This window comes from Tasmannia lanceolata, unplaced genomic scaffold, assembly GCF_043159265.1.
Source record: "Tasmannia lanceolata isolate RefF3 unplaced genomic scaffold, GAP_Taslan_0.1 ptg000112l, whole genome shotgun sequence".
In the NCBI taxonomy this organism is placed as follows: domain Eukaryota; kingdom Viridiplantae; phylum Streptophyta; class Magnoliopsida; order Canellales; family Winteraceae; genus Tasmannia; species Tasmannia lanceolata.
In genome coordinates, this window is record NW_027518789.1 from 894,647 (window position 1) to 966,735 (window position 72,089).

The 72,089-nt window shown below is 40.1% G+C and overlaps 1 protein-coding gene, 1 long non-coding RNA gene, 1 other non-coding gene and 1 pseudogene across 3 annotated transcripts; 2 read left to right on the forward strand and 2 right to left on the reverse strand.

Moving 5' to 3' along the window:
- Positions 1 to 2,919: 2,919 nt before the first annotated feature.
- Positions 2,920 to 8,181, forward strand: LOC143865830 (uncharacterized). The gene is made up of 2 exons (XR_013242124.1): positions 2,920 to 3,288; positions 6,534 to 8,181. It is a non-coding gene; the product is annotated as an uncharacterized LOC143865830 (long non-coding RNA).
- A 19,874-nt stretch (positions 8,182 to 28,055) lies between these two features.
- LOC143865809 (putative transcription factor At1g61730) lies at positions 28,056 to 29,365 on the reverse strand. Its single transcript, XM_077375914.1, has one exon. It carries the CDS (start codon positions 29,046 to 29,048, stop codon positions 28,056 to 28,058), a length of 993 nt encoding a protein of 330 aa, XP_077232029.1. The 5' UTR covers positions 29,049 to 29,365.
- Positions 29,366 to 40,600: 11,235 nt separating this feature from the next.
- Positions 40,601 to 57,474, reverse strand: LOC143865811 (uncharacterized; annotated as a pseudogene).
- On the forward strand, positions 51,496 to 51,602 carry LOC143865835 (small nucleolar RNA R71). Its single transcript, XR_013242126.1, has one exon. It is a non-coding gene; the product is annotated as a small nucleolar RNA R71 (small nucleolar RNA).
- Positions 57,475 to 72,089: the final 14,615 nt, after the last annotated feature.

The following is a 72,089-nucleotide window of genomic DNA, read 5'->3' on the forward strand; positions in this document are numbered from 1 at the left end:
CTTGGAATGATGAACTCTCCTTGTAGAGTGGTGGGTCCAGTCTCTACTAGGATGTGCCGGCTCCCCCCTGTGGGCACTCGACCTTTCTTGTACAGGTCGCGGAGCCTCTGGGGGATGCTGGGGAGGCGCTTGGATTAGATTTTGGTATTGACCAACAAGAGTAGTCATCTGTTGAAAGAGAGCTTGGACTTGTTCGGGAGTAGGAGCAGGGTTCAGGTGTTCCGAATAGGCCGGGCTCTGTTCCGCTATTGCTGAAGGAGCCATTATCTGTGAGGCCACTCATTCGCTTCGAGTCTTGCGAGGCGCTTCAGCTCGGGTTGTCCAAGCAGTTGGTACCCGGGCACTCCTCCGTCCTGCCATTTTATAAAGGGGAGTTGAACAGCTTTTAGTTCGGGGTCCCACGGATAACGCCAATCTGTTAGGCCTAAAATTGGTAACAGATACGGCAGTGACGTAAGTGCTGATCTGGCGCGCCCAAGGAACTGAACTGAAGGAACTAAGCCCTGCACAAGAGCGCACGAGGTCAGAAGACCAACCCGGAGCTGTTGCTCCGGACGGGCCCTTCGACACTCAAGTCAGTATGAGCAGAAGTGCAGAGCCAAAACTTTAAAGGTGGTAGCTTAGAAGTTATTATCCTTTGCTTTGAGCCTTGAGAGGCCATTTATAGAGGGAGACCTGGGGTGGTTGGATTACCTACCCCAGGACAGGTGTCGGCCCTTTTGTGGGTTTAGGTTCACCTGCTCTCTGGTAATTACCTGATTACCCCTGGGCAGATGCTGGATTTGTGGTGGGCCCTTTTGGGGCCACGTGTCGACAACTAATTAGTTGTTTTCATACCCCATCAGGAAATACCTCAATAGCTAGGTCCTTGTTTGGTCGAAGCTTGGACTCTTCGTATGGAATTTGAGTTTTGGTAATGAAATTTTAACTTTTAGGATCTTAAAACATCAAGAAGCAGCATGTGCATAAGATGAAGTAGAAATGTTGTTAAGGGAGGTGGAATACTTTTTCCCATAATAAAGTGATTCTTATGACGCATCATGCAACAATTGACAGTCACAGGCCAAGACAAATATATGGCCAGACAATATATTATATTAATAGTTAGAAAAGTTTCCTTTTTTTTATAACCTAACACTATTAAGTATTGTAAGCCCAATGGTTTCCACCTTGGCATTCTCATCTTATTTTGATGATTCCAATACACAAGTGATTAATGATCACTAATGTGTTTGATTGTCTAAGTTGTAGATCACATTGGTGCTAAGACAACATTGCTTGGATTGAGGCCAAGAAACACTCTTTGGACTACATCATGAAGGCCAAAGACAACGAAGTCCAAGACAAAATGAAGACTTGAAGAATCCATTGAAGATCAAGTTATATTAGATTGTATTAAGATCCAATCCTAGTTTAGGATTTTGAAAGGCATAATTAAGGAAATAAACACACACCCTAAATTTATATGTGATTGTCTTTGTGGTGTTCCAACACCTTGGAACCCTCATAGAAATCCCAACTTGGTGTTAAGTTGGAAGCCCAAAAACATGAAGTGAAAAACTGCTCTTCATAGGCTTCTCGGAACTCCGAGAGAAATTCTCGGAACTCCGATAATTCTCGGAACTCCGAGAAACTCCGAGAATTCTCGGAACTCCGAGAAATGGTCCAGTAGACTTTTTTTCATCTTCTGTTTGTATTCCCGGAACTCCGAGAACACTGTAACGGTCATATTTTGAGCCAGTGGGAATTTTGCTAGAATTACCACAATGCCATTGAACGGTCATATTTTGGTTTTTCTATAAATATGGGCATTCTAATCTTCCAAACTATCAATCCTAACACTTTAAAAACCTTCTTGAACATCCATAGAGTGAATCAAACTTGTTTATGCCTCTCATCATCTAAAGATTAGGATTTGGATCATAGGCTCAATTTGTACATCTTCTACCATCTTGTAAACCCTTGTGAGGGATTGTTTTTGTTCTTTCTTTCTTTTCAAGAGCTTGTATTGGGCGAGTGTTCGGAGAAGCGTAGCCCACTCTCCGTGGTGAAGATCGCCACCAAGGTTAAAGGCGGTTGGAATTTGTAATCGGCACCGATCTTCGCCGAAGTTAAGAAGATCACATAGTGAAGCCATCAACGGGTTTGGTTGGTGGAGTGGAGTAGGCCTCACGTCTGGAGGACCGAACCACTTTAAATCTCGGGTGCAATCTCTCTTACTCTTGCTCTTTATTTTTGCATTTGCACTTTAGATTTAACTTGCGTACTTGAATTTAATTGTTGATCTCTTAATTTCTAAAATTGGGTTTGAGTTTTCAAAAGAATTAAAACTTGTTATCAACCTAATTTCGTACTCCTCATAAGTTGCCGTACTCGGGACCACCCTTGGATTTTCACTTGGTATCAGAGCAAAGGCTCTTAAAAGATTTTCTTTTCTATAAATCTTTGGAAAATTTTTCTTTATAAAATTTCAACAAGGGAAAGATCATAAGATCTTTGGCAACTTTCTAATTGTGAAATGGCGGATAGAAATGGAACCGGACTTCCGGAGGGCCATTCCACAACTAGACCTCCCTTCTTTAATGGGTCCAACTATGGACATTGGAAGACAAGGATGCGCATCTATCTTCTTTCGATAGATGTGGAACTTTGGCATATTGTTGAAAATGGATACATTTTGCCTTCCACACCATTTGAAGAATGGAATACGGTAGTGTAGACACCCCATTTTGTTTTGTTTTAATCAACAAATAAATTAGTGTGTTAAATCCATGTGAGAACCCCCTCTATCATTGATTTATATGTTTTAGGTCATTAATATCTTGATCTGACTTTACGGATCATCAATCGGGACAAAATAAGCTAGGGTCACTTCATAGCCCGGACCCTGATTCCATTCCGAGACCCGATTTCCGTAAATCGTTAGATCAATGGCAGATCATGACCTGGGTCTAACCATCCAAAACCACCTAACCTCTCCTCTCATCCTAACCATTCAAACCTCACCTAACCTCACCTAACCTCTCCTCCCATCATAACCATCCAAACCTCACCTAACCTCACCTAACCTCACCTAACATCACCTAACCTCACCTAACCTTACCTAACCTCACCTAACCTCACCTAACCTCCTATCCCATTCTCCTATAAATACCCTCTCATCTCACCAAAGAAGGGAAGGAAAAAAAAGAAAAGAGGAGAGAACCCCTCTCTTAGAAAATTCAAGCCCTCTCTCTAGACCAAATCCCTCTTCTCCATAAGTTTGCATGGAATATCGTCTACAAAAAGGTATGTCTTTTGGAATTTTATTTTCTTTTCTATATTTGTAGGATTGAGTGTTGTTTTGCGTATATTTTGGTTGATGTCATGTTTAATTTTGTACTAGTTTGGCCTTGGTCATGTTCTCACTTATGCTAAATATAATTAATGTGTTAGGGTCATTAGAACCTATTTGCGATGGGATGTTGAAATCATTGGCTTGTTAGGGAATTTAGATTTCTTTTGGGAAAACAATTCATTAAAAATTTTGAACATTTACAAGAAAGAAAACTTGAATTTTACATGAATTATCAAAACCCATTTAATTTGGCTTACAAAACCTCCATCTTTCAATTGATAACAACAGCCCCCACTCCAATTTGATAACAACAGCCCCCACTCAATCTCAAGAACCCAATATCCATACCCCACCTTGCCAAGTAGATAAAAACAACCCCTTTTTCAAACATCCCATTTGAATCTAATCTCAGGCCCATTCAAGCCATTTTTCATATTCACCGTCTTTTAATCACTAAAAAAATAAGAACTATCAAAAGAAAACATGGGGGTGCCAATATCATTCCCGTCATAGTGCTAGCTGTTAGACTTTAAACAGATTTTTCGACCTCTAAACAACAGAATCGTGGGAAATGGTTAACTACAAAGTAGTAGATATTTTCGTGCCGTTTCCAACGAGTATTCGTGCTAGATCAGACAGCGAGCGGTTAAAAAGTTAAGTCCAAAATGGTTGCGGCACACCTTTAGGCATTTCCAGTTTAATGTTGCTGTCCTTTTGTTTGCAACACAAATTCGAACCTCTAAATCACAGATTTACAAACAATGGAGAACTACAAAGTTGTAGCCCTATAAAAGATCTTTCCAACGCATGTTTGTACGTTGAATTTGGCCAAGCGGTTAAAGAGTTACGACAGTTTTAGTGGGCTGCATTTGTCAGATCTTTTAATGGTCAATGGTTTGTCGAATTTGTGCAATTGTCAAAACTTGGTTGTGTTAACGTCATTTTCCAAACCAAAATCGAAAGACATTAATCTAAAGTACATCCAACCTAAAATTAACAAAACTAAAATTCACCCATTTAAAATCCACTGATAAAAATCCGTTAAAAGCCATTAACCAAAAGACCACTAAAAATTTCAAATGAAACTAAAACCTTCTAAATAAACAACTTTAAAAGCTACCAAATACACTAAATACCTTCAGATAATAAAAGCTTCAAGAAAACTCTAAAAGTTTCCACAAACCCAAAAGAATTCGAGATTCCCAAGAGCCGGTGGATTCAAAATTCCTTTAGGAACCCTTAGAGCCCAATTTAGGAACACTGGTGTCGTGTCGTGTCGTGTCCTAAGTTTTAGGGAGTCCTAGGTTTTAGGGAGTCCTAGAGTCAGGAGTCCAGCCTCATCACGGACGTTTGCTATGTATAGCAACCGTGCCATAGGTTTAGTTACACTAGTCACCCGATCTTTTCCATAGGACAAGCCTAGTAAACTAGGATGTAGGCTAACCTGCATTAGTCTAAGGGACAACTTGCATTTAGATAAGAATCATATAGCATCTTCGATGAAATCCTAAGATAATAAAATCCTCAACTTGAATTAAATAACTTCTCTTAAAACTGTTGAAACAGTCAATCCCGTCTAGGTCGGTGTCTTAGTTGAGTTAGGCATATGTAACTTAGCTTAGGTGCACCGAACTACGTCGACTCTGATCCCAGTGAGGCTTGGGTACGTAGGCAGCTTGGATGTCTGATGGCATACCACCCGCGAGTCGGCACCACAAACAAATTGTGGTGTTTTGTATATTAATTTTCTTGTAAATGCTTAATCAAATCACTTAGGACTTTCCATGAAATTAGAATTTTAGGAGAACTTTCACTTAGATTGAATCCAGACAAATTAATAAATCAAGATACACATTTAGGATTCACATTGAAATTAGATCATAGGATGCATGTCACTTAGTTCGCACATTAACATAGAGTTGAATGAGCCATTTAAAATAAATTTAAAAGAGTTAGCTTTTGGAATCGAAGACCGATTATCGGGCAAGAATGGTGCATGTGGTGGATAACTCCCCATACCTTCCATTCTCGTAACCAGGTAGCGAGTCTAGATTTCTGGTTAATTACGGGTCCTAGATCCCACATCTAGGTGGCGACTCTGTCAGTCTCTTTCGTGTGGAATTCGGATTGCCTTAGTGATCCCAAGTTCACAGGAAAGATTAATTCAAATCAATAATAAAATGCACACGCCAATCGCGTGGATACGAGAGACCAAGAGAGAGAGAGCGGCGGCTCGCGCCCCACACCCCTCTCGCGGGATCGGGTACCACAGTCTGGCGACTCTGCTGGGGACCACCTAACTTCATTAAAATTTCAAAAGATAATTCATTTGAATTTAATTTAACTGGCTCATAAAAACTCTATACTTGTTAGATTAGTTTGTCTTGTTTTATTTTCTCTCATCACATTTTACTCGAACTTAATTTAACAAAACCTGAAGGCATCATAGATTGCGCGAACTTATTGCACACACTTACATCACTTGCATCTAAACCCTTGCATCTCACATTCACACACGTCCTATTTTAGGAACCCGGAGTGTTATCTAGCATGGTTGACTGGGATTTCATCACCTGGTGCCTCTGTGCTAGAGAAGCATTCCACCCTTAGCCTAGTACCTTTATGGTGCGTAAACGGATCTATTGTTCACGTACTGATACGCCGGACACTGGTACAGTATATCGAACATGGATTCGCGCTAAGGGAACTCTTGGCCTTACCCCTAGATTAACCCACACATGCATGTAGTATACGAACACATGTGCATCACATGTGTGAGCCTAGTTTAGGATATCTTACCCATTGGTGTCTAGATTAGGCCGTGGTCCATCTTCCAATGGTCACGATCGGTCCTTATATACACGAACAAAGTCATGAGTCGAGATTCTCTCTCCACTCCGATAGATTAGGATTAAGGTTGATGCCTTCAGGTAACACTGATAAAATGTGAAAAAAAAAATTCCCTTTGAGTTAGGATATAAATCCCATCATTTCCAAAGATCTCATAGGATTAGTCATTCATGATCTATCCGTTGAAAGCAATCTTATGCTATCTCATCTAATCTTTTGATCGTGCGTCTTTCGTTCTTCTGTCATACGATTCGATCGTATCTTCATGCCATCCCCTAACTGGCAGATGCAGAATCTCACAATCTTTCGATTATGCGTTCTCATGATCTGATCATGCCTGGTCCAGATAATCCAATCTTGCTTGTACCCCTGGTCTGTTCCTCCTCTAGGGGCTACCTTTTTCAAGATTATTTTGCTAAGTCCTTCAGAGTTCACTCTCAGAATCCTTGAGCTAGGGGCATTTCCCTATGCGAATCAGTCATCATTGTCCAAAATTGAAAGTATCAGCCATGATGATGTTCAGAACGAACCAGCCTTCGCCGAGCCTTCAACGCCAAACAGTTGCAGCAGTTAAAGTTTTAGTCACTTACTATTTTATGTTGAGTCAGTCATCATGGTCAGTATAATTGTTGAGTCCGGTCTTACAGTTAAAGGTCAATGCCTAGTCCAGGCAAGTTATCTTCTGTTTCCCTTTCTTATTTAGAGTTGTGAATCCTGAGCATGTTCAGGATAGGTCGTCTGATGTAATAGCTTTTCTTTAAATAAAATTTCAGTCAGTTCCAAAAAGTTCACTTGTGTCTGTTCTTAAGTGTGCTTCTGATCTTAAAATAAGACTCCCTCTTCAAATGAGGACAAAATTGACGAAACTCCACTTGAGTCACAGCAATTACTTGAACGAGAGGAGGAGCGCCAATCCCAACCTTTCAAAGATGAAATTGAAATGATAAACACTGGCACTGAAACTTTGATTCAGTGAATGCCGATTGAAAATACATTACCCTCTAAAGAGTGTGAAGAATTGATAAAATTATTTCAAGAATAAGAAGATTGTCTAGAAAAGCTACAACCGATACCAGGGGCAAGACATAGATGGAAAGCTCAAAGAAAATGAAGAAAGTGAGAAGATATATGCTATACAAGGGGCATAGAGTGGAAACAACTTTCATATTTCCAATCAATGACCTTGGTTCTCAAATTCATAACAAAAAGCCAACAAATTCAAGATGAAAAGTTCAAGAGCAAACAATGAAAAGTGATCATCAGATATCGAGAGTACGAATCCATAGATGGAGGATGTCAAAGAATAAGTTTCGCTCTATGAAAGTCAAAAGCACGTATTAGAATCTTGGAAGAAGAAGATCCATTATCTCTTACCTGGAAATGCCGTCAAACTCCGTAAAAAAAAAAAAAAAACAAAACAAAACAAAAAAGAAAAAAATAATCAGTACCAGACGGACTCTAGCCAATCTGAACATCGGAAGGCCCCCTTTGGCCGAATAAATCCCAAAATCAGAACCAATGTCAAAAGAATACCGGTTTGCAAACCCTTCGAGCCTGAATAAAATTTTCTTGAAAACCCATCAAACCAGGGGCATTTCCCCGAACTACGCGAGACCTGATCCCTATACTGGGGTACGTAGGCAACTCGGTTGAACCGAGTTCGGTCGATTCAAAAAGGAAAAGAAATTCAATCCTTTCAAAAAAAAAAAAGAGAGGGACAAGTTCCAAAAGAAGAGAAGTTAATTGTTCCAGAAAGAAAAGAAAAAAGGAAAAAAAAAAATCAAACAATTTATCTTCAAACTAGGGGCATTCGCCCTGAACTACACACGACCTGATTCCTACCTTGGGATATGTAGGCGACCTGTTCACAGGTTCGGTCGAAATCTTTGTTGAGCCTTAAGCCATTCTTTGAAAAGCCCTATCCTACCTATAAAAGTCCTTCTGGTGTTCAGAACTAATGAGCTAGGTCCTGAGATACAATAAAAAAAATGAAATGATGATGAATAAGAAAAATAACGGAGTTTGAAGATCTGCTAGACTGAAAACCTGAAAGGGCGGTCTAGGCAAAATTTAAGATCATTCCCTTGCTAAGTTGAAAACCCGAAAGGGCGGCTTAGGCAAAAGCTAAGGGGATAGCCTGCTGGATCGAAAACCTAGAAAGGTGGTTCAGGCAAAAGTTAAGGCTAGCGCGGTCCGCCAAGTTAAAAACCCTGAAGAGGTGACTTGGTCACGGTAAGAGAATCAGTATAAGAAGGCAACAGCCGGTATCAAGACTGAAGATCAACTGAAGTTCAAGCAAATTCAAGTGATATCCTCAAAACTGGGGGCATTGAAGCTAAGCAATCTTAGGGGTCGTAATTAAATTCTTGAGGCATTACTGTTTCGAGGAAGAAGTCCGGTGTTTACCAATTGAAAAACTATTCCTTGAAAGGATAGACTTACCAAACAAAACATTAACTAAGTCAGAAGCATCACTATGTTTGTCAGTATAGTCAGTCAATCTTTATTATTCTAAGTTCACTCCTTCAGGGCTGCTCAATCCTTTGAGTAGTGCCTTTCATCTAAGTTTTCTCTTTAGAAAGAGTCAATTGTCGTTCCTATGTCCAAATGATGTAACTGTCTTGGTGAAGGAGGCCAGGCCTAGGCAGCTCCCTGCAATTATACCTGAAAGAGCTCGAGAATTTAGTCAAACAACTTCATTTCAAAGAAGATCAGCTCAGAAAAATTCAGAAGTAGAAACATCAGAAAGCCCAGCATCCGTAAAAAGATCATACCCCAGGAAGGCACCTTAAGCTTGGAAGAACCTCAGATGCAATGGTGGTTGAGCCAATTTCTCAGAAAGATGAACCATTCAAATTCATAATTCCCTTCCGGTTAGTTATCCTGGTCAAGAAATGTTTATCTAAACACCTGTCAAGAAGCAGATCCCGCTTTTCCATGTTAATATCCAAGAGAGTCGTTGTTCTAAATTACCAATCTCAAATGTCTTGTTCAAGGTTTCAGTTATCAAAATCCCCAGAAGACAAGACCAGCAGTCTCTTTGAGAAAAATCTTGTTGAAGTTTCATAAAAATGTTCCTAATCCATTCTTGCTAGTAATGGTTCTTCGTTCCAAAGGTTTGCCGTTTCATCATTCGTCAAAGTCCTAGTTTCCAACATCTTTGTCGGGCACGATCCATAATATCCCCGATTTCATTGAGTTCAAAAAAATAAAAAATTCATCAAATCCAATCTTACGTCAAATTCAAGTTCATGGAAAATCTCTAAATTCTTCGAGCCAGTTTGTGAACGGTACCTCTTTTCTCGAGCCCATTTGCAAATGGCCTCGTCTTCTCCTTGAGCCCGTTTGTGAACGGTGCCTCATCTCTCGAGTCCATTTGTGAATGGTTTCGTCTTCTCCTTGAGCCCATTTGTGAACGGTGCCTCATTTTCTGAGTTCATTTATGAACGGTCTCATGTCCTCCTTGAGCCCGTTTGTGGACGGTGCCTCATTTCTCAAAAAATCAAAAATTCATCAAATCCAATCCCCAATTCAAAAAATCCAATCCTACGTCAAATTCAAATTCATAAAAATCTCTAAATTTTTCATTGTTGAATTCATCAATCAAAGCTATCTTGTGTCGTTGAGCCCGTTTGTGAACGGTGCCTCATTTCTCGAGCCCATTTGTGAATGGTCTCGTCTTCTCTTTGAGCCCGTTTGCGGACGGTACCTCATTTCCCAAAAATAAAAATTCATCAAATCCAATCCCCGATTCAAACAAATCCAATCTTACGTCAAATTCAAGTTCATGAAAAATCTCATGTCCTCTTTGAGCCCTTCTGTGAAAGGTGCCTCATTTCTCGAGGCCGTTTGTGAATGGTCTCGTCTTCTCCTTGAGCCCGTTTGCGGACGGTACCTCATTTCCCAAAAATAAAAAATTCATCAAAACCAATCCCCGATTCAAACAAATCCAATCTTACGTCAAATTCAAGTTCATGAAAAATCTCATGCCCTCTTTGAGCCCGTTTGTGAACGGTGCCTCTTTTCTCGAGGCCATTTGGGGATGGTCTCGTCTTCTCCTTGAACCCGTTTGTGAACAGGTTTCTCATTCTCTGAGTCCATTTGTGAATGGTCTCATGTCCTCTTTGAGCCCGTTTGTGAACGGTGCCTCTTTTCTCGAGGCCATTTGTGAATGGTCTCATCTTCTCCTTGAGCCCGTTTGCGGACGGTACCTCATTTTCCAAAAATAAAAAAATTTATCAAATCCAAATCCTTAATTAAAAAATAAAAATAAAAATCCATTCCTACGTCAAATTCAAGTTCATAAAAAATCCCTAAATTCTTCGAGCCCGTTTGTGAACGGTGCCTCATTTCTCGAGCCCATTTGTGAATGGTCTCGTCTTCTCTTCGAACCCGTTTGTGAACAGGTGTCTCATTCTCTGAGTCCATTTGTGAATGGTCTCATCTTCTCCTTGAGCCCGTTTGTGAACGGTGCCTCATTTTCTGAGTCCATTTGTGAATGGTCTCGTGTCCTCTTTGAGCCCGTTTGTGAACGGTGCCTCATTTCTCGAGTCCATTTGTGAATGGTCTTGTCTTCTCCTTGAGCCCGTTTGTGAACGGTGCCTCATTTCTCGAATCCATTTGTGAATGGTCTTGTCTTCTCCTTGAGCCCGTTTGTGAACGGTGCCTCATTTCTCGAATCCATTTGTGAATGGTCTCGTCTTCTCCTTGAGCCCGTTTGTGAACGGTGCCTCATTTCTCGAGTCCATTTGTGAATGGTCTCGTCTTCTCCTTGAGCCTGTTTGTGAATGGTGCCTCATTTCTCGAGTCCATTTGTGAATGGTCTTGTCTTATCCTTGAGCCCGTTTGTGAATGGTGCCTCTTTTCTCGAATCCATTTGTGAATGGTATCGTCCTCCTTGAGCCCGTTTGTGAACGGTGCCTCATTTCTCGAGTCCATTTGTGAATGGTCTTGTCTTCTCCTTGAGCCCGTTTGTGAACGGTGCCTCTTTTCTCGAATCCATTTGTGAATGGTATCTTCCTCCTTGAGCCCGTTTGTGAACGGTGCCTCATTTCTCGAGTCCATTTGTGAATGGTCTTGTCTTCTCCTTGAGCCCGTTTGTGAACGGTGCCTCTTTTCTCGAGTCCATTTGTGAATGGTTTTCTATCCTCCTTGAGGCCGTTTGTGAACGGTGCCTCATTATCCAAGTCCATTTGGGAATGCTTCTTATCCTCGTTGAACCCGCTTGTGAGCGGCGTCTCATCTCCTTCTAAAAACTGTTTGAGAGCGATTTTTGTCCTTTCCCTTCAGAATCCATTCGAAAATGATATCTCATTCTCTAATTGCCCGTTTGTGAACGGCGCCGCATCGAGTTTTTATTATTATTCAAGTTCTAGGGTTTCATCTAAGGTTTTGCATTATGTTAAGGTGCGTTGTATCTAGAGAGTCCTTTTGTCGATTAAAACTACGCAAAATGGTTCTGTCATTTTTAACTTTGGTATTCAATGACTACGTCATCTCTACCAAAGAGGGGCATCTGTAGACACCCCATTTTGTTTTGTTTTAATCAACAAATAAATTAGTGTGTTAAATCCATGTGAGAACCCCCTCTATCATTGATTTATATGTTTTAGGTCATTAATATCTTGATCTGACTTTACGGATCATCAATCGGGACAAAATAAGCTAGGGTCACTTCATAGCCCGGACCCTGATTCCATTCCGAGACCCGATTTCCGTAAATCGTTAGATCAATGGCAGATCATGACCTGGGTCTAACCATCCAAAACCACCTAACCTCTCCTCTCATCCTAACCATTCAAACCTCACCTAACCTCACCTAACCTCTCCTCCCATCATAACCATCCAAACCTCACCTAACCTCACCTAACCTCACCTAACATCACCTAACCTCACCTAACCTTACCTAACCTCACCTAACCTCACCTAACCTCCTATCCCATTCTCCTATAAATACCCTCTCATCTCACCAAAGAAGGGAAGGAAAAAAAAGAAAAGAGGAGAGAACCCCTCTCTTAGAAAATTCAAGCCCTCTCTCTAGACCAAATCCCTCTTCTCCATAAGTTTGCATGGAATATCGTCTACAAAAAGGTATGTCTTTTGGAATTTTATTTTCTTTTCTATATTTGTAGGATTGAGTGTTGTTTTGCGTATATTTTGGTTGATGTCATGTTTAATTTTGTACTAGTTTGGCCTTGGTCATGTTCTCACTTATGCTAAATATAATTAATGTGTTAGGGTCATTAGAACCTATTTGCGATGGGATGTTGAAATCATTGGCTTGTTAGGGAATTTAGATTTCTTTTGGGAAAACAATTCATTAAAAATTTTGAACATTTACAAGAAAGAAAACTTGAATTTTACATGAATTATCAAAACCCATTTAATTTGGCTTACAAAACCTCCATCTTTCAATTGATAACAACAGCCCCCACTCCAATTTGATAACAACAGCCCCCACTCAATCTCAAGAACCCAATATCCATACCCCACCTTGCCAAGTAGATAAAAACAACCCCTTTTTCAAACATCCCATTTGAATCTAATCTCAGGCCCATTCAAGCCATTTTTCATATTCACCGTCTTTTAATCACTAAAAAAATAAGAACTATCAAAAGAAAACATGGGGGTGCCAATATCATTCCCGTCATAGTGCTAGCTGTTAGACTTTAAACAGATTTTTCGACCTCTAAACAACAGAATCGTGGGAAATGGTTAACTACAAAGTAGTAGATATTTTCGTGCCGTTTCCAACGAGTATTCGTGCTAGATCAGACAGCGAGCGGTTAAAAAGTTAAGTCCAAAATGGTTGCGGCACACCTTTAGGCATTTCCAGTTTAATGTTGCTGTCCTTTTGTTTGCAACACAAATTCGAACCTCTAAATCACAGATTTACAAACAATGGAGAACTACAAAGTTGTAGCCCTATAAAAGATCTTTCCAACGCATGTTTGTACGTTGAATTTGGCCAAGCGGTTAAAGAGTTACGACAGTTTTAGTGGGCTGCATTTGTCAGATCTTTTAATGGTCAATGGTTTGTCGAATTTGTGCAATTGTCAAAACTTGGTTGTGTTAACGTCATTTTCCAAACCAAAATCGAAAGACATTAATCTAAAGTACATCCAACCTAAAATTAACAAAACTAAAATTCACCCATTTAAAATCCACTGATAAAAATCCGTTAAAAGCCATTAACCAAAAGACCACTAAAAATTTCAAATGAAACTAAAACCTTCTAAATAAACAACTTTAAAAGCTACCAAATACACTAAATACCTTCAGATAATAAAAGCTTCAAGAAAACTCTAAAAGTTTCCACAAACCCAAAAGAATTCGAGATTCCCAAGAGCCGGTGGATTCAAAATTCCTTTAGGAACCCTTAGAGCCCAATTTAGGAACACTGGTGTCGTGTCGTGTCGTGTCCTAAGTTTTAGGGAGTCCTAGGTTTTAGGGAGTCCTAGAGTCAGGAGTCCAGCCTCATCACGGACGTTTGCTATGTATAGCAACCGTGCCATAGGTTTAGTTACACTAGTCACCCGATCTTTTCCATAGGACAAGCCTAGTAAACTAGGATGTAGGCTAACCTGCATTAGTCTAAGGGACAACTTGCATTTAGATAAGAATCATATAGCATCTTCGATGAAATCCTAAGATAATAAAATCCTCAACTTGAATTAAATAACTTCTCTTAAAACTGTTGAAACAGTCAATCCCGTCTAGGTCGGTGTCTTAGTTGAGTTAGGCATATGTAACTTAGCTTAGGTGCACCGAACTACGTCGACTCTGATCCCAGTGAGGCTTGGGTACGTAGGCAGCTTGGATGTCTGATGGCATACCACCCGCGAGTCGGCACCACAAACAAATTGTGGTGTTTTGTATATTAATTTTCTTGTAAATGCTTAATCAAATCACTTAGGACTTTCCATGAAATTAGAATTTTAGGAGAACTTTCACTTAGATTGAATCCAGACAAATTAATAAATCAAGATACACATTTAGGATTCACATTGAAATTAGATCATAGGATGCATGTCACTTAGTTCGCACATTAACATAGAGTTGAATGAGCCATTTAAAATAAATTTAAAAGAGTTAGCTTTTGGAATCGAAGACCGATTATCGGGCAAGAATGGTGCATGTGGTGGATAACTCCCCATACCTTCCATTCTCGTAACCAGGTAGCGAGTCTAGATTTCTGGTTAATTACGGGTCCTAGATCCCACATCTAGGTGGCGACTCTGTCAGTCTCTTTCGTGTGGAATTCGGATTGCCTTAGTGATCCCAAGTTCACAGGAAAGATTAATTCAAATCAATAATAAAATGCACACGCCAATCGCGTGGATACGAGAGACCAAGAGAGAGAGAGCGGCGGCTCGCGCCCCACACCCCTCTCGCGGGATCGGGTACCACAGGTAGAAAAAAGGCATGCAAATTTAAATTACAAAGCTATAAATTCTTTGTTTTGCCCCTTATCTACGGAGGAGTTTAATAGAGTTGCTCTTTTTTATTCCTCCAAGATTATTTGGGATACACTTGCCGTTACCCATGAGGGAACATCACAAGTCAAGGATTCCAAAATAAACTTGTTAAAGAGCAAATATGAAATGTTTAGAATGGATCAAAACGAAAGCATTTCCGAAATGTATACCCGTTTTTCTAAAATTTCTAATGAATTAGCAAATCTTGGTAAATCTTATCCTACTGATGAGCTTATGAGTAAGTTGCTTAGGTCTCTTCCTCCACATTGGAATCCAAAGGTAACCGCCATACAAGAATCAAAGAATCTCAAGACGCTAACCATGGAGGAGCTTGTAGGATCTGTCATCACCCATGAGATGCTCCTCACTAGCCGACAAGAGGAGAAGAAGCCGAAAGAGAAAAAGAAAGAGAGTCGTTCTCTAGCTCTAAAAGCCTTCAAAGCAAACTCATCATCCTCTAGCGAGGCGGATAGCGATGAAGAAGAAGCTTTGAGAAAATTTAAAAGCCTATGGAGAAAGAAGCATAAAAAGGAGAAAACGAAGAAGAAAGAAGAAAGTGAAGTAGAAGGAGGAATAAGGTGCTACAATTGCAAGAAGACCGGACACAAAAGACCGGATTGTCCTCTTCTCAAGACATCTTCCTCTAAATACAAGGGAAAGAAGGATTGGAAGAAACATAAAGCTCTTGCCACCGGATGGGATGCTACTAGCACCTCGGGAAAGAGTTCAAGCGAAGGGGAAGAAAAGAAAGACGATCTTTGCTTCATGGCACTCACCCATGAAGACGAGGTAAACTCTAATCCTTCATGTTATTTATCTAGTAGTGATAGTGAAAAAATTTCATATGATGAATTGTGCTCAACCTTGCACTCTCAAATTTCTAAAAATAAAGTTCAAAAGAAATCCATTTCAAAATTAGAAAATGAACTTAATTTTTTGACAAAATGAATTTTCTTCCAAATCTCAAGCACAATTTGAAAATTTTAAACTTGAGATTAAAACCCTTAAGGGTTGTTTGGATGAGAAAACTTGCCAAATTCAAAATATGGCAAGCTCTTCCAAATCTTATAAAGATGAATTTAATGATTCCTTAAATCAAATAACACATCTTCAAAATGAAAATGAAAGATTAAGACTATGTCTCCATGGTTTCCTAAATGGTGATAAAATTATTGACATAATCTTGAGGAAGACTAGTCAAAGACCTAAACATGCATATGATAGGACTAGCTTGTCTAACCCTCATGTTAGATGCCATTTTTGTGGAATAAATGGTCATTACCAATTCCAATGTGCATCTAAGATTAGGGATTATGGTGGAACCAAGAAATCTTGGGTTCCTAAAGCCCCCATATGATCATCTTCATATGTGCTTAGATTAGGGGTTTTTGCTTAAAATTGAATATCCTTTTATAGTTATCCCCTCTTGTATTGAAATTGTTTTTTCAATAGGGGGAGTTCTAGGTTTGTCTTTTTCCTTAAAAAAAAAGGGGGGAGCTTTTAAATTGAATATTTCATCCCTTTGTTTCTCTTTTACCCCAATCTTTTTTATTGATGCCAAAGGGGGAGAGAATTCTAGTGTAAGGAAAATATGATTGCTTTTATTGGAAAATCTCTTGTGCTTGTCATCATAAAAAAGGGGGAGATTGTAAGCCCAATGGTTTCCACCTTGGCATTCCCATCTTATTTTGATGATTCCAATACACAAGTGATTAATGATCACTAATGTGTTTGATTGTCTAAGTTGTAGATCACATTGGTGCTAAGACAACATTGCTTGGATTGAGGCCAAGAAACACTCATTGGACCACATCATGAAGGCCAAAGACAACGAAGTCCAAGACAAAATGAAGACTTGAAGAATCCATTGAAGATCAAGTTATATTAGATTGTATTAAGATCCAATCCCAGTTTAGGATTTTGAAAGGCATAATTAAGGAAATAAACACACACCCTAAATTTATATGTGATTGTCTTTGTGGTGTTCCAACACCTTGGAACCCTCATAGAAATCCCAACTTGGTGTTAAGTTGGAAGCCGAAAAACATGAAGTGAAAAACTGCTCTTCATAGGCTTCTCGGAACTCCGAGAGAAATTCTCGGAACTCCGAGAAATGGTCCAGTAGACTTTTTTTTCATCTTCTGTTTGTATTTCCGGAACTCCGAGATTTTTTCTCGGAACTCCGAGAACACTGTAACGGTCCTATTTTGAGCCGTTGGGAATTTTGCTGGAATTACCACAATGCCATTGAACGGTCATATTTTGGTTTTCCTATATATATGGACATTCTAATCTTCCAAACTATCAATCCTAACACTTTCAAAACATTCTTGAACATCCATAGAGTGAATCAAACTTGTTTATGCCTCTCATCATCTAAAGATTAGGATTTGGATCATAGGCTCAATTTGTACATCTTCTACCATCTTGTAAACCCTTGTGAGGGATTGTTTTTGTTCTTTCTTTCTTTTCAAGAGCTTGTATTGGGCGAGTGTTCGGAGAAGCATAGCCCACTCTCCGTGGTGAAGATCGCCACCAAGGTTAAAGGCGGTTGGAATTTGTAATCGGCACCGATCTTCGCCGAAGTTAAGAAGATAACATAGTGAAGCCATCAACGGGTTTGGTTGGTGGAGTGGAGTAGGCCTCACGTCTGGAGGACCGAACCACTTTAAATCTCGGGTGCAATCTCTCTTCCTCTTGCTCTATATTTTGCATTTGCACTTTAGATTTAACTTGCGTACTTGAATTTAATTGTTGATCTCTTAATTTCTAAAATTGGGTTTGAGTTTTCAAAAGAATTAAAACTTGTTATCAACCTAATTTCGCACTCCTCATAAGTTGCCGTACTCGGGACCACCCTTGGATTTTCAAGTATTAAGGGGATAAATAATGCCATCAAGCGTTTCCAATTTCCCACGCAATCACCCTTAGAATTCTTCAGAATTTTTTCCAACCACTTGCTAGACTTTGTTTCTCAAAGCATCTCCTAACTCCAGCATGTTTTCTCTATGCACATCCCATTTTTCACAAAATATTATTTTTTAGTTGGATATTTCCGTTCATTTACGCAACTTGAAATTAGTTGTGCAAACCATAGATATATTCTAAATGAGAGAAATGGTGAAAATTGTTTATACCAATGTACACATTGATATTTAAGAAAAAAATATCAAGTCTTATTTTGATAATCGCACGCGTTGCTTTATGGGATTTGCTAGGGACCATCACAGAAGGCATTTCACAGATGAGCTATTGCATGTGAGAGCAGCCACCTCAGACGAATTAAATGAATAAGACAAATTCTAAGCTTGTGTGGCTGATCTCACATGCAACAGCCCATCCACGAAATGCCTTTTGCCATGGTCCCTAGCAAATATGTTTTTATTTTTCTCGATGTAAAATGCCATTTAACCCCTGTGATCGCGTAGCCACACTAGTAATAGATAGATAGATATGCAAACAATTTTTATAAGTATAAAAAGAAGCCATTATTTTTTAAACGATCTGCCAAATAAATTTAGGATTGAGAAGTATGTGTGGGACAATTCTCTCCCTCATCCACTCCCTCTACCGCTCTCTCACCACCTGGTGAAGTAGTAGTCCATGAAGACAAATTTCATGGCATCCAAACATGGCCCAAGGGACTGTTGGAAGGAAACTAGCAATTAAAACTATTGGAAGCAAGTTGTTAACCAAGAATACCCATGCAATTAAATAAGATGGATTCACAAAGATACCTTGCCCTATAAAGTTTCAGTTCCAAATCGAAGAGCCAAAACCCATTTCTAGTGATTGATAAGCGCCAAATTACAGACAACAAAACCTAGAAAAGACCAATACACGTATCACCTAACGACCAAAAAACATACTTCTTCTATCCAAATTGATCAAAAAAAGAGAGAGATGAGAAATCAATATGTTATGAAAGATGATATCTCCTATGCTTGGACGTTGCAAATTGGCAAAGATGAAATATGGCCAAGCATGCTACTAACCTATTCATTACAGAGATAAGAGGGAGATGATGAACAGCGAGGAGCCGCCTCCTCGCAAAGTCCCTAATGTTGGTTCTCCTTCTGATCCACTAAACTCTGATGAGTTTCCGTCACTTCCCAGACTCGCCGGAGCCACCTACAGGGTTCCACCGCCTCCGGTGGCCAAAGTGGCAACCCTTGCGGGAAGGAACTATGCTTCTGCGGCTTCCAAAAATCTGTTTCTCCCCAAAATTTCTCTGGGTGTCAAAGCTCCATCCAAGACTGCTTCAGGTGAGCCTGCTCTCTTCCTCACAGAAAATGAGATTCAACAAGGAGCAGAACCATTCAGACTGGCCTTGGTTGCTAAATGTTCCTATGGAAGGCCTTCTTTATATGTGGTGAAAGAAGCTCTGAAGTTGAAGCTTCACCTTGCCGAAGATCCCATGATTACTGTTTTGGATAAAAGACACCTTCTCATTCGATTTGGTAATGAGAGGGATTTCTTAGCTGTTTGGTTGGAGGATAATTTTAAAGTTTAGGGTTTCCTCTTCCGGTTCCTAAGATGGTCCCCTGATTTTGTCCCTGGTCTAGAACCTCCTATTGCGGCGGTGTGGATCACTCTTCCCGGCCTCCCTCTTTTCTACTTCAATGAAGACTATCTCTTCTCTGTTGGAAGTCTGGTGGGGCGGGTGCTGAAGATCGACGCTCCGACCATTCAAGGTACTAGAACCGAGGTTGCAAGGCTCTGTATCGAGGTGGATATTAGAGAAAAATTTCATGAGAGGGTGTGGTTAAGTATGCCAGGGGGCAAAGGAAAATGGCAAAAGGTGATTTTCAAAAAATTACCAAAATATTGTTTTTCATGTGGTAAGTTTGGTCACCTTGGGGCTGACTGCAAAGCCAAAACTCTTTTGGTTCATGGAAAACAGCATGGAGGGTCCATTGGTGAGGGCCTGGCTGACGGGAAGCCAGAATCATCCATTGAAACCGGGATCGACAGATCATTGGGGGAAGGGCTTTCAGTGAAGGCTCCCTCCCAAGCGACCAAAGTTTGGGTCGATGCTGCTTTTCCTAAAGGCAAAAGAAGGAGTTCGGGCCCGGTTCCAGAAAGACTTCCAGGTTTGGTTCCTCTGCAGCCTCCAGCTTCAGATGATGATTGCTCTCAATTGTCCGTCGTCTCCTAACTGAAAGAGAGGAAGAGGAAATGCAGCTTGAATTGATGGCTGACCATCTGTCCTTCATTATCTCCAACAAGGAAAGGGGTATGATGGAGCGATCTAAGGATGCTTCTTCGGTATCCAATTCCGATCTTGCACAGGTCCCTCCATTATCTCCCATCGTCGCACAGCCGGCTGCAAGCCTTGTTGAATTAATACCTGTTGATGCAATCGAAGACTCACCCCAGCTTTTAGCCATTTCGGGTGTTGATCCAAATATTGAATCTGAGACATTAACGGACTTAGTCTTGGATCCGATTTCATCTCTGCTAGATGTCCAAGTAGATTCTGTGGATCTAGCTGATCTTTCGGGCTCCTTGTTGCTGCACAGAGTTTCGATTGAGGGTGGCATTAGTCCACCTAGCCGAGCATTGGAGAAGGTCACCTCGGTTCCTCCTCTAGTGTTTGAAGGTCTACTGGCCTCTCCTCCCCATAATGTTGCCTCTCTGGTGGAAATCCATATCTCAGATAAGAGTTCACTATCTGCAAGGAAATTGAAATCTAAAAGTCCCCGACAAAAAGTGGTATCTTTTGGCCAAGTAGAAATCAACTACCCCAGGCCAGCTCATGATCAAAGGACCAATTCAGTGCAGTCGCTAGAAGGAAAAAATAGTGGAAATGTCTTACCTCGGAGGGTTGCCCTGTTGGAGGCCAACTCCCAAATGTTCTCAGATAAGGGCAGAGAAGAGAATCTCAGCAATTCCTTGTTGTTGGACAAAGGTGCTGCTGGCAATTTAATTGGTGACCTTGAAATTGTCCCTAAGAAAACTACTGCTAAAGCTAAAGGCAAGGGGAAAAAATCAACTGGTATTAATACCCGGTCAGAGAAAGTTTTGGGTTTCCAATCTTCTTGATGAATGGGATAATATGGAATATTAGAGGGGTGAGATGCAGGACCACTCGAATGAGGCTGAACAGTATTAGAAAAATGTACAATCCTAACTTTATAGTTCTATTGGAACCTATGATAAGTGAGTCTGAAATCAGTGAAGTGGCTTTGATGTTGAATCTAAGCAATCATATGACTAACCTAGATGGAAAATCTAGGATCTGGCTTCTATGGAATAACTCCCTTCAACTAGAGTTTATCTCTTCTTCCTCTCAACCTCTAACTGTTGAGGCTCGTCATTCGATGTCTGGAAAGGAAGCTTTCTTGACCTTCGTATATGCAAGCTGTTCGTTGATAGAAAGAAGGAATCTATGGAAGTATCTCTGCGACTGTAGTAAGGATTTTCATAAAGCTTGGCTAGTAGGGGGAGACTTCAACGCTGTTCTGAGTGTGACCGAAAAGCTTGGAAGGATTCCCCCCAGTAGCTCTTCCACATCTGACTTCCAGGATGCCGTGGATGGGGCAGGTTTGATTGACGTGGGGTTTTTTGGCAGCAGATTTACGTGGTGCAATAATCAAAGTGGTATCTCAAGTGTTCGGGCGAGATTGGATCGAGTCTTAGTAAACTCGATCTGGATGGGTGATTTTCTCTCCACCAAAGTCACTCATCTCTCCCGCTCTTGCTCGGACCATTGTCCTCTCCTTCTGAGTTTTGAATCTTTTCAGGCTCCATCAATAAAACCTTTCAAGTTTCAAAGTATGTGGAGTAGACACAACCAGTTTCAGCAGGTTGTCTTGGATGCCTGGAAGCTCCCTGTGTTTGGCAACCCTCTTGAAGCTTTTGCAAATAAACTCAAGACCACAAAACATTGTCTGAAAGCGTGGAACCTTGTAACTTTTGGAAATGTTTTTCAGAATGTGAAGATAGAGGAGGATGAAGTCATTCAAGCGGAAGCCGTTCACCTATCTGATCCTAGCCAACCCAATGCTGATCTTCTTGAAGCTGCCAATAATAAGTTGAATGAAGCTATTCTACGGGAGGAGATTTTCTTAAGACAAAAATCCAGAGAAAAGTGGCTAAAGGAGGGGGACAAAAACTCAAAGTTTTTTCACGCCTCTCTTCAAAACCAAAGGAAGTATGGGTTGATCAAGAAGATTAAGCAAGGATCCACTTGGGTAGAAGACCCAAAAGTTATAAGGAATCTGGCCGCTGAATTTTTCCAAAAATCTCTTACAGAAGAAGGGGTGGAAGAAGATGTTGAACTGTTGGAGGTAATTCCCAACTTGGTTTCGGTTGAGGATAATATTGCCCTTGTCGCCATCCCATCCGAAGATGAGGTCAAAGATGCTATCTGGGATAGCCCTTCGGAAAGTGCCCCGGGTCCAGATGGCTTCGATAGGGTGTTCTATATTTCATGTTGGGGCATTATTAAGGAGGATCTGGTTGCAGCGACCGTTACATTCTTCAAAGGAGGTAAACTCTCAAGAAAATATTCTTCTACCTTCATTTCTCTTATTCCCAAAGTTGAACAGCCCAAGGACTTCTCTGATTTTAGGCCTATTAGCTTGTGTAACTTTTGCTATAAAGTCTTTGCTAAAATTATTGTAACAAGACTTGCAAAAGCCTTGCCTAATCTTATTTCTCCTGAGCAAGGAGCTTTTGTGAAAGGCAGATGTATAACTGACAACATAGTCATTGCCCAAGAGATGATGGCTGGCCTGGGAAGAAAAGTCAGAGGTGGAAATGTCATGCTCAAAATCGATATGGCCAAAGCATATGATCGATTAAACTGGGGCTTCCTCCAAGTCGTTTTATCCAGATTTGGCTTTTCAGAAAGATGGAGGAACCTCATAAAGGAAGCTACCGAAGGGGTGTGGTTTTCAGTGGTTTGCAACGGTGAACCTTATGGGTACTTCAAATCGACAAGAGGTCTGAGACAAGGGGACCCTCTTTCTCCATGCCTCTTTATTTTAGCCGAGGAAGTTCTAAGCAGAGGGATCACTAGGCTATTCCAAGAAGGAAAAGCTTCCTATTTCATGAGAGGACGATCCTGTATTCCGATTACTCACTGTCTTTATGCCGACGATACAGTCATTTTCTCTAATGGGTGCAAGAGTAGTATAAGTCAGATTATGAGGTTTCTTGGGAGATACGAGAAGGCTTCTGGGCAACAAATTAACAAAGGTAAGAGTTGTTTCTCAGTTGACGAGAAAATGTCATCAAGCAGAAAGAATATAATCAAAGTCAATACAGGTTTTCTACTCAAATCCTTCCCAATTCAGTATCTTGGGGTACCATTGTTCTCGGGTAGGATGAAAATTTCCTATTTCGACTTGATGGTTGAGAAAGTGAGGCGTAAGATTGAAGGGTGGAAGGGAAAATTCTTAACTTCAGGAGGGAAACTTGTTCTAATAAATCATGTTCTGGGAAGTATTCCAATTTATACCCTTTCGGCCCTAAGTCCCCCAAAGAGGGTAATTCAGAGAATAGAGAGTCTAATAGCTAATTTTTGGTGGGGAAGCTCCGAATTTGGACTTAAAACTCATTGGGTGGGGTGGAAGCGGATTTGCAAACCTAAGGACGAAGGAGGGCTGGGGTCTAAATCTATGGTGGATCTCAACAAGGCCTTTCGTATGAAGACCCTACACAAGCTTCATCTTAGGAATTCTCTTTGCAGTGAGTTTCTAATATCCTGTTATGGTCGTGGTCAACATCTCAATATTGTGGAAAGTAATGCCAGTAGCTCTAGACTATGGAAAGAAATCTTGGAAGTGAGGGAAATTTGGAAGGAGCATGCTAGATGGGTCGTTGGGAAGGGTTCAATTGGATTTTGGACTGACCTTTGGCTAGGAAGAAGACCATTGGTTGATTTCGTCGATGATCATGCTGATATAAATATCAATGCTAGCATAGCATCTCTTCAATGCCCAGAAAGAGGATGGAACCTAGAAATTATTCTGAGACATCTCCCAAATCAGTGGGAAGTTGTTTTTGCGAATTTAAAGCTTCCCATTTCAGGCAGTGCTGACCTATTGATATGGAGCAGAACTGACTCCGGCCTTTTTACCATTAAAACGGCTTGGGAAGAATGCCGTATAAAATCGGAGAAGGTGGCCTGGTCTGCAGGGTTGTGGGATTCAATTCCGGCAAGGATCACAAGCTTTGGATGGAAGGTTTTTCAAAACGCAGTGCCAGTTGATGTACGTATCAAGGATCGAGGAATTCAGTTGGCTTCCAAGTGTGTTTGCTGCCTCCGAAGTAAAGAAGAATCGTCGGATCACCTATTCGTTTATGGTGAGCTTGCTAAAGCGATTTGGTCTGTTTTTGCCAGAATATGGGGGATAGAGCTCATTCCTTTACAGCCTCTTAAAAGCAGGATGAAGGTTTGGTATGAATGGGGAAAGAAAAAGAAATCCTTAGCTGGAATTCTCATGGGCAGCACCCCTCTCTTTATTGCATGGGAAATTTGGAAAGAAAGGTGTGCTAGGAGGATGGAAGGGCGTTTTAACTCAATCCGCTGGGTTCAGTCTAAGATAGTAGAGTATTTAAGAATATTGAGCGCTTCTATAGAGATTCCTCGAGCTCCGACTATGGAGGAAATTCTAGCGCTAGATCTGTTGAAAATCCAGAATCTGGCCCCAAAGCCCCAAAAAGACTCTTGGGTTTGGTGGAAAAGGCCAGAAAAAGGCTTCTTGAAGTTAAACATTGACGGGGCTGCCAAAGGAAATCCGGGTGAGGCTGGAGGGGGTGGGGTTCTTAGGGATGAGAAGGCTTCAGTGATTTTCGCATTCTCCTCCTACTATGGTTCAACTTCGAACATGGTTGCCGAAGCAAGAGCTTTACTAGATGGGCTCCGTTTATGTTTGGCTTTCAAGGTACGTAACCTCATCATCGAATCTGATAGCAAGGTTCTTGTGGATTTTACCCGCAAGAAAGACTCGTGCCTGTGGTCGATCACCTACTTTTGGAAGGAAATCCTTGCTCATATTGACTATATGCGTCCGGATGTCCTTCATCAGTTCAGAGAAGGCAATTCAGTTGCCGATGCGTTGGCGAACGCTGCTTGTGCTTCCAAAGATTTTTCCTTATTTGGCTCTTGGTCAGAAATGCCTTGCAAAGCTCAAGGAGCCGCTCGCTGCGATGCTTTGGGTCTTCCCAATATTCGGTCCGCAAAGCTATAAGGTGGAGTGTGGGTAGGATCTGCTCTTGTTAGATCTAAGTAATTAGGGTCTGTCCCCTTCTCTCTGTAGAGGCATGGTTTATGTCCCCCTTTTTCTTATTCAATATATTAAGAAGGTGCTTTCTGGAAAAAAAAAAAAAAAAAAAAAAAAAAAAAAAAAAAAAAAAAAAAACCTATTCATTTACCAGAAACGTGTAAAATAGAGTGGGATCATCTAAAGAAGGGAGTGTCGAAATCAATTCCTTTGATGTCTATACATATGGTCTCTGCCATGATCACTTTACCCCATAACCAAAGATTGTCTGAAACTTCAGAGTTAGAAGCAGAGAGAAGTAAATGAAAAGATGCCCACAACAAATTAGATAGAGGGAAAAAGAAGAAAAGAAATCCCATGGGTAGAGATAATGAACCAATAGAAATGTAGGCAAGCAATCCAGCAAAAACATGAAGTCAGTCTCAATAAATTTGGAAGGCAAAAGCGATTTATAAAAACATAACAGTGATGACAAATTCACACCCCCTATAGGATGATTCACACCCCTTGGAAAGTGAAGTGTGGCAGACTTCAACGCTTTTTGATGTGTAAAAGGGGTGCGAATCACTGACAGGGGGCGCGAATTTATCATCTCCGAAACAAAAATACAGAAGATATTTTTGAAATAAAAATAGAAATACAGAAGTCCTAAAGTGCGAAACAGTTAGAAGTATCAATAGATTAGTGAAAGAAGCACTCTCATTCAACTCTCTTGCACTTGCAGTGACTCATGAAAATTAAAAATAATGTTACATTTTGCAGATTTTTTTTAATGGTAATTTGCAGATTCATGCATCCGATTTATGGTGTTTCAGCATTATATTTTGAATTCAAATTGAGTTGCTTATCCAATTCCCAACATGCATGAAAGTAGCATATCCTATCGAGAATAAGCAGAAATAGGATGGGTTCATTTTTCTATCGTTGTCATCTTTTATCCGAAATCCTGATACTGGAAGTTTTCTTTTACTGTTGACCTGAAAATGGGTGTGGCAATTACATACCCCAAGGACGTAAACACATGAAATTCAGTACGATTACTTGAACCCCTGCTGGTGTAATGTTTGAAGATAGCTTATTTTTGCTGCAATTTAAATCCAAGTTTAGAATCTTATCCAATTTGTTCTCCTTACTAATGACTAAGTTGTTCCTGACAAAATTAAATAGACAATACCAATGAAATGGGGAAAAAAACTGAAGGAAAAAATAGTGGACAGTTGAGAGATTCCAGCTCCTATCTGCATAATGGAAAATGGCTATTTTCTATCATCAAAGAGGGATACATGTATGGGATTTTATTCAGAAAACATGAAAAACCTCAGCATAATACAACAAATAAAATGGAACAAATTAAAATATAACAAAAAATCATAATAAAAAACAAATAGAAACTTTAGAAGCAGTTATTCGCAAGCATTCAGACCTGAAACTTTTAGACAAAATTGTTGCGGGTCGCCCATGTGCCTGAGAAATATAACAGCACCTGTGAGCGCCTATGCAAATTGAGTGTTAGGATCACCAGAGGAGTACATGTCAGTAAATAAAATACAAAAGTGACAATCATTTCTTCAACCAAGCGAATTTGGAGAACCCAAAACGCACCAATAGAAGGAGGTCAACCAGAAAAATGGTTAAACACTTGAATTGCGAATCACCAATTCAAGAGCAAAAGAGAAGAAACCATCAACAATAGAATGCAAACAGAGACAACTCACAATTCAAGGTTTTTTGGTGTCTCAGCATATCCTAATCTTCTTGCTGAAATAAAAACTTAAATATTTTACATGTTGTAGAGTACTTCCATAATCAGATCCTTCACAAATCTCTGCTGTGTTGACCGTTTGAAGGGTTAGGATGATCCCATGGAGCTGATTTTTTGGGCACACCCTATCTATATGAGGGCCTATCAAATGAATGCTTTGGATCATCCAAATAATGTGACACCCCTATGTTTGTGAGCTCTGCTCAGATAAGCTTATCTGAGCAGCTGCTCACAAACCATTTCCTCTAATTCAAAAGAATATTGAGAAACATCATAAAATTAAGCACACAAAAATGGTAGAAAAAATTATTTCTGAAGCCCAAAGTGGTTGGGGCACTGCTGCACTGGGTAAGGTAAACGCTTCATTGTACCTATACTCACTAATGTTTATGGCAATAAAATCAAGCTCCTCCCTTTAGCAACTCCAAGTATCCCAAGACTTGTAACTTCTTTGTGACTCTCATAGAAAAACACATAAACATGAAGGGACCAAGTTAAATTCATTAGAAAATTACCTAAATTTTGTGGTATTAGAAGAACATCTTAATTGAACCAATTATACATGAAGAATGTTTCAATAAATCAAATCTTTTGAGAGTTTAATAGAAAAACCATAAAGGAACGTATGTAAACATTTTGTGAAATGGCATGAGTCTGAAACACCAAAATATATACAAATCACTACCATGCGAGTTTTTTTACCTATTGGAAACTTATAAAAAAAAAACAGAAATCAATTTAGAAAATGTGAAAAAAAAAATCTGGAAAAACTGTAAAAACATACACAAAATGAAAAAAGTTGCTTATAACAACCACCAAATAGATTTAAATGAAAATAAAATGCGTGCAAATATTTATAAATACAGAATCCAATTGAACTAACCAATCTCCATTTAGTGGGAAACGAATGGTTAATAAAAATGTGAGGAATAGGCCCACCCATAGGGCATTAGCATCGTGCTGACCCTGTTAGGATAGCATCTGTATTTAAAAGAAATGTATCCCAAAGCTTCCCAAGGAGGACTATCCAATCACATTAGCATCGTGCTGACCCTGTTAGGATAGCATCTGTATTTAAAAGAAATGTATAGCAAAGCTTCCCAAGGAGGACTATCCAATCAAAATTCTGTCAGGATACATGTTGCTAAATTCTTCCAAAAGGATTTGATAATCATAAAAAGGATTTAGCAACATGTTTCCTATCCAGAAGAAGTAACAGCTACACAAAATAAAATACACCAATAAGAAATCCACATTCTTAGTTTATCAAAATATAAAACCCAAAAAGTTTAGCTAGACAAGTATTACAAAAAATCTTTCATTACCGCATCAAAAATCAACCCTTTACTGAATGGATTGTTGGGCTTGCAAAATGTCATTTTCATTTTTTTTTTTCAAAAAAGTTTACTAAGTGGAGGTTTTACTTTTAGTGCTTCACAGATGAGATTGGCCTGATCACTGACCAATTTGAGCTGCTTTGTATACACTTGCATATTCATCATATCAAATTCCTTCCACTGATCCTCCCACTCTTTGAGCTTTGAATCCTCGATCAAATTCAACCCTTGTTTAATCTGACTCTCATCCAAACGTGACATATCCATAATCTTAGTGAGACGTAAGTAGAGATATTCACGAGGCATGATGGCTATGGAAGGACTGCTCTTGCTCGGCATAGACACATCCTTTTTTGGCCTTAGAAGAGGAGCAATATTCTCTCGAGAAACATTACCTTGCCCATTATCATCTTTCTCGGCCCCCCATATAATTTTCCATAGCTTATAAACCTTTTGATCATGGGGTGTTGCAAAGAATGGGTCTTCCCCCTTATTTGCATCTCTCAACGTCTCATACTTGGTGTTGGTCTTGCGAATCTTATCATATAACTTCCTCTGGGTAAATTCAAATGGAATAGATTTCTTCATGAATTGATAAAAAGCCTCGATGTTACCTGACAATGGATGTTTTGAGCCATTCTCAGTGAATTTGATAATGCCTTCCAAGATGGCAATCTCATCTTCATAGCTCCAAAAACGTTTAGACTTCACAGTTTTGGACTTCTTCATCTTTTCTACCTTGTCAGCATTTTCCTTTGAAGCTTTGGTATCTTCCTTGTCATCCTCTTGGTCTGAAGCTTTGGTATCTTCCTTGTTTGGTTGGGACTGCTTATGCTTGGGTGTGGAATGCAACTTTTTTTTCTCCCCCTTGGAATGCTTTTGGGGGTCAGCAGGACGTTTTAATGGAGTTAATTTTGGATTTGGTGAGTTGGAATCAAGCTTCTGTGTTTGTTGTTTGTTGGGTTCCATTGGGAGTTCAGTTTCAAAAGGAGAGGTAGTGGTAGGTGGGGGCGACTTTTCAGAGGAAGATGAAGACTTAGAGGTAGACATGTTGCTTGGTCTGGTTCAGGAAAGGAAAAGGCAATGGAGAATTTGTTGAAAATGAAAGGGAGATATAAGAACCTATTCTCTGTTTTTTAACCCCAATAGAACCTCTTCCATGAAACCCCAAACTAAAGGTTGAAAGAACCCCAGAGTCTTCTTCTTCCTTGAGCTCTTCCTTACCAAAACCCTAAAGTTTCCAAACCCTTATCTCTTTGCTTCTCTCTCCTTTTTTATGCAAACCCTAATCTAGAGTGAGGAAGAGGAGAAATCCAGTGCTGGTGGTAGAGGTAGGAGGTGGCTATTGGTGGTTGGGGTGAATTTGGAAAGAAGGCTGATGGAGCTAGGGCATAATGTCTGAGATGGTAGTGTTGATGAAGCTCGGATTTAATGGAGTTGAAGGGGGGTCGAGGATCGGATTCGGCGGGTGGCCCGAGGGTGGAACCCCACACCCTCTCTGCAATTTCGCTTCCTCTCTTCCTATTCCTGTTGGGGAAAAATTTAAGAAGCCCCATTTTTTGCATTCGATCCCTTTTATGGAGAGCTGGGTCAATTTTTTTTTTGAACGACTTTCTACTTTTTTTTTTTTTTTGTTCGGTAATTTCGGGTTAGGCAGACCCCCACCAGCTATTAGGGGTGGCCAGAACCGAACTGGAACCGAAGAATCGAACCGGAACCGAACTGTAAAAAAATATTTTTGGTCCGGTTCGGTTCCACTGATGAAGAACCGAACTTATTCGGTTTGGTTCCAGGTCTAATGTTCTCGGTTCGGTTCCGAAACCGAAGAACCGAACTTTGAATATATATATATAATATTTTTATATTTCTATTATACATATACTTAATAATATAAATTACTTATAATATTAATAAGTAATAGTTAATACTATTCTTATAATAAGAAAGTAACTTATATTATAACTTTAATTAAAAGTTTTTATAAATTATAATTAATAATTAATAATTAGCAATTAGAACCGAAGAACCGGACTGGACCGAACCGATTATGTTCGGTCCGGTTCGGTTCGGTCCTACTGTGCACTATGGTTCGGTTCGGTTCTTACAGTTCATGGAACCGAGAACCGAGAACCGAAAAAAAAGGAACCGAGAACCGAGAACCGAACCGGTTGGCCACCCCTACCAGCTATATTAAAAAGGAAAAAAGATAATTTACAATCTAGGATAAATCATTCGCGATACATCATCAGAAACAATTTTTGCAAGTTCCTCTGGAACCAATTCAAGAGTAATTGAGTCTCCTTTACAGATACAGGTGGGTTTGGATAAGAAGTCAGCTGCTCTATTGCCTTCACGCCAAATGTGGGTCAGCTTCCAGCACTCAAAAGAGTTGAGCATGGATCTAATTGATTCGAGCGTTGAGATTTTCCGCCATGGGCACGGCCAAAGCAGGTTTATGGCCATAACAACGATGAGCGAATCAAATTCTATCCACAGCCTCTTAACTTGGTGCTTCGCGGCTAATTTGATTCCATGATGGATGGCTTCAATTTCTAATTCTTGGATAGGGTGAGGATTGCAGTTAATAGAGAAGAGAGAAAGGATTGTACCCTTGTGGTCTCAGAGAAGGCCTCCAATCGAGGTGGTATCACTAGCCAGGGAGGCGTCCGGATTCAACTTGATCTCATAGGCAGCAGGAGGTTCCCAATGATAGAATTTTGGTTCGGTGGCTTTGCTGAACAAGGGAAGATTAAAGGAGTTGGAAATTCTTTGGTTTTCTTCAGAGTCTTCATCTTCCAGCTTGAGGGCCAAATACGAGATCTCGTTGCACTGATAATTCTACTTAGAAGGAACCTTTTATGGGTTTTTTTTTTTTGAAATAGTCTCGAGTTCCTTTCCTGCCAGATCAAGTAGATTGAAGCACTGAGAAGAGTTCGGACAAGGGTGTAGGTCTGCCCTTTTTTCTTGAATTTGCTCCTAATCCAGTTTTCCTCATCAGATAGGGATTTTTTTTGCTTTCTTCTATCTGAGATGCGACGGAGAATCAATCGCCATATCCATGCCGAGTAAGAGCAGTTGAAGAAGATGTGGTTGACACTTTCGGAGGCAGAATTGCAGAGAAGGCATGAGCGATCATGGTTGGGGCCGAGGAAGTGAAGGTTATCTCTGGTACTCATTTTGTCCTGAAGAGCTTACCAAGAGGTTTGAAAACGGAAGTGAAAAGCCATGTCTATTTTGAATAGCCACAGTCGACAGGGCTACCCCGGTCGCCCGCTGATAGGCTTCTGGACTTTTTTTTCGATCCAAAGAACTGCGGTCGACCGAGCTACACCTTTCTGGAAATTGTTTACATTTTCAGTAACCAATCTGCGGTCGACTGAGAACCCATGGTCGACCGGCTCTGTTTGAAATTTGTTTTTCTATTTGTGGACCCCGATCCTAAGAACGAAGAGGAAACGAGTCCCTACATCCTCTGGATCATCCACATGAAAGAGAGCTCTACCAAGGAACTCTCGAAACGGTGCCACCCTCATAGCATAGCACGAGTGGCGATACAAACTAGATACCTCTTAATCCAAGGATAAATCCCCAAACCAGGACATACCTAAAATAATTTAGAGTCGTCATCCATGGATAGGCCATGGAATCCCAAAATCAAATCCTCTATGCAATGGATAACCAGAAATATATATGGATCCATGCCTGGTTACGAATTTGGAAGGTCCGAAGAGCACCTCATCCGCTCAAGTGCAAACACCTGGTCTCTTATGCCATTTACTTAATGATTTTGAAGAGTTTTGGGCGAAAGTCATATAAAATGGGAACGAATATCTCCGAGAAGACGTCTATCTAATCATGCATGTCTCGGAGATGATTAATAAGCACACATAAAAGAAATGAAATAAGTGTCACCTGAGAATAACTGGGTTATGAATGTCATACCTAATTGGTGTCTAAGTTCTGGTGTGCAAACACATGCATGCTACAGCTAAAAGTATAGGATCTGTACATGAAAGTAAGAAAACACAGCAAAACATACAACACAATTCGATTATATACACGACTTGACAAGACGAATCCTAAAACTCTAAAGCAATACTTGACTCGGACCAGAATGGCCATCCACCCTGGCTAGTCTACGTATCCCGGCCTCGGGAAGAATCAGAATCAACGTAGTTCGATGACCTATTCTAAACTACGATGCCTAACCATTTAGAACCGTTGTCCTAGGCTCGATCCACTAGACTCAACTGATTTTTAAAGCTTTTTGTATAATTGCTTAAGTTCATGTGAATTGTAATTTTTAGAACTCTCTATATGCCCTAACTAATGCAAGTTGATTAGCCTTAAGCTAATGCAGGTGGGCCCTATATCCTATGTGTATCTAGGCTGTGCAACCTAATGAAAACCATGGGCTGACTATATGCTTCCTAGTCTAGCCATCAGTTCGACTAAATGTCTAACCGATCAACTTGAGGCCTCCAACTCTAGGGACACCCACGCGACAGGACACACCATACAATACAAATCAGGACAGCCTCCTAACTCTAAAACACCCAAAATATCTAGGACAAACTCTTAACTCTAGGGGAAGATCTCTTTGAAAAAGGTTTTGAAATTTTTTTGCATTTTTTGAAGGTTTGAAATGTTTATTTTTAAAGGTTTGGGTGGACCTGGGATGTGGATCCCAAGCTGCACTACGTACCCTGTGGAAAGGGATCAAGCCAACGTAGTTCGGAACGAACTTCCTCACTACGCTCCTAAAAACACTCAACACTTGGATTTTTTAACGTTTTTTATGTTTTCAAATGTTTTTGATATTTTTAAAGTTTTTCAAATATTTTTAATTTTCAAATTTCTAATGTTTTTGGATTTTAAAGCTTTTCCAATGCTCTGGACTTTTAAATGCTTTCAATCTTAAAGGGAACACACAAGCACAACCACAAACTAGGGCAAAGCCCTAAATCCAAAGGGGAAACCCCGAATAAGCAACTAATGCCTCAAAGAGACGATCCACAACAAGTAACTAGCGTCCCAAGAACAATGAAAACAATCTAAGATCCCTAGCACTGAAGGCTTTATATGGCTAAGATAGTCTCTATCAACGGGAAGCAAGAATTAGGGGTTGCTATAAGGATTGAGCAAGTCCCCTAAAGACGGGCTTTGGATGACTCCTTCATTACCCCAGCAATGAACGGGGCTACTAATATCTAAAAGGCGTCTAAAAGACTAGGCAAGTCTACTATACAAAGGAGGGGAACACTACTTGGACTGAGCAAGTCCCCCAATGATGGGCTTTTTCTATAGAGACACAACTTGTCTCTCTAAAGGGGAGGCTCCGACTATCGCCATCATTGCCTTAAACATTTCCTAATCATCTCGATCAAGAAAATAATACCAAGACCTAAATGTTACATTGCATTCTCTTGATAAACATATGCGAAACCCGAAACCAATAAATTTTGAGCTGAAGAAGACAAGAACCAACAAATATAATCTCGGTTTATGACTCAAATTCCTACCCCCAAACAACGCAGAGTATGATCCGAATGAGTAATACTGCATTAAAGCCTAAGGACTCAGGTGAGTTAACAAAGCAGGACCCAAGAATCCCTACATTTTAGCAATTTGATCAACGTAAAGCACAGATTGAGCGAGGGTTATAAGACTAAAATTCACGAGCTGCAAAATCTACGAGAATTTGGAGCATAGCATACACAGAGCTAACGGTCATTCAAGATTTATTAGATATAAAGATTATCAATGGAGTGCTAAAACTAGTATCGATGCTTTAACTTTGAGATACAAATCCCAAGGAATTCCAAGATCTAAATGAGATTCTTAACAGCCTAGAATTCACAGATGACAGATCATCATACATAAGTAACAAAAAGAGTTGGAAAGGGAATCTACTCAAGAAATACCATTACTAAAGTATGGCTGAATTGGCATTATATGCCATACAATCTGATGACAAGGGAAAAGGTAGCTCACAGGGGTTACTAGAATCAACAATAATTAGGATCAACACATGTTATTGCTTCTAAAACCTTTACCATAACAATCATTTGATTTTCTGTACACTTTAAACCATGTGAAATTTCCAATGTTCTTCACCTTATAAATCCAAGGAAAATCTATTTCTAATTGAAATGTAAATTCCTACCAATTAACCTAGATCAAAATCACAATATTAAATGACTACAATTCTCAGAAATTAACATCAGAAATCCAAATTGTAAAGCCAAATAATTTCCAAATGTGAAAAATCAATGCCAAGCTCTTGATCCATATCGAAATCATAACACCAAATAGGCTATAAATTTCAGAGATTAGGCCCAAGAATCCAATCTAAATTCAAACCAGCATGTCAATAAGAGATGCCAGTAATTGAAGAGCCTGATTTGAATCTAAATCACATTCATATTGGATAGAGATTTCAAGATTGAAAGCAGAATCAGGTATATGAAACAAGAAAAGCGATCAGAAAAATTCAATGATTATTACTTGATCCGGTAGTGGAAGAGACCGCTGATTCTAGCAAATATGAAGCTACTAGGGTTGATGGTTGTCGACCGGTGATGATAGAATTTGCCGCAGATCCGCCAAGGAAAATGGAAATAGCTAAAGATCTGAGAAGGAAGGAATTCGCGGAGACAACGAAATTTGTAGATCCGACCGGAGAAGGACGGAATTCGCCAGAGATCCCTTAGATCTATACAAGATCAACGGACCTGAAATGGTGTAGATGATGATAGAATCTAAGATAGGGCCGCCGGATTCCGGCAAGATTTACTAGAGAAGACGACTATTTCTCTCTCTATTTTCAGATCCGAGCTTCCCTCTGCTTAAAACTTGAGTTTTCAAGCGAAAATGAAAGAGATAATGGTGATGGATGATGCAAAAAGGTGGAGAATGATGAAGGTTAGGGTTTTAAAACAAAATGAAGGTGGATATGGCTTTACAAGGCTCGAATCAGTAACAAAGCTGAGACAATTGAAGTAGGAAAGTGAAGAAGAAAGATCCGACCCAAAATTGGCCGGAATCCGGCAAGGGCGTGATCGGAGAAGGAGATTTTGCCGGAAATTGGTCGGACATTCGGCAAGGTGATCGGAGAAAAAGAAGATGAGCTGATAGCGAGAGAAGATGAAGAGGCCGCGAATCGGAGGTGGAGATCAAGCTCTCCTCTGCAATTTCTCTTCCTCTCCCTTCATTCTCCCTCTCTCGGTCTCTGAAATGAGATATCTAGTCCCCCCCTCTTCAGAACCCTAATTTGATAGCTTTTACTAAGGAAGTGATAAATTCACACCCCCTCATTTCAGTGAACAACCCACCCCAATGCATTTTGGCTACAATTTCTTAAACTATAGGGGTTGAAGCAATAACAAGGATAAATGAAAAATACTAGTATATTTGACCCCTTTTCCCTTTTATAGAAAATGATATATAAAGCCCTCCTCCCTTTGTCCTTATTCAGCCCCATCTAGGTTATTATTTGACTATTCTTCCTACAACAAAAGAGGGGTGGCTAAGATGATTTCTCTTTACATTCTTATGAAATGAATGGCCCTAATTCTTCTCAAGTTCATCCCCTTTGATTGTTGTTCTACTCAAATGAATGAGTATCCGCTCATTTTATCTATTACTCTTATATGAAAGCGCGTCCACAAAAATTGATTCTAGACATCCATTTGATCTCTCTTCTTTTGATGGCTAGGATAAAATCATTGACTATTTTCCATGGAATGAGAACCAAACACTAGTTTTTGGAAAATTTTGAGAACTAACACATGATCAGTACAATCATATCCTATGTTGTATTTATACAAACCCGGCTATTTTTCTTCATGAATTGGCTCACTAGTGGGTTTAATTTTAGTACACCTTTGTTTTGATAAGTGCACTCTCTTAACTTGGTAAACCACCCACCTTTTGTAAAATTTAGCCCTCTTTTGCTTCAAGGGATAGCCCCCAACCTAATGTACTTAAGAACCTTTTAAATCTATAAGGGGTGACTCAGGTAAGCAATGGGCCTAATTTTTGCTCTTGATGTTGTTGGCCATAGGTTAGTATTGGCACACCCTCTATTGGATATCTCACAGAATGCTATTTTTGCTCTTAATTCATAATCTAGTTTGAAAAATGAAAAATCCGAAACTGATAGTAAATAGTTTCCAAAATTCATGAAAATCTCATAGAATGCTATTTTTACTTATATATTACTACTGTAGAAATTTCATTGAATTTAGATTTCTATTTCTAGTATTTTCTGTGTTATTCTTGCAATCTGGTCTTATTGTTGTTAAATCAAAATTAAATATGAGCTTAATGTAAAAATCTGCAAAATTCATCCAGTAAGCTACATCTCATCATATCTTGTTGCTGTAGACATTTCAACTCATTTCGAGTTCCTTTGCAACAGTTTCACTTGTAAAATCACTCATATGATTAAAATTGATAAATTCTATTGAAAATTCGAAATTAATTAAAAATCAATTTAAAGCTTCTAAAAGAACCTCAAAATTCTGTCACATGTCCACTCCTCAATTCATTGAAATAGAAATTTTAGGATCCTTAGATTTCCCTGGAGAAATGGCTAGTGCATCCATAATCGTATCTCAATTGCACTCGATCTTTGACAATTTGAATATTTAAGCTATAGCATGTTGTTGGCTCCGAGGTTACTGTCCACGGAAATCCTGAGATATACCAGGCAATAAGATGCTATAACCTAAGTATTGAATTGCGCAAGGAAAGAGCGCACGATTCCCTTCCTTGGATGCTTTTCTGGGCCGAAATTGGTGAACCCTAGAACCATTGGTAATCCTTGAATGTTCAGAAACTGAAAATCCTTGAAATCTGAAATTCATTAACCTCGAGAATTTAAATCGATTTGTCTTGTGTCTTTCGGAACCGTTGGATCACGGTTTCCGTCGTAAGAACCATTAGAGCCCAATTTAGGAACAGTGGTGTCAAGTCGTGTCCTAGGTTTTAGGGAGTCTTAGGTTTTAGGGAGTCCTAGAGTTAGGAGTCCAGCCTCATCACGTACGTTTGCTATGGATAGCAACCGTGCCATAGGTCTAGTCACACTAGTCACCCAATCTTTCCCTAGGACAAGCCTAGTTACCTAGGATGTAGGTTAACCTACATTAGTCTAAGGGACAACTTGCATTTAGATGAGAATCATATAGCATCTTAGATGAAATCTTAAGATAATAAAATCCTCAACTTGAATTAAATAACTTCTTTTAAAACTGTTGAAACAGTCACTCCAGTCTAGATCGGTGTCTTAGTTGAGTTAGGCATAAATAGCTTAGCTTAGGTGCACCGAACTACGTCGACTCTGATCCCAGTGAGGCTTGGGTACGTAGGCAGGTTGGATGCTTGATGGCATACCAATCACGAGTCAGCTCCACAACAAATTGTGGGGTTTTGTATATTAATTTTCTTGTAAATTCTTAATTAAATCACTTAGGACTTTCCATGAAATTAGAATTTTAGGAGAACATTCACTTAGATTGAATTCAAACAAATTAAGAAATCAAAATACACATTTAGGATCTACATTGAAATTTGATCATAGGATGCATGTCACATAGTTAGCACACTAACATAGAGTTAAATGAGCCATTTAAAAGAAATTCAAAAGAGTTAACTTTTGGAATTGAAGACCGATTATCGGGCAGGAATGGTGCATGTGGTGGATAACTCCCCATACCTTCCATTCTTGTAACCACGTAACGAGTCTAGATTTCTGGTTAATTTCGGGTCCTAGATCCCATATCTAGGTGGCGACTCTGTCACTCTCTTTTGTGTGGAATTCAGATTGCCTTAGTGATCCCAAGTTCACATAAAAGATGAATTAAAATCAATAATAAAAATGCACACGCCAATCGCGTGGGTACGAGAGACCAAGAGAGAGCGTGGCGGCTCGCGCCCCACCCCTCTCGCGGGATCGGATCCCACAGGTGTCTTGAGCTCCCTTTCTTTCTTTTGTAATGGTCCTTGGAGACCCTACTTTTTGTAATGGCTCTTCGAAGTCCTATTTTTTGTAATAGCCCTTCGAGGCCCCACTTTTTCATGAATGGAAATTACATTTTGTTGTCCGTTATCCACTTATGTTTGCATCTGGCTAATACTGTTTGATTCTATACTGTGGGCCAAAAATATTCCGGGCAGACGTTTGAGCTTCGGTTGACCCGGGTCCTTACGGGGGTGAACCGAGGTGAGCTATCCAACGAGTACCCAAGTTTTAGTGAACTGGGTTTCCAAGTAGCTTTGGTTTTTGCTGTCCGGACTTGTTCCTGACCGGGAGAGCGCTCCCGGTCTTTGCGGAGACGAGCCGAGGGGAACCAAACAGTGAGTACCCTAGTTTTAGTGAACTGGGTTTCCAAGTAGCTTTGGTTTTTGCTGTCCGAACTTGTTCCTGACAAGGAGTGTGCTCCCGGTCTTTGCGGAGACGAGCCGAGGCGAACCAAGCAGCGAGTACCCTACTTTTAGTGAACTGGGTTTCCAAGTAGCTTTGGTTTTTGCTGTCCGGACTTGTTCCTGACCAGGAGTGCGCTCCCGGTCTTTGCGGAGACGAGCCGAGGTGACCGAAGCAGTGAGTACCTTAGTTTTAGTGAAGTGGATTTCCAAGTAGCTTTGGTTTTTGGTGTCCGGACTTGTTCCTGACCAGGAGTGCGCTCCCGGTTTTTGCGGAGACGAGCCGAGGCGAACCAAGCAGCGAGTACCCTAGTTTTAGTGAACTGGGTTTCCAAGTAGCTTTGGTTTTTGCTGTCCGGACTTGATCCTAACCAGGAGTGCGCTCCCGGTCTTTGCGGAGACGAGCCGAGGCGAACCAAGCAGTGAGTACCCTAGTTTTAGTGAACTGGGTTTCCATGTAGCTTTGGTTTTTGTTGTCCGGACTTGTTCCTGACTAGGAGTGCGCTCCCGGTCTTTACGGAGACGAGCCAAGACGAACCAAGAAGCGAGTACCCTAGTTTTAGTGAACTGGGTTTCCAAGTGGCTTTGGCTTTTGCTGTTCGGACTTGTTCCTGACCAAGAGTACGCTCCCGGTCTTTGCGGAGACGAGCCAAGGCGAACCAAGCAGTGAGTACCCTAGTTTTAGTGAACTGGGTTTCCAAGTTGCTTTGGTTTTTGCTGTCCGGACTTGTTCCTGACCTGGAGTGCGCTCCCGGTCGTTGCGGAGACGAGCCGAGGCAAACCAAGCAGTGACTACCCTAGTTTTAGTGAACTGGGTTTCCATGTAGCTTTGGTTTTAGCTGTCCGGACTTTATCCTAACCAGGAGTGCGTTCTCGGTCTTTGCGGAGACGAGCCGAGGCGAACCAAGCAGTGAGTACCCTAGTTTTAGTGAACTGGGTTTCCAAGTAGCTTTGGTTTTTGCTGTCCGGGCTTGTTCCTAACCAGGAGTGCGCTCCTGGTCTTTGCGGAGACGAGCCGAGGCGAACCAAGCAGTGAGTACCCTAGTTTTAGTGAACTGAGTTTCCAAGGAGTGCGAGGAGATTTGTAAAAGAGCCTCTATCATTCACATTCAATACATACATTTACAATCACTTTTACGCCGGGTGGTCTACTACTGATAGTATTTTCAGAGGTTTTTCTAGTTCCAGGCATGGGGTAGTAGGTGCTCCCCAAGCGTCTCCAGCTTATAACTTCCTGGGCGAATCACCTCTTTTACTCGGTACGGCCCCTCCCAGGTCGGGGAGAGTTTTCCGATCTTCTTCGGTTGGGAGATAGCAGCTTTCCTCAGGACTAGATCCCCTGCTCAGAATTCTCTGGGGCGTTTCTTCAAATCATGATAGTTGGACACTTTCTGCTTGTAGGCGGCGACCCTGATTCAGGACTCTTCTCGGGCTTCTTCCAGTAAGTCGAGATTTCCGCGGAGCCCGTCTCCATTGAGCTGTTCGTTGAAGTTGGTGACTCTGGGAGACGGGGCGTCCACATCAACGGGTATTACGGCCTCCGTCCCGAAGGACAAGTTGAATGGTGACTCCCCCGTTGGTGTGCGCGGGGTGGTGCGATACGCCCATAGGACATGATAAAGTTCATCTACCCATCGGCTAGCCTTTTCGTCCATCCTCTTTTTAATCCCCTGAAGCAAGATTATGTTCGTTACTTCGGTCTGCCCATTCGTTTGAGGGTGCGCTACTGAAGTGAATCTCTGTTCGATCTTCAAGTCGGAGCAGAACTTTTGAAAGTTTCGGCAGTCGAATTGTCTACCGTTGTCCGTTATTAAGACGCGTGGGATCCCGAACCTGCAAACCACCGACTTCCAAAAGAAGTTCTGCATGTTTTGCTCTGTGATCTGGGCTAGAGGTTCGGCCTCCACCCACTTGGTGAAATAGTCAATGGCCACTACTACAAACGTGCGCCTTCCGGAGGCTGGTGGAAAGGGGCCGAAGATGTCCATCCCCCATACTGCGAAGGGGAGTGGGCTGATGATCGGTGCCATAGAAACAGCAGGTTGGTGGATAGTGGGAGAGAACTTTTGGCATCTCTCGCACTTCTTGACCAGGTCCAGTGCGTCTTGCCTTAAGGTTGGCCAGTACAGGCCTCTCAGCAGCACTTTGATTGCCAGGGCCTTGCCCCTAGGTGTTTCCTACAAATTCCTTCGTGCGTCTCTTGTAAGGCGTATGTGGCGTTGGTATGGGAGGGTGTACGACCTTTTGTACAAGCTCTCACCATCAAGGGAAAACCGGGCTGCTCTCTGTATCACTTTGCGGGCCTCCTTCTTGGCTTCGGGAAGCTTCCCTCTACGTAGGTATTCAATGATTTCGTTCATCCAACAGGACTCGTGCTCCACCTGCATTACTTCGGCGGCCTCATTTTCGATACTGGATTGATACTAGATTTCTGTAGAAACTCCATACATATACTCCCAAGGGTGGTGTATCCGGTGGTGTATCCGGATGCAGCCAGTTTAGACAGCACATCCACTTTTGCATTTTCTGTTATAGGGATTCTGATGACCTCAAAATCTTTGAGCTTGCTGGCTAACTGGAGGACCATCTAGAGGTATTTGATCATACGTTCGTCGCGGGCCTCATAGACCCCTTGAATCTGGTTTGCAACCAGCTGAGAGTCACAGTACGCTTTCAGCCTTTGGGTGCCGGTCTGGACTGCTAGGTTCATTCCGGCGAGGAGGGCCTCATATTCTGCCTCATTGTTGGACGCGCGGAATCCGAACCTTAGGGCGTAATCTAAAGTGAAGCTGTCAGGCCCGGTGAGAACCAAACCAGCTCCACAGCCACCCTTGTTCGAAGATCCGTCCACGTACACTTCCCAGAGTGGTTCGATGGTCGATGGATCCTGCTCTGCCGGTACGGAGACGATTTCTGCTCTTATTGGTTCAGTCCCAGCTTCTGTTCGCTCCTCCGTTGTGGATTCTTTCTCCACAGCCAGGGTTTGGACAATTTCAGATTCAGTGCTCTACTGGGGGATGGTGCATTCAGCGACGAAGTCTGCCAGCAGTTGAGCCTTTATCGCTGGTCTAGGCATGTACTGGATATCGAATTCACTCAGCCCCACGGCCCATTTCACGAGTCGTCCTGAGGTGTCCGGCCTATGGAGAACCTGCCGGAGCGGCTGATCTGTCAGGACTTTTATCGTGTAGGCTTGAAAATACGGCCTCAATTTTCTCGCTGCCATGATCAAGGCGTAGGCCAATTTCCCAACCCGCGGGTCCCCTGGGCTTCGTCCCTCAGATCGAGTAGCTCAATCGGCAGCGATTCCACCGCATTTTTGCCTTTGAGTGCCATGGCATAGCACTCCCTGGACTGTGGTTGGTCTCCCCAGACTTCTCCCACGCCGTTTGGCGTTATGAATTTCATTTTCTAGTGATACACTGAAGCGACTGCACGGATTAGGTTCTGGCCGGGTCGTCCCAAGATAGCGTTGTAGACCGAAGTGGCCCTCACTACCAGGAAGTTGACCATCGCGAAGGCTTGACAGGGCGGCTCTCCGACGATGACTGGGAGTTCAGTCTATCCTTCCACTTTCACGACCTCCCCTGAAAAACCGATTAGATCGGAGTTTGCCGGCCTCAAACGATCGTCACCTATCATCATTTTCTGGAAAGCATGATAGTAGAGGATATCTGCCGAACTCCCGTTGTCGACAAGGATTTTCTTCACTTCCCAGTTCGCGACGGGCATAGTCAGGACCAGGGCGTCGTCGTGTGGCAGTATCAAGTTTTCGAGATCCGCATCTGAAAAGGAGATCTCATTCTCCATCTTCATCTTTATGCTGCATGTGTGCACGGCGTTGACTCGGCGTGCGTATGCTTTTCGAGCAGCCGATGATGTGCCCCCAGCGGCATGTCCGCCCTAATCGTGCTGATGACCCCCTTTGGCTGGGATCGGCGTGCCTCTTGTCGTGGACTGGATGGCAGGGGAGATTGATTCCGGGCAGGGGCGGCTGTGACCGTCGAGGGCTCTGGCCCTGGGGACTCTTTTCTCGGCGCTCTCTTCTGTGGCCGTCACCTCGGACGTACTTTTTCAAGTATCCCCGACAAATCAGCAGCTCGATTTCTTCCTTAATCTGCCAACACTCGTCTGTGTCGTGACCGTGGTCCTTGTGGAACCGACAGTACTTCGATTTGTCTCTTGTTAGAGAAATTAAATAACCGCAAGTGCACGGATCGTGTAAATACGGTCGAACTCAGGGAAGAAAAATCTAGTTGTCAATCCTATTCTTCTACCGATTAGAATACTAGCTATGATATAATGTTGCCTGGAATGGACTCAGGATTTTCGTGGACTTAGACCTCGGAGCCAACACTATATATAAGCATATATCCTATTCAATCTAAGAATCAAATTCAACTAAGATCTTTTTGATTTAAAATCCCAATTTAGGCAAAGTGTACCAAATTTTAATGATCTCTATTAACTACTTATCTAATTTAATTAGAAAACTAAATTCTAAGGGCTTAAGTAAATTGGAAAATTGCAAAAGTAATTTGGAATAGTGTAAAAACCTTAATTCAATATAAAAGAACTTAGGGTTAGAATCCACCATGAGTTTGGATTAGATTGATTAATTAAAACAACTCTTGAATTGGGTTGAAAATTCGATTAACTAGTCAATAAGGAATAAGATCAAAGGGATGTCATTCATTATAAGTAATTAATCAAATCCACTCTCCAATTTATATTAATTATATAGAACTTTATATTTGTTAATCAACAATCATTCATACGAAAGGGGAAAGCCAATGGCATGAATGATTGGAATTTTCCAAACACAAAATTCTACACAATTTTTCAATTGAGTAGATTGATTTAATTATAAATATTTCTCCTTCCCCATGGTTTCAACTAAACCCTAAGTAATTAGGATTTAGTTGTTCATGGAAAAGTGAAGAAAAATAAAAATAAAGGAGATAGAAAAGAGAAGAGATGTCATATAAGAACTTAAACAAGCAAAATAACACAAGAACTCTCTTTAATATTGAACTTCAAAACAAAAGTACATCGAATTATAACTTGGAATTGAACTTGAAAATAAAGAACAAAAGTAAAGTAAACTTAGTCTTTTTCTCTTCTTCTCAAGTTTTGGTTGACTCCTTGTTCGCCTTAGATTGATGTTGAACGGTTGGATCGACCTCCTTGAAAAAAAGAATGAAAAATAAAACAAGAGAATAAGAGGAGATTAATGGGCAAAATTTTGAGAAGAACAAGAAGAGGTGGAAAATTATTAGAAAAGAACAAACGAAAAATAAAGAGATGATAGCAAAAAGAGAGGGTTCGGCCAACTTAGTGGTGAGAAAACCAAAAAAGTGTGTAGAGAGAGGAGAGGGTGTACAGAGAAAAAAAAATAGCCAGGAGAGGGAAAGAGAGCCCTTCAATATTTAAAGAAACCTCTTTTCTTTGAAAATTAGATATATGGCCAATTTGGCAACTCTTTCTTTCTTCCTTGGTTGTGATAGGTCCCACCGTGTACAACGCTATGGTTGCTTTGGTTTCAAACAAAGCTACTGGAAAGTGCATGCTTCAAGTATCAAGGTGGGCTCCACTTTCCTATTATATATATATATATATATATATATATATATATATATATATATATATGCAAAGAAATTTTAGAAACAAGAAACATGGGCAGCTCTCTATGAAGAAACGTTGCATGGTTTTTTAAGCATTCCAGTGGGTCCCACATGCATAGAACATTGCTATTTTTTTTATAAAATGTGACTGCCCTTTACTCCAAAATGTGAACTGCTAGATCGGAATGTATGGGTGTACACCTCCAAATTGCAAGTGGGTCATACAAAATTAGAAATTGGGTTGAATTTTTAGAAGGAAACAAGGTGGATAGAAATTGAACGGTTAAGATCATCCTACAACACATGGCAAGCACAAGGTGGGCCCACATGATTGAATGATCTCGATCGTCCAATTGATTGCCATCATGTAAATTAGTCGTTTTCCAAAAATCCTCCACCGAAATAGCAAGGATAGAGAGAGAGAGAATGGCAACCCAACCATGTGATGTGTAAAAAAAAAACTTGCCCAAAAAATCTGACTGCCTTTAATAGCCCTTTTTTCGTAGGTGATTCCAACACTACTCAAAGTGATATTGGCACCTCCCTCTTCCAACAACAACTTCTAACAAAAAATGGAATTGCATGATGTTATATATGCCCAACTTGCATGAAAATTGCTAATTCCAATAACCACTAAAGTAGTAATTGCTTTATACCAAGATGATCCTTTAATCAACCGACTCCCTCTCCAAGTAATTTATCCACCATGTAGGGTCCACATGTGATGCAAACATAGAAAGTGGTTGGTCAAGTTGCCTCTTTTTCCACTCCCACAAGTTGATCTAAACCGTCCACTTAAATGGACCATGGTGTACTTTGGTTGCGCCCAAAATTAAAATGATCTAGACCACACAATGATAGATCTAAACCGTTCACTTGATTAGGCCTCGATGTAAATCCTCTATGCGTAATCCAAGCTGTCCGTTGTGTGGGCTGTTCCAAATTCATCCCCAAAATTGATCTTGACAGTTCACTTATCAAACCACAATGTAGGAGGGTCATATCCTAAATGATGATCCGAACCATCTATGAGGTGGGTCTACATAAATGGGGACAGACAATCCCACTTGTGCTCACACAGTGTGGTGCGCGCAAAAATCATTTCTATGGGATGAACCTAACTGTCCATTTAGTGGGTTATAATTTCTTAAAGGGATGATCTTGGCCATTGATGCTATTTCCTTGGAATTTCATTGTTTTAGCTCCATTTTTCTTGAAAAATCCGAAATAATCCTGAAACATCAAAAACAAGGAAAACACATCAAATAGCACTGCTCTAAAAGTAAGAAGATAATCATTCCTACCTACAATTAACACATAAATGTGCTCATTAGATTCCCCCATACTTGAGCTTTGCTTATCCTCAAGCAAACAAGAAGAAAATAAAGAAAAATAGGAACAAAATAAAATCCTAACTCACTTTCGTAGGAATAACGATTGCACTTAGCACGTGCAACAAGCCTTTAAATCCCAAGGTTACCCTAGTGGACGAGTTGTGTCTCGTGAGTGTTTGCAGTGAATATACACACAAAATTCTAAAAACAAACTTTTCTTCCAAATCTCACTATAGAATAAAGCCAAAAATTTCTAATCATCTGTCTTTGATAAATTACTCAAAATAGAAGAACAAGAATACCCATATACTTAAACTTTGCATCCTATCCCAAGTTGAAAAAATTAGAAAAATATTTTAAGTAAGGAAACTTCTTTTGAATTTTTTATACTCTTCTCCCTTAAATTTGCTTCTAATGTAATCGTACCGTAAAAGGAATTTGATTCGGAAACTTCGTAGAAAACTTACAAATTTATATGGTCCACCTTACTTTCCAATTTTTCCATAATTTCTAAGAATAGAACTCACTTTTTGTAATGCTCTACTGCTTTTGGCATGAATGACATGCAGGGCATGCACCAGACACCCAGGCTACTAAGCAGTGTCCGACTAATCTTTGATTTGCATATATCATAGACATTGATGCATATGAGTTCAAGTTTTACCTTTGATTATGTGCAATGCTTTGATTTATTAAGCTTTCTAATTGACCCATGTATGGAGTTTTCAGTCAGTTGCTCTCAAGCCAGTTGGCTTTAAGGAACTAGGCATAAAAACCCTTCAGACTTAATAGCTCAAGTCAAAAAGGCTACAAATCAGAACTATAATCAAAAGGTAAACTTTCTAAAAATAAATTTTTTTTTTAACCTTGCTTTCCTTTTTCACTATACCATATAAAAAGCAAGTTTCTATTTCTATTTCTTATTCAAATCCTTTTAAAAGAAAGATTCCAAAAGAAAAACAAAACTAAGGAAAGTATTCTTTCTAATATTTCAAATTCCAAAATTAAAATATCCACTAACTTTCTTTCTTAAAATAGGAAAACAACTTTCCTTTTAAGAATACCAAGTTCTTTCTAATTTGAGAAAAATACCAAAAACAAAAGGAAAAGAAAATTTCTAACTTTAACTATAGAAAAGATTAGAAAATAAAGTTTCCAAAAGCTACCCCCCATACTTGATTTATGCATTGTCCTCAAGGCATTAAAAATAGAAAGAAAAATATGAGGACTAAAAATAGAAAGGAGGGTACGTACCGTATTTGTTTAGGCATGATTCGAATAGGAAGGTTCATAGAGATCCATGACCTCTTCCATATCCGGCTTTGACAACTCAATAAATGGCTTTAATCTTTGACCATTAACTTTAAAAATCTCACCATTGTTTGGATTTAGAACCTCGACCGCACCATGGGAGAAAACTTTATTAACCACATATGGTCCATCCCAACGGGATCTTAACTTACTTGGAAAGATATGCAATCTTGAATTGTAGAGAAGCACTTGTTCACCCTCTTGAAACGATTTTCTCAAAATATGTTTGTCATGAAAAGCTTTTGTCTTCTCTTTATAGATTTTTGCATTCTCGTAGGCATCATTCCGCAACTCTTCCAACTCAGAAAGTTGTAATCGCCTTTGAACACCTGCAGAAGACAAATCAAAGTTTAGTTTCTTAATAGCCCAAAAAGCTTTATGTTCCAATTCAACCGGGAGGTGACAAGCTTTGCCATACACAAGGCGGTAAGGAGACTGGCCAAGATCAGTCTTGAATGCCGTCCTATGAGCCCACAAGGCATCCACTAATCTAATGGACCAATCTTTGCGGTTTGGATTCACAGTCTTCTCCAAAATTTGCTTAATTTGCCTATTTGAAACCTCCACTTGGCCACTCGTTTGAGGATGATAAGGCGTGGCTAACTTATGAGTAATACCATATTTCTTCATAAGAGCTTCAAACGGTCTATTACAAAAGTGTTTACCTCTATCACTAATGATGGCACGAGGTGTACCGAAGCGCAAAAAAATGTTTTCTTGAAGAAACTTGACCACCACCTTGTGGTCATTGGATTTGCAAGCAATGGCTTCAATCCATTTTGACACATAATCTACACCTAACAAAATATACAAGTTTCCAAAAGAGTTGGGAAATTGTCTCATAAAATCAATACTCCACACATCGAAGATTTCTACCACTAAGATCGGGTTGAGGGGCATCATATTTCGCTTTGTAACTCTTCCTAACGACTGGCAAGATCTACATGCCTTACAAAAATCAAAAGCATCCCTAAAAAGACTTGGCCAATAGAAACCACATTGTAAAACTTTGTGCGCGGTTTTGTTTGCACTAAAGTGGCCACCACAGGCTTGATCATGGCAAAAAGATAAAATCGATTGGTACTTATGATCGGGCACACATCGTCGGACAATCTGATTCGAACAAGTTTTGAACAAATAGGGGTAATCCCAAAAGAAATACTTTACCTGTGAGTGAAATCGGTATTTGTCTTGGTTGGACCAATGATCCGGTGTAGTACCTGTAACCAAGTAATTCACAATATCCGCATACCATGGCTCACTAGAAATAGCAAACAATTGCTCATCAGGGAAGTTTTCATTAATTGGACCTTCGTCATTCTTTGCATTAGGAAGTCTAGATAAGTGATCGGCAACCAAGTTTTCCGTACCATTTTTATCTCTAATCTCCAAATCAAACTCTTGAAGAAGTAAAACCCACCTAATGAGACGAGCTTTAGCATCCTTCTTTCCAACAAGATACTTGATTGCCGAATGGTCGGTATAAATTATCACATGCGATCCAATCAAGTAGGACCGAAACTTCTCTAATGCAAACACAACCGCTAAGAATTCTTTTTCCGTAGTGGTGTAGTTGAGTTGTGCATCATTGAGAGTTCTACTTGCGTAATAGATTACATGTGGTAATTTATTGAATCTTTGATCTAACACGGCTCCTATTGCAAAGTCGGAAGCATCACACATAATTTCAAACGGTTCGGTCCAATTAGGTGCTTGAATGATGGGAGCCCTAGTTAGCTCATTTTTCAAACACTCAAAAGAATCGAAGCATTCTTTGGAAAACTCAAATTTTTGATCTTTTGCTAACAAGTTGGTTAGAGGCCTAGCATTTTTAGAAAAATCTTTTATAAAACGCCGGTAAAAGCCCGCATGGCCCAAAAATGATCGAATATCCTTCACACTTTTGGGTGGTGGAAGATGGACAATGAGGTCCACCTTGGCTTTATCAACCTTAATTCCTTCTTTAGAAATCACATGACCTAAAACTATGCCCTCTTTTACCATAAAATGACACTTTTTCCAATTGAGGACAAGGTTCTTTTCTCTACTCCTTTCTAAGACCAATTTTAAGTGATGTAAATATTCGGCATAGGCGGAGCCATGAATAGAAAAATCATCCATAAAAACCTCTAAGAAGGTCTCCACCATGTCAGAAAAGATACTCATCATGCATCTTTGAAAAGTTGCCGGTGCATTCCATAACCCAAAAGGCATGCGTCTATAAGCAAACGTTCCGAAGGGGCATGTGAATGTCGTTTTCTCTTGATCTTCAGGAGCTATAGGAATTTGGTTATAACCAGAATATCCATCAAGAAAGTAATAATACTCATGACCCGCTAACCTTTCTAACATTTGATCAATAAAAGGCAAAGGAAAGTGATCCTTCCAAATAGCGGCATTAAGCTTTCGGTAGTCAATACAAACCCGCCACCTTGTTTGAATACGAGTAGGAATAAGTTCATTGGTGGCGGATTGTATAACGGTAACTCCCGACTTCTTAGGCACTACTTGGACGGGACTCACCCATTGGCTATCCGAGATGGGATAAATGATCTCATTATCTAACCATTTTAAAATCTCTTTTTTGGATTGCTTCCTTCATCACAGGATTAGCCCTTCTTTGATGTTCCCTTGAAGGTTTGGCACCCTCAACGAGATGGATGTGATGTTGCACAATCGAAGGGCTAATTCCTTTGATGTCGGCCATTGTCCAACCTATGGCTTCCTTGTTATCTTTTAGCAATTTAATGAGTTCCTCCTCTTGAGGGGAGGTTAGGTCCGCAGCAATTATTACAGGCAAAGTACAATTATCACCCAAAAATGCATAACGTAAATGAGAAGGCAAGGGCTTCAACTCCAACTGTGGCGCTTCTTCGATTGATGTCTTTGGAAGAGATGTTGCGAGTGGTCCAACAGGCTCCACGTTTTGGATGGCAAAAGCTTTGGAAAAAAAATCATCTCCATCATTTCCTAGTTCGTCCAAGCATTCTTGGAATCCTGCATCAAAATAAATTTCAAAATTAGAAATAATATCGTCAGGAAAGGAATGCAACATATTGATTTCTTCATGAAAATTTGGTTGCTTACCCAATCTAAAGACATTAAAATCAACCGATGTGTTTCCAAAAGACAATTTCATTAATCCATTTCTACAATTAATTAGAGCGTTGCTAGTGGCAAGGAACGGCCTACCAAGGATGATAGGAATTTGATCCTTGATATTAGCAACAGGCTCGGTATCTAACACAACAAAATCTACGGGAAATAAAAAATCACCTACTTTAACTAACACATCCTCAACCATTCCTTTGGGTGTTTAAATTGATCTATCCGCCAATTGAAGAGTGATGGTGGTTGGTTTGAGGTTTCCTAATCCTAGTTGCTTAAATACAACACTTGCACCCAAATCCAAAAGAGCATGTTCAATATTTGTGTTACCAATAGTGCAAGAAATAGTAGGACATCCTGGATCCTTATACTTAGCCACCATTTGTTGAGACAAGATGGAACTTATATTTGCGGCCAAGAAAGCTTTTTTGGGCACATTAGTTGTGTGCTTTTGTGTGCACAAATCTTTCAACACTTTGGCATAAGTAGGAACCTGAGAAATTGCATCTAATAAAGGAATGTTAATTTGCACTTGTTTAAACACATTTAAAATTTTATCCATGGCATCCACCTTCTTCTTATTAGCAAGTCTCCTTGGAAAAGGAGTTTTATGTACATACTCATTTTCAGGTGGAGAAACAACCTGCTCTTCACTTACCTGTTTGGGTTCTGCAATCGAGCCTGTTGGAGGGGAGTCTTTTCTTACCTCTTTGGATGTATCTTGTATATCTATAGAAGGTTCAGATCTGACCTCCTCCTTGTGGTAATCTCTACCACTCCTTAAAGTATATACGGTATTACATTCGTTGGAGGGCTCTTGCGGCGGCAAAATTGGTTGAATGGCGTTCAACTGATTTGGCGGTACCTGTTGATTCATATTCATATTCACGTTCCTTGGATTAGGAACGGGTTGACTTGGCATCTTCCCATTTTCCCTCTCATACAACGTCATGGCAAGTTGGGAGATTTGCTTCTCCATGTTGTGTTGGCTTGTCATGAAAGTGCTAGTGAGAAGTTCTATGCTTTTTTTCTAAGGAAGCTATGCGTGCCAACTCTCCTTGTTTTTGAAAACCCGGCTGTTGCTGATTTGAAACATTATTAATCATGGGGTTTTGAAACGTAGGAGGGGAAGGGGATGGCCGAACAAAAGTGGGAGGGAAGGTGGGCCTAGGTTGGCCGAATTGGCCTTGGCCTTGGAAATTAGATGGCCCACTTTGACTCCATGAAAAGTTGGGATGATTTTTCCATCCCTGATTATAAGTGCTAGAATAAGGATTATTAGCATAAAGAGCACTCACATTCTCATTAGAATTACCAAATTTAGCAAGAGTCGGACACTCTTCCATGACATGGTCCGTGGTTTGACACCAATTACACATGGAAACACTATGTGCAATTTGATTGACTTGTGAAGGTCCTTTAACAACTATTGCTTCTAGCCTTTTGATTAAGCTATCAAGATGAGCCTCTTTTGCCACGGCACCCTCTGTTAGAAATCCCTTACTTGAAGTGGCTCTCTCACCGTCTTGAGTGGATTCCCACTCTCTTGTTTTTTCCGCCAAATCAAGTAAGAAGTTCCATGCCGCGGCCTCATCCGTGAAAGATGTAAAACCGTTAGGACACATGGATTCAAGAAGTTGCTTTGTTTGGTAATCTATGCCCTCATAAATAATTTGGCATAAGTGCCACAAATCAATTCCATGATGAGGACACTCTTGGAGTAGGTCTTTGAACCTCTCCATAAACTTAGAAAATGACTCTAATGGCTTTTGTTTGAATTGTAAAATATCGTTCCTAAGCTTATTAGTTTTATGTAATGGAAAAAACTTTTTTAGGAAAGCGACGGCGAACTCCTCCCAAGTGGTGATGGAGTTCGTTGGTAAGCCATAGAGCCACTTTTTGGCTCCATCCTTGAGTGAAAATGTAATAAACCGCAACTTTACCGCATCATCAGTAAGTTGTTGCAACTTAATCAAAGCACATACATCTTCAAACTCACGCAAAAATAAATAAGCATCCTCCGAAGGGAGGCCATGAAAATGAGGAAGCAAAGAGATAAATTGCGATTTTAGCTCAAAATTATTGCCCTGTGCAATCGGCAATCTAATGCAAGAAGGTTGCGCGGTTCGGGCCGGATAGAAGCGATCGCGCAAACTCTTGGGCGGCTCTTGTTCTTCCGCCATGACTACTTGATTTGGATTTGGTGCGATGTATTCCGCCGTCTCTAACCGGTTTGCTCTTTCTAGTCGATTGACCGAGTTCCGCACCCAACCTGCACTCATAGACACAAGAAAACCAAGTAAGATAGATGGATAGGCAAGAAACCAAAATTATAACTAAACTAAAAATAACTACTAATCTAACACTTCGAATAATTAAGATTCTAATGCAATTCTTTTCCCCGGCAACGGCGCCAAAAACTTGTTAGAGAAATTAAATAACCGCAAGTGCACGGATCGCGTAAATACGGGTCGAACTCAGGGAAGAGAAATCTAGTTGTCAATCCTATTCTTGTACCGATTAGAATACTAGCTATGATATAATGTTGCCTGTAATGGACTCAGGATTTTCGTGGATTTAGACTTCGGAGCCAACACTATATAAAAACGTATATTCTATTCAATCTAAGAATCAAATTCAACTAAGATCTTTTTTATTTAAAATCCTAATTTAGGCAAAGTGTACCAAATTTTAATGATCTCTATTAACTACTTATCTAATTTAATTAGAAAACTAAATTCTAAGGGCTTAAGTAAATTGGAAAATTGAAAAAGTAATTTGGAATAGTGTAAAAACCTTAATTCAATATAAAAGATTACTTAGGGTTAGAATCCACCATGAGTTTGGATTAGATTGATTAATTAAAACAACTCTTGAATTGGGTTGAAAATTCGATTAACTAGTCAATAAGGAATAAGATCAAAGGGATGCCATTCATTATAAGTAATTAATCAAATCCACTCTCCAATTTATATTAATTATATAGAACTTTATATTTGTTAATCAACAATCATTCATACGAAAGGGTAAAGCCAATGGCATGAATGATTGGAAGTTTTCAAACACAAAATTCTACACATTTTTTCAATTGAGTAGATTGATTTAATTATAAATATTTCTCCTTCCCTATGGTTTCAACTAAACCCTAAGTAATTAGGATTTAGTTGTTCATGGAAAAGTGAAGAAAAATAAAAATAAAGGAGATAGAAAAGAGAAGAGATGTCATATAAGAACTTAAACAAGCAAAATAACACAAGTACTCTCTTTAATATTGAACTTCAAAACAAAAGTACATCGAATTATAACTTGGAATTGAACTTGAAAATAACGAATAAAAGTAAAGTAAACTTAGTCGTTTTCTCTTCTTCTCAAGTTTTTGTTGACTCATTGTTCGCCTTCCTTCAAGCCTTGATCGCCTTAGATTGATGTTGAACAGTTGGATCGATCCCCTTGAAAAAAAAGAATGAAAAATAAAACAAGAGAATAAGAGGGGATTAATGGGCAAAAATTTGAGAAGAACAAGAAGAGGTGGAAAATTATTAGAAAAGAACAAACGAAAAATAAAGAGATGATAGCAAAAAGAGAGGGTACGGCCAACTTAGTGGTGAGAAAACATAAAAAGAGTGTAGAGAGAGGAGAGGTTGTACAGAGAAAAAAAATAGCCAGGAGAGGGAAAGAGAGCCCTTCAATATTTAAAGAAACCTCTTTTCTTTGAAAATTAGATATATGGCCAATTTGGAAACTCTTTCTTTCTTCCTTGGTTGTGATAGGTTCCACCGTGTACAACGCTATGGTTGCTTTGGTTTCAAACAAAGCTACTGGAAAGTGCATGCTTCAAGTATCAAGGTGGGCTCCACTTTCCTATTATATATATATATATATATATATATATATATATGCAAAGAAATTTTAGAAACAAGAAACATGGGCAGCTCTCTATGAAGAAACGTTGCATGGTTTTTTAAGCATTCCAGTGGGTCCCACATGCATAGAACATTGCTATTTTTTTTTATAAAACGTGACTTCCCTTTACTCCAAAATGTGAACTGCTAGATCAGAATGTATGGGTGTACACCTCCAAATTGCAAGTGGGTCATACAAAATTAGAAAGTGGGTTGAATTTTTAGAAGGAAACAAGGTGGATAGAAATTGAACGGTTAAGATCATCCTACAACACATGGCAAGCACAAGGTGGGCCCACATGATTGAATGATCTCGACCGTCCAATTGATTGCCATCATGTAAATTGGTTGTTTTCCAAAAATCCTCCACCGACATAGCAAGGAGAGAGAGAGAGAGAGAGAATGGCAACCCAACCATGTGATGTGTAAAAAAAAACTTGCCTAAAAAATCTGACTGCCTTTAATAGCCCTTTTTTCGTATGTGATTCCAACACTACTCAAAGTGATATTGGCACCTCCCTCTTCCAACAACAGCTTCTAACAAAAAATGGAATTGCATGATGTCATATATGCCCAACTTGCATGCAAATTGCTAATTCCAATAACCACTAAAGTAGTAATTGCTTTATACCAAGATGATCCTTTAATCAACCGACTCCCTCTCCAAGTAATTTATCCACCATGTAGGGTCCACATGTGATGCAAACATAGAAAGTGGTTGGTCAAGTTGCCTCTTTTTCCACTCCCACAAGTTGATCTAAACCGTCCACTTCAATGGGCCATGGTGTACTTTGGTTGCACCCAAAATTAAAATGATCTAGACCACACCATGATATATCTAAACCGTTCACTTGATTAGGCCTCGATGTAAATCCTCTATGCGTAATCCAAGCTATCCGTTGTGTGGGTTGTTCCAAATTCATCCCCAAAATTGATCTTGACAGTTCACTTATCAAACCACAATGTAGGAGGGTCATATCCTAAATGATGATCCGAACCATCTATGAGTTGGGTCTACATAAATGGGGATAGACAATCCCACTTGTGCTCACACAGTGTGGTGCACGCAAAAATCATTTCTATGGGATGAACCTAACTGTCCATTTAGTGGGTTATAATTTCTCAAAGGGATGATCTTGGCCATTGATGCTATTTCCTTGGAATTTCATTGTTTTAGCTCCATTTTTCTTGAAAAATCTGAAATAACCCTGAAATATCAAAAACAAGGAAAACACATCAAATAGCACTGCTCTAAAAGTAAAAAGATAATCATTTCCTACCTACAATTCACACATAAATGTGCTCATTATCTCTCTTACTTCCCTTGGAGGTCATTCTAGTCGGCCACCTTACGAACTCTTCTCCTCTAATTGCGGCCAGTATGTGTCTCCGGGAGGTGTTGAGAGGAGTAAAGTTCTCTTCCCTCCTCTGGGGGGACTTCTCTCTTCTAGGGGCCTTATCATCCCTACGCTGCTTGGTAGGGTTCTTGTCTTCAGAGGTTCTCCTCCGATTGGAGTCCAGGGCCGCTAGCGTCTCGTCCACTGCTATATATTTCTCCGCTCCGGCCATCAGATCCGCTAGTGAGTGTGGGTTTTGGCGAGCCACTGACCGGCAAAAATCGTTGGATCTAGCGCCTGCGAGGAGCGCGTTCATGGCGGCTGAGGGATCCAAATTCGGCACTTGGAGTGCCTCCCTGTTGAAGCGGGTGACGAACACCTTCAGAGGTTCGTTGTCCTCCTGTCGCAAGGCCATCAAGGATGCTGTGGTTTTCCTTGGCCTACGGCTGCTCATGAAATGGCGGACCAGATCGTCCCCAAAGTCTTCAAAGTTGGTGATGGAGTTCGGTTTGATCCTTGAGTACCAGTCACGGGCCGCACCAGTCAGTGTGGTCGGGAATGCTCTGCAGAGGAAGCCATCGGACGTGCCGTGGAGGAGCATCATCCTTCTAAACATTTCCAAATGGTCCACAGGGTCAGTGGTCCCGTCATATTGCGAGACGGTTGGCATTTTAAACCCCCTGTGCGCCGGGGCGTTCATAACATTGTCGGTTAACGGCATTTTACTTGAGAATGCCCTCGCAGCAGGCCGACTCTGATCCTTTGCCAGCTCTTCTATTCTGTGGTCTATTTCTTCTATCCTCTGTAGCATCGGATCAGCTCTTCTGTCTGCTCGGTCCAACGATTTGTTTTTCTCAATCGACGGGCTCGCGGCGGAGCCGGAATGACTTTCCGGACTCCTTCGACGAGGTCGAGATTTTTCTTGCGACGCGCGGCCTTCTTGGGCCAGGTGCTTTTGCGCGGAACGGGACCGTGACCTCCGGCGGTGGTGAGGTTCCGTATGGGCATGCCGGTTCTAGAGTGATGGACTTGCCTTGAGTGGTGAGTCCGGTCTTCATCGTGGTGCACTGAATCTCTCCTGTGGGCATTCGACCTTTCCTGTATAGGTCGTGGAGCTTCTGGAGGATGTTGGGGAGGCGCTTGGATTAGTTGTTGGTATTGACCGACAAGGGCCGTCATCTGTTGAAAGAGAGCTTGAACTTGATCCGGAGTGGGCGTGGGATTGAGGTGTTCTGAACGAGCTGGGCTCTGTTCTGCTGTAGCAGAAGTAGCCACCACCTGTGAGGCGATTCGCTCGCTTCGGGTTCTGCGAGGTAGCATGGCTCTGGTAGTTCGTGCGGTTGGTACCCGGGCACTCCTCCGTCCTGCAATTTTATAAGGGGATTTGAACAGCTTTTAGTTCGCGGTCCCACGGATGGCGCCAATCTGTTAGGCCTAAAATCGGTAACATATACGGCAGTGACGTAAGAGCTGAGCTGGAGGACCCGAGGAGCCGAAGTGAAGGAGCTGAGTTCTGCGGAACCGAAGCAAAGGAGTTGAGTCCCTGCACAAGAGCAAACGATGTCAGAATGACCAACCCGGAGTCGTTGCTCTGGACAGGCCCTTCGACACTCAAGTCAGTATGAGCAGGAGTGCAGAGCGAGTTTTAAGAGTGGTGGTTGAGAAGTTATTACCCTTTGGTCTGAGCCCTGAAAGGCCATCTATAGTGGGAAACCTGAGGTGGTTGGATTACCTACCCCAGGACAGGTGTCGGCCTCTTACGGGTTTAAGTTTACCTACTCTTAGGTAATTACAAGGCTACCCCTGGGCCGACACTGGATTTGTTGTGGGCCATCCTGGGGCCACGTGTCGACAGCTAATTGGCTGCTGTTTTTCATACCCCATCAAAAAGTGCCCATCAATGGAAAACTAATTATCTCAATGCAGTGCATTCATTCATACATTGACAGAGAAAGTGAGAGGAAGATAGAAGGGACTTGTCTGCCGGTTGTCAGATTCAGAAGCATGCATATAACCAAGACCCTCCAAGGATCGTGGGCACGATAGGATTTTCTCAACTTTACAACTATCTGATGTGATTTCTCCTCTCTATTTACCCTCTTCAGCAATTCACCTTCTCTTTTGTCTTCAGTTTCAAGGTGAAAGTAGTAGGAAACAATCCTTACATAATCTATGTTCTTCCTCTTGGATGATGCCTTTAATTTGGGCCTCTCGTTTTGTTCTTGGGCAGTGGTGGCAGCAGTGATGGAAGAGAAGGCCACCACCAATTGAGTGCTGCCCTTTTTGTTTCTCTTCTTCGTCTTGGGGCTAATTTCATTTAGAACACCTTTCTTCCTCATCTCTTTCTCTACATCTACTGGTTCGTCCTCACTGTTCAACATATACTTGTCCAGCTTCTTAGGGGTGTTTCTCAGCATGTGAGAGCAGCCACACATGCTTACTTCTCAGCAGATTTTGTCTTATTCATTGACAAAGACATTCCGCTTGCATCCATTAAATATCTTACTCACGTTGTCATCCATACACTTAAGCTACTTCCACTTGTTATTCTTTTTGGCTTTGTCAGCCAATCTTCTGATAATAACACTGCTCGATTTGTCTTAGGCTTCTTTAATTAAGTTGAAAAGTAAAGATTGTTGGAACTGTTGGAACGGTAGAGAAGAAAACCTGGTTGTGCTTGAAGCATTGCTAACAAGCCGTCTGGTGTGGAATGGAATGCCAGCTGCTCCCAGCCCCTATTTAATCAAGTTAAATATTAAAGGGTTTTAAAAGGCTAATGGGCTCCAGCCCATATGGGCCCACTACACCTAGTCCACTATCTATTGGGCTTTTACTTAGAACATATCCAACAATCTCCTCCTATGTTCTACATATAGCACCATCGAATAGATAGATAGTGTGATGTTCAAACAAAATATTGAATCATCCACATCACATTATCATAAAGATATGTTTTCAGTTGAAAAACACGAATACTTTTATGAACAACCAAGAGTTTCATATACAATAAACTCGACCAAAAGGTAGTTTCATATATACATGAACCCCACTGCTCTTAAGAAGAATTCATTCATGGGGTATGATTCTCATCAAGATCCAAAATAAAGTTTCACATATAAGTGAACTCTATACACATACTGAAAGAAGGCACTCAGTCTTTACAACTTTAGAAGATTTACTCATCAAGTAAGTCATCTTCATCAAAGTCAAAATCAAGATGCGCTCCTCTTTTTTCGCCAATCCCTGTGAATTACCAAAATATGAATTTCATAAGAATGAATATAACAATTTGTGTAAAACATAAATTACATACATGAATGGCTGAAAAAGTATCAGTATCACTCTCACCATAAGCATCATTGTCAAGTTTCAATAAAGAACAAGACCAAAATAGCTTGTTTTGCAAAGAACCATTCAATATAATTTTCAAGTTTCAATAAAGAACAAGACCAAAAAATTGGTTTCTTTTGCAAACAACCATTTCTTATTTCCATAAAATGTTAAGTCATCTTATCCATATTTGAGTCAAGTTGAAAGATCAAGTGTGGAAAGTCCAACCCTTCCCAAACAGGATAACAAAGTTTGAGTTAAATTGTATCATCAAATATGGAATGTACAACCTATCTCAAAAGAGGGTATATCATCAAGTGCTTATCTAGGGCCATACAAGGAATATTTGAAAATTCAAAAGAACATGGAGAATGTAGATTAAGTCCATAACCTGGATAATATAAGTTAAGTCTTTTCTATAAAGGCTTTAACTTAATTTTCCTCTATCATTACAGATTTTAATCCCATTTCCTTTACAATTTTGAATGTTCGAGCTTTATTCAATCCTTTTGTGAGAGCATCGGCCATATTATCCTTCGATCTCACATCAATCAAAGTGATAATCCCGTGTTTAATGAGATAATTCAGCATGGCATGTTTCAGCCTAAGATGTCTCCTCTTACCACTAAAGAGTGAGTTCTTCACAATCGTAATTGTAGCTTGATTATCACAGAAGACACTTAAGGAATGAATCCTTAACCTAGTAAGTGGAATGTCCATAATCAGATTCTTTTTCCACTCTGCTTCATCTGCAGCTGAAGCTAGAGCAAAAAGTTCTGATTCCATAGACGACAAGGCAATGCAAGTCTGTCTCTTAGACTTTCACGCAACAACAGCTCCACCTAGGGTAAACATATAACCACTGGTAGACTTACTGTCTCTTAATTCTGAGCCCCATGATGGATCAGAATATCCTTCCAAAACAGGAGGATGGCCACTATAACAAAGAGCATAATTTTGAGTACCTTTAAGGTATCTCATTAGCCTCATAAGGGCATCCCAATGGTCATGGCCAGGATTACTAGTAAAATGACTCAGCATGCCAACTGTAAAGGCTATGTCTGGCCTAGTGCAACTCATAGCATACATGAGACTACCAATCAGTCTAGAATAATCTAACTGATTCACACTGTCTCCTTCATTAGAGATCAGCTTCTTGGTATAATCAAATGGTGTCTCAATCCGTTTGTACTCACTGCATCCCCATATAGAAAGTAGTTTTTCAATATAATGGGCTTGGCTAAGGTAAATTCCTTACCTCTCAAAACTTACTTTCATACCAAGAATGGTGTCAACAACACCCAGGTCTTTCATGTCGAATTCTTTACCCAAGGTTAGTTTCACGTCACTCACTACAGAGAGATCGGAACCAAGAATCAACATGTCATCTACATACAAGCAAATAATTGCGACCTTATTCGACACAAAACGATAATAAAGGCATTTATCGGAGTAACTTGATAGAAACCCAAAGCTCTTTACTACTACTTTGTCAAATTTCTGATACCACAATTTAGGTGCTTGTTTAAGACCATATAAAGATTTGTTTAATTTACAAACTTTATTCTCAAAACCTTTCATGACAAACCCTTCAGGTTGATTCATGTAGATTTCCTCTGACAGTTCTCCATTGAGAAAAGTTGTCTTTACATCCATTTGATGCACAACAAAATGCTCAATAGATGTCAAAGCAAGAAGAATTCTTATCGTGGCCAAATGACAGACCGGTGAGTAGACATCAAAGTAGTCTATCCCACTCACTTGAGTATAGCCCTTAGCTACTAAACGTGCTTTATATCGAGCTATAGATCCGTCAGGATTAAGTTTCTTCTTCAATATCCATCTACAGCCAACAGTCTTGGCCCCTTTTGGCAAATCGACTAGTTGCCAAGTTAGATTTTGTAACTGAGAGCTCATTTCATCATCAATGGCTTCTGCCCACAACAAAGAGTCCCTAGATCTCATCGCTTCCTTATAAGATGATGGATCATTCTCTAAATGGTAGGTCACAAAGTCCTCACCAAAATTTTTGGGTACTCTATCTCTTGTAGAAACTCTTACAGGAACTGACTCAGATATCAATTTGGGACAAGTGTCAGAAGTAACTGGTTCAGACTCAACCGGCAATTCTGTAACAGCCTATATCGTCTGGTATGGTCAAACCCTGATCTCTGACAAATTTATTCTCAAAGAAAACTGCATCTCGAGATTCTATAACCATATTGGTTGATAGATCCAAAAACCGATCAGCAGCACTATCTTCTGCACCTCCTAAGTAAATACAAGTGTTTGTTTTAGGTCCCACTTTAGGTCTCCTAGGATCTGGTATCCTTACATAAGCAATACAACCCCAAGTCTTAAGAGTATCATATCTACAAGGATGTCCATGCCATAACTCATAAGGAGTGGAGGAACATTTTGAGTGTGGCAATCTATTCAGGATGTGATTTGCAGTCAAAGCTGCTTCTCCCCAATAGCAATTAGGCATGCCGGCTGTCAATAACATGGAGTTTAACATTTCTGTTAACGTCCTGTTCTTACGCTCAGCTACACCATTAGATTGAGGCGAGTAAGGAGCAGTAGTTTCAAGTATTATGCCCTGAGAGGCACAGAATTCCTTGAACTCTATCGAAGTGTATTCTCCTCCTCTATCACTCCTAACTCTCTTAATTTTCAGGTTCAGTTGCAATTCAACTCGATTCTTGAAAACTTTAAACTTAGCAAAAGCTTAATCCTTTGATTTTAACAAATAAATATGACAATATCTGGACATATCGTCTATAAATGTGATCAAATACTTCCGACCACCTCTAGTAGTAAAACTTTTAAAGTCACAGAGGTCAGAATGTATTAATTAAAGAAGTTGTGTGCTCCTAGAAACCTGACGAAAAGATTTTCTAGTGATCTTAGTTTGAGCACAAACCTCACACTTGTCAAAATCATTTGACATATCTAAAGGTATATCATAAGTTTTAGCAAGTTGGACCATTTTCTTATAGTTCACATGTCCCAGTCTGTTATGTAACAACTTACGAGCAATCAAAGGTGAACTCACTTGACTAACAGTCTCATTTGCTAAACTCAATCTATATATACCATCTATCAAGAAAGCACATCCAAAATAATAAGAGTTAACTGTTAAAGTTACTCTACCACCCAAGAAAGATGTACACATGCCAGCATTGTCAAGCAAACCAATGGAAATCAAATTCTTTTGGATAGTAGGAACTACTTTAACAGCTTTTAAAGTTAGTATTTTACCTGAAGAAAGGGCCACGTTCGCAGTACCAGTGTGAGTGACCTCTACATCTGCTCCACTAGCCACTGTAACAGTCTCCTTTACTTAGGTAATATCAGTGAGAAGTTTCTTTGAGTTGCAAATATGACAAGTGGCACCTGTATCTAACCACCACTCAGAAGAAGTACTGGCCTTCCCTTTGTCCAACATGGCAACAAAACTTTTAGGCTCAGCCTTATCTACCATCATAGTAGCTTTCTTCTATGGTGTGTCAGATTTAACCCTTTTTGGTTGCCTACAATCTGCAGCAAAGTGACCCCACTTCCCACAGTTGTGGCACTTGCCCTTCTTCTTCTTAAAGATAGGCTTTTTGGTCTCCAACTTAGGGGTATCACTTTTGGTTGACTTGGATGACTTAGGAAATTTCTTGGAATATATCACAGTGTTAGCAGCTGACTGTTGCTGTCTAACAATTTCTAAGTTATTCCTAGCTTTATTCTCATCTTCGATTCGAATGAATCGTTTGAGATTATCCAGTCCCACTTGCACTTTCTTTCTGTACATTTCTGTTTTGAAAGAGTACCATGCAGATGGTAACTTATATATAATTGCACCCACCAGAAAAGCATCAGGTAAAGGAATGTTCTCATTGGCCAATTTAGATCTCAAAATTTCTAAATCAGATACTTAAGGAGTAATTTCCAGGTTCTCTTGGAACTTGAAATCCATGAATTTGTCCACAAGGTGAGTCTTGGACAATTCCTCCTCTTTTTTGAATTGAGCATCTAAATGATCCCAGATTTCTTTACCATTGCCAAATTTGCTGTAGGTTTCTGCAAGACGATCTGATAAACAATTCAATAAGAAGTCTTTGCAGAAATCTTCATCCTTTTTCCATTGAGATTCATCAACATCTTCTCCCATATCAGCAAAGATACTCAGAACAGTATAGAAAGCATTCACATATTTCAAACCGAACTGAGTCTTTTGCCTCCAGGAACTGAACTCAGATCCTCCAAAGGATTGAAGTTTGACCATCTCAAAGGGAATAGCAGTCTTTTCCATTTTATAATCACAAAAACATAAATTGGAAAGAGTGCACCTGAGCTGAAGAACCAAATTGCGAAAGCCGAATCGCGAGAATCGAACCGAACCGCGAAACCGAACGTGAAAAAACGTTTGCTAACTCGGCGGCAAGAGGAACCCAAAACGATTACCAAAATAATCACTCAACCCGAGAGCCAGCCACAATAAACAACCACAACCCACGGCCAGATTTGGGAGAAGAGAAACCCACGTTCAAACAACACAATAATTAGCCACAAGAGGGTTCGGCCAACAAAGATGGACCAACAACGATGGCCACGATCAAGAGCCAACCACAAGCACTCAGGCAAAAGACAAAATCCTCCTCCAAAACGTTCAACCCAACAAACCCCTTTTTATTGCCAAGAGTCTCACACCTCTCTGTGTGTGAATGCAACACAAAGGAGTAAGAATTGGATGAGGGACCGTCCACAAGAACCGAATATCAATCTTGAAATTCGCACCCTTCTTCCTTTGTTGCTAGGGCAAGAAATTCCCATAACTGGTTTTAGGGTTGCTCAAAACCACGAAAAATAAACTCACGTTACAGTTAGAGTCATCCCAATCGACCCTAGTTTCAATTCAAAGGATGGGTTTCAGCCACAAAGAAAACAACGTAACTTACTGGTTCTTGTGAGAGTAAAAAAAAAAAAAAACAATGCTTCAAGAAATGTTGGAACTGTTGGAACGGTAGAGAAGAAAACCTGGTTGTGCTTGAAGCATTGCTAACAAGCCATCTGGTGTGGAATGGAATGCCAGCTGCTCCCAGCCCCTATTTAATCAAGTTAAATATTAAAGGGTTTTAAAAGGCTAATGGGCTCTAGCCCATATGGGCCCACTACACCTAGTCCACTATCTATTGGGCTTTTACTTAGAACATATCCAACAAAGATAAAATACCAAGACATGTTTGGATTTGGTTCTAGGACCTCTTCCTTGAGACATATGCCCCTTACATAGCTTTGTTTGGGTAGCCGTTCCTCATTACCCCACGTTCTCCCGGAGCGAACTATTTTGATAACAACACATGTTAGGCTCCCTTATTCTCACGCCCTCCATCTTCTAGATGGCTGCTATCTACCTTCCCACAATTGGCAGTTGTGTTGCCGCATCTTTGACTTAGCCCAATCGAGCAATACTTTAGTGACTCAGTCCCACTTAACTGATTAGCCTAGGGATAAATATATTCTGGGGCAAACCTTCCAATAACTGCCCAACTTTCTTGGTCCAATCTACGTACATTACTCCACACACCCATCACTTGCCATCGTGGCATACAACTTCATTGACCCAATCCAAATGATTCAACACTTGACAACTTGGTCTTGTATGACTGACTAAACCCATTAATGGGTGTAAATAGTTGATAATCTGAAACGAACAACGCCTAAAGGATCTTGGAGGAGGCACAGAATGATCTTCCTACCCTTGGTTGTCGTTTTGATCGTCTGGAGTTTCCAAACATTTTGAAGCTACGTGGTGGGCTTCCATTGGTTGTTGGATTTTTACCCTAACAATGTGGACATTGGAATTATGGTTCCACCTTTGTCAGGAACTAAGATTCACATACAGAGTGTGATTGCAAACGATCTACATGACTTATTCTCACGCCCCAACCAAAATTCGTAAATATTGTCTGGTTCTGGGGTTTCTCACCCTCTCCGGTTTTGTTTTCCAGCAGCACTACCCCGTGCCTGACCCACTCCGCGGGCCCCGTCCTCCCACCCCTTTGGAGATGCTGAAAACGCATCTACACGGGGGAAGGAGAGTTTACTTATATAGCCCAAGAACTTTATCTTCCTTTCTGATGTGGGATCTTACACTTATTGTTTGAGTTAGCATGTTAACATATCCAATGCCCGTAACACCAAAGGGATGAAGTTAAACCTAAAACATCGTGATCTTTCCTCGCTAAAACATCGTGATCTTTCCTTGCTAAAACATCGTGATCTTTCCTCGCATCAGATGTATAGAACAATGAGATTAGAGACAGAGGGTAAAGTCACAACCTCCCTTTATCGGCCGTGAAACCAGAAACCATACAACACAAGTACATTACATAATAGTTGTGCTGGTCTCTCCCTATATGAACCCTTGGTGGGGCTAACGACTAAATTATTTAGATCTTTGAACAGCTTCGGCCTCACCTATGCTTATTATCACAACTAGTACTCTCTCGCTCCCTCCCTCCCTCTCTCTCTCTCTCTCTCTCTCTCTCTCTCTCTCTCTCTCTCTCTCCTCTCTTTGAATAAATATCCTTCGCGCAGCTCAACAATGAATGGTTTAGATCTTTAGGGAGGTGGACACCATAAAAAGTGTATTTAAAAAACAATCAATTGGCTCAATTTGTTCGAAGAAACGCTCATTTGTTGTGATCCAATGTACATAGACCTTGCACGAAAAATCATCTCCCTAAGATGATTCTGACTCTTCAAACGATAGATATTTTATGAGGTGCCATTATATTAGATTGGAGGTTTAGGATAACTTGATAGAGATGAATTTTGGGGCACAACAGATGCAAATCGAGGCTCGATAAATAAACGGCATGGATCTTCCAATAAAGTGTCCCAATGAAATTTACTAAAGAATATGTGTTATATGATGCATGTAGTGCCATGCGATAGGTGGGCCTAGTCTGTATTACGTTCGTAGGTGACCCTTTATTTAAAAAAAATGAAGCCCACCTTATTCAAAGATCCAAACCATTCAATTATTGGACCAATGTTTCTAGACCGTGACCCAAAAATCATCTCCATTGGATGATCCTAACCCTCCAATATGTAGATAGATTGTACCACGTAGAAATCTCTACGGATCAGAGTGTTAGGATCATCAAGGGAGGTAGCCATATTGCTGGGAGATCCGTTCTAGAGGGGTGATTGTACCTACCTGTCAGAGTTTGCACAAACGCTTATTCTCAGTGTCATGCTAAGATTTTGAAGTTTTTTTATATTGATTCCCGTGGACATAACCAATATGTTTCTACTGAAATTCGAACGACACTGAGATGGCTCCTGGGATGAAGAACTGCAACCTCCAGGCAAGTAAGAGGTGTGTTTGGACTCCTGGGAGGCTCCCCCATGCCTAAGTTAGCAAGGGTAAGAGATGAAGGTTGAGCTCATGGGAGGCTCAATAAAAACAAGATAATGGTTTCCAAAGTTGTACCTTTGAGCCTTGGTCACCTTTATATAGGGTGAGAGTCTTCAGCCAATTAGGAAAGTTGCATCTGCTAAACTCTCTCATTATTGGCTGGCTTTCCTAGAATTTTGGTTTCCAAGATTATCCTGTGCCGGTTGTGGTTTGAAGTTGTGGCTTTAATGTTTAGAGGGCTTCCACAAGAGCTGAAAAATTACATATTTGTCCCTGTCAAGTTTGGGTCCACACGAGCCACGTGTCCACTTCTAATTGGGCACTGGTATTATTACCAGTAACACTTCCAAATAATCGTACTCACGTTTCAATCCAAAATAATATTCTTCCCCTGCATTGCATGCATAGTCGTGCTAATAAATGATTAGTAGCGGAAAAAAAACATAGTAAATTATGGACTATAAAATCTGTTAGATACAACGAATGATAAAAAAAATAACAGAAATAAAGACAACTATACTTGTTGATTGTGAGAGCATGGTTTTAAATTTCGACCGAAATCCGAAATTTCGAGTTTCGGTCAAAATCGGGTATACCCGAAACGTTACAAAATTTCAACTGAAATTTCGTTTTTCCCAAAATTTCGTCTGAAATTTAAGGAATTTCACCCAAAAATCTCGATTTTGTTCGTTATTTAATATTATCCCGAAATTTCGGTAATTTCGGCCTTGGTAATTGTAGTCGAAATTTTGTATGAGATAAAATATTATTTTAATTGATTTCGGCGGATTTCGGCTGAAATTTCGATTTCGGTGAGGACCGAAGGGCATTCCGAAACCAAAATTTGAAACCATGTGCAAGAGTACCTTATCTCTGTGTCGAACAAGCCCATTGAGGTCTAATTATAGGACTTGCAATTAATCCTAGTATGGATTGCTGGGTCGAAGTTAGAATCAGAAACACAGATAGAAACACAGATCACATTTGTTACAAAAACCAACGGCTTAATGACTTTTTAAAGGCTCTAGATTCATTCAATGAAGACAAGACCAAGGGCAATAATCGAGACTTGTAATCATGGTTTTAAATTTCGACCGAAATCCAGAATTTCGGGTTTCGGTGGAAACCGAAATTGGGTATACCCGAAACATTACAAAATTTCGGCCGAAATTTAAGGAATTTCACCCAAAAATCTCAATTTTATTTATTATTTAATATTATCCCGAAATTCTGCCCGAAATTTGGTAGGAGATAAAATATTATTTTATTTGATTTCATTAGATAGAATTCGACATAAATTTCAAAATTTTGGCCAAAATTTCAGTTTCGATTAGGTCCGAAACGCATTCCGAAACCGAAATTTGAAACCATGCTTGTAATTACCCTTAACTAATCACTGTATGCGTCATAGTGGGTCAAAATATTTTTCTGCAAGAGCACCCCTCAGTTTAACATAGGGGTGGACATGGTTCTGGTTTAACCCGTCGAACCGAACCAAACGGTTCGGTTCGGTTCCGGTTCCCAAAATTGGGAACCATTTTGTTTCTGATTCGGTTCTGGGTTTGGGTCTTGGAACCGAGAATTGAAGCAGAATTGAACCTTTTAAGAGAGTAAGTTTTAAATTTTTATAATTTTTCTTTTGACTTGAGAACCGAACCATCTGGAAGAGTGTAGATAATGAAATAAGGGTCTGCTGCCTTGTATCATTTATTCAAGGGATCAATCATAGCCGTTCATAGTTAAATGTCTACATATTCTTGTATAGAACATTAGTGCATAACTAGCATGGTTCTGGCTCCGGTTCATTTCCTTAAACAAGTAATTTAACAAAAAAATGAAAAAAAATAAATTTGGGTAAACTCATAACCAAACCAAACCGAACCAAACTGATCAAGTTCGGTTTTGGTTCGGTTCTATGGTTCAATGGTTCGGTTTTCGTTCCTTGGGAACCGACTGGTATTAACCGAACCGAACCATGTCCACTCCTGGTTTAACATTCCTCTCGGTGAAAGGTCGTTAAAAAGAAATATTTCTTGTTCACTTGCCAGACGGGAATGAATGGCCCACCAGTATACGGTGTAGATCACGTGAACCAACTGGACGGCAAGATCTTCTTAGAATAAAAAAATGTTTTCTTTTGGGAGATGATAAATTCGCACCCCTCTATGATGATTCGCACCACTGTTACACATCAAAAAGCGTTAAATTCTGATAGAGTTCATGTTAAATGGGGTGCAAATCATCCCTCAGGGGGTGCGAATATATCACTGCCCCTTCTTTTTTTAGCCCATTTTTCCCGCCTTTCTGCCTTTCCGCCTTCCCGAGGGCCGTACAAAAGTTATTCGGAGAAGGATTTTTGGGGTTAGTAGTGAAGAAGAGTACTGTGTATAACTCCTCTTCTCCTCACGTTTTTACCCTACCACCTCCATGAGCAGGACAAGGTTTTTTTTTTCTTGTCTTTTTTGCTCTGATAAAACTGGTTGTTGGTGAGATATTGTAGTGGATCTGGTTTCATTGATGAGGGATTTCTTTTGATGGGTATTGCTTTATTCTGGAAGCTTGCTTGCTTTTGGGGTTGAGAAACTTGCGTTTAGATATCTGGTTTCTATTTTCAGTTTTATTTTAATATGATCCTTGCATTGAGATATTTTGTTTTCTGTTTTCATATGAATATTGCATTCGCATATTTAGTTTCTGTTGCATGTTGGTTTTCTTGGATTTTTCTTGTTCATATGTTATAAACCATTTTATTGGTTGTTGTATTTTGACATCGATTGTTTATGTATGCCTGGAATTTGATTTTTCAGACCATATAGGATCTAATGTAAATCTCTTTGGGTGTTAATTTTTTTCATCGAAATGCATTTATTGTTAGAGGAATTAGGTCAAGCAAGAGGTTGCTTGAAGCATTACACCCAAGGTATCTAATTTGGAATACCAAGTTTGTTGCCTCCAGCCCCTATATATATTAGATACACTAGGGTTTTAATAGGTTAGTGGGCTCTAGCCCAAATAGGCCCACTACACCAGTCCATTATCTTATTGGGCTTATATTAGAACATAATAGGGTTATATTATATACCCAACAATCTCCTCCTATGTTCTACATATAGCACAATCTAATAGATAGATAGTGTAATGATCAAAACAAATTATTGAATCATCCACATCACCATATGGTCTATATCATAAAAGATCTGTAATCCAACTGAAAATACAAATCCTTTTATGACAAACCAAGAGTTTTAGATATACAACAAGCTAAACTCAACCAAAAGGTAGTTTCACATATAAGTGAATCCCATTGATCTTAGAGGAATTCATTCATAGGGTATGATTCTCATCGAGATCCAAAATAAAGTTCCACAAAAAAGTGAACTCTATACATACTGAAATAAAAGCATAGTCTTTATGACTTTAGAAGATTTAAGTAAGTCATCTTCATCAAAGTCCAAATCAAGACAAGCTTCTCCTTTTTCGCCAATTCCTGTGAATTACCAAATATGGATTGCATGAAAATGAATCCAACCAATAGTGTAAACATGAAAGTATCTAGTTCTACCTAAAGAAGAACTTAGTACAATTCCATAATTCACGAAAGTATCTAGTTCTACCTGAAGAAGAACTTAATACAATTCCAAAATGGCTGAAAAAGTATCAATATCACTCTTACCTTAAGCATCATTGTCAAGTTTCAATAAAGAACAAGACCTAAATAGCTTCTTTTGCAAAGAACCATTCCTAATTGTCAAGTTTCAATAAAGAACAAGACCAAATAGTTTCTTTTGCAAAGAACCATTTCATGTTTCTTTTTGGAATGTTACAGTCATCTTATCCATATTTGAGTTAAGCTGTATCATCAAGTTTGGAATGCACAACCTTTCTCAAAAAGGACATATCATCAAATGTGGAATGACACACAACAACTGTAAACATCATTGAAACATATCAAGTGCCTATCTTGGCCAAAAGGGAGATTCGAAGATTCAAAATAACATAGATGTAGGTTAAGTCCTGTCTATACAGACTTTAGCCCCATCTCCCCCACAGTTTTGAATATTCGATCTTTGGTCAGTCCCTTTGTGAGAGCATTGGCCATATTATCCTTCGATCTCACATCAATCAAAGTGATAATCCTGTGTTCAATGAGATAATTCAGCATGGCATGTTTCAGCCTAAGATGCCTCCTCTTACCATTAAAGAGTGAGTTCTTCACAATTATAATTGTAGCTTGATTATCACATAACACACTTAAGGAATTAATCCTTAACCGAGTTGGTGGAATGTCCATAATCAGGTTCTTTATCCACTCTGCTTCATCTCCTGCAGAAGCTAGAGCATAAAGTTCTGATTCCATAGATGATAGAACAATGTAAGTCTGTCTCTTCGACTTCCACGCAACAGCAGCTCCACCCAGGGTAAACACATAACCACTGGTAGACTTACTGTCTTTTAATTATGAGCCCTATGATGCATCAGAATATCCTTCCAATACAGGAGGATGGACACCATAACAGAGAGCATAATTATGAGTACCCTTAAGGTATCTCATCAGCCTCATAAAGGCATCCCAGTGCTCATGGACAGGTTACTAGTGAAACGACTCAGCATGCCAACTTTAAAGGCTATGTCTGGCCTAGTACAACTCATAGCATACATGAGACTACTGTGGACCCCGATCCGAAGAGGACGAGTGCGGAGGACATGAGATCCCCGGCAATCCTCAAAGATCTCCAAAATACGAAGGAGAGCTCTACCAAGGAACTCTCGAAATGATGCCACCCTCATAGCATAGCACAAGTGGCGATACAAAATGAATGAGATACTTCGATTCAGAACCAAGGTTCAAAACCAAGACGTACCTAAAAAAAACTCAGAGTCGCCATCCGTGGATACACCATGGAACAAAAAACAAATGCTCTGTTGCGGATAACCAGAGATACAAAAGGTTCGTGCCTAGTGACGAATGGAGAAGGTCCGAAGAGCGCCCCCAATTCGCCCAAGTGCGAACACTTGGTCTCTTATGCCATTTATTTATTAACCTTGAAGAGTTTTGGGCAAAAATCATGTGAAATGGGAACAAATATCCCTGAGTAGACGTCTACCTAAACATGCATGACCCGGGGATAAAATAATAAGCATGTACAAAATAAATGAAAGAAGTGTCACCTAAGAATAGCTAAGTTATGAATGTCATACCTAATTGGTGTCTAGGTTCTGATGTGCAAACACATGCATGCTACAGCTATAGGAATAAGGTCTGCACAAGATATATCAAATACAATAAACAGGATAAATGATATGCAACTAAACAAATGATCAAAGTAAACAAATAGGTAAATATTTCAGCTAAACATGTAAGTAATAAAAGAAATGAATGCACACTATCAAGATCCTATGCAAAAATCATCATCAAAATACAAACACAAATCCTAAAGTGCTAACAACAGACCCTAAGACTCTAATGCTTAAGCCCGAGTCTTTAGATGATCTGATGTTCATCCAAAGAAGCCTACGTATCCCCGCCTCCACGAGAATCAAGGCAACGTAGTTCTTCGCACCTATTCTAAGCTATGATGCCTAAGACATTTAAACCTCTATCCTAGACTCGACTTAAAAGACCGGACTAGTTATTAAAGCTTCTTGTGCGATTATTTAAATTCCAATGGATTGTGAATTTTAGGACACCCTATATGCCCTAACTAAATGTAGGTTAGCCCTAGGCTAATCCAGGTGGTTCCTACAACCTATGTGTAACTAGGATATGCATCCTAAGAAAAATAATGGGATCACTAACGCATCATAGACCTAGTCATCAGTAGGCGATGTGAATATCCAACTGATCGGACGGAGGCGTAACAAACTCCTAACTCTAACACAAACACAAAACAAACACACAACAAAACAAGGACAAACTCCTAACTCTAAAAAACTTCTATCTAGATCAAACTCCTAACTCTAGAGGAAGAGCTTTTTGAAAACAAGGTTTTAAAGTTTTTTATTGCTTTTTTAAATAATTCAAATGATTTATTTACAAAGTTTGGCTTGACTTGGGATAAAGATCCCAAGCTACACTACGTACCTGGAGAAAGAGGATCAAGCCAACGTAGTTCGGAATAAGAATTTCCTGAACTACTCTTAAATAAAAAACTCAACACATTAGATGAGTTAAGGTTTTTGATGTTTACAAATGTTTTTGATGTTTTAAATTTCTAATGTTTTTTGGATTTTTAAAATTCTTCAATGCTTTAGGACCTATCAGCTGCCTCTACCTTCCCATTTTCGGTTTGAAATTAGAAAGGA

Bases quoted from the DNA above. Each gene is read 5' to 3' on its own strand.
- LOC143865809 (XM_077375914.1), bottom strand. From the start codon at position 29,048: ATGTCTACCTCTAAGTCTTCATCTTCCTCTGAAAAGTCGCCCCCACCT.